Source organism: Chenopodium quinoa, unplaced genomic scaffold (genome assembly GCF_001683475.1).
Source record: "Chenopodium quinoa cultivar QQ74 unplaced genomic scaffold, ASM168347v1, whole genome shotgun sequence".
Classification (NCBI taxonomy): domain Eukaryota; kingdom Viridiplantae; phylum Streptophyta; class Magnoliopsida; order Caryophyllales; family Amaranthaceae; genus Chenopodium; species Chenopodium quinoa.
The window spans coordinates 2,456,300-2,527,367 of record NW_018744290.1 but is presented as its reverse complement, the minus strand read 5'-3'; the positions used below and the strand labels follow the sequence as shown (position 1 = coordinate 2,527,367).

The 71,068-nt window shown below is 34.2% G+C and overlaps 6 protein-coding genes and 1 pseudogene across 8 annotated transcripts; 5 read left to right on the top strand and 2 right to left on the bottom strand.

Annotated features, from left to right (window-relative positions):
- Positions 1–18,531: 18,531 nt before the first annotated feature.
- Positions 18,532–31,982, top strand: LOC110695274 (annotated as a pseudogene).
- A 245-nt stretch (positions 31,983–32,227) lies between these two features.
- LOC110695273 (uncharacterized tRNA/rRNA methyltransferase YsgA-like) lies at positions 32,228–35,231 on the top strand. The gene is made up of 4 exons (XM_021872527.1): positions 32,228–32,727; positions 33,084–33,387; positions 34,027–34,077; positions 34,496–35,231. The coding sequence occupies exons 1-4, from the start codon at positions 32,432–32,434 to the stop codon at positions 34,898–34,900; spliced, it is 1,056 nt and encodes a 351-aa protein (XP_021728219.1). The 5' UTR covers positions 32,228–32,431; the 3' UTR covers positions 34,901–35,231.
- Positions 35,232–36,127: 896 nt separating this feature from the next.
- On the top strand, positions 36,128–38,054 carry LOC110695272 (uncharacterized protein C6C3.02c-like). Its single transcript, XM_021872526.1, has 5 exons — positions 36,128–36,260; positions 36,935–36,991; positions 37,160–37,246; positions 37,342–37,514; positions 37,708–38,054. Exons 1-5 carry the CDS (start codon positions 36,242–36,244, stop codon positions 37,801–37,803), a joined length of 432 nt encoding a protein of 143 aa, XP_021728218.1. The 5' UTR covers positions 36,128–36,241; the 3' UTR covers positions 37,804–38,054.
- Positions 38,055–40,676: 2,622 nt separating this feature from the next.
- On the top strand, positions 40,677–50,580 carry LOC110695271 (dynamin-related protein 3B-like). 3 transcript variants are annotated; one of them, XM_021872525.1, is made up of 21 exons: positions 40,677–40,905; positions 41,505–41,906; positions 42,629–42,911; positions 43,141–43,169; positions 43,254–43,355; positions 43,465–43,533; positions 43,656–43,715; positions 43,782–43,895; positions 45,236–45,284; positions 45,473–45,582; positions 45,765–45,857; positions 46,281–46,373; positions 46,479–46,616; positions 47,442–47,555; positions 47,652–47,771; positions 47,978–48,020; positions 48,912–49,051; positions 49,138–49,284; positions 49,424–49,476; positions 49,611–49,710; positions 50,064–50,580. In XM_021872525.1, exons 2-21 carry the CDS (start codon positions 41,529–41,531, stop codon positions 50,190–50,192), a joined length of 2,364 nt encoding a protein of 787 aa, XP_021728217.1. In that variant the 5' UTR covers positions 40,677–40,905; positions 41,505–41,528; the 3' UTR covers positions 50,193–50,580. The 3 variants fall into 3 exon arrangements, 2 of the variants coding, with proteins under 2 accessions (XP_021728217.1, XP_021728216.1); XR_002506039.1 differs by lacking the exon at positions 40,677–40,905 and adding an exon at positions 49,842–49,957 and having other exon boundaries at positions 41,199–41,906; positions 50,064–50,153; XM_021872524.1 differs by lacking the exon at positions 40,677–40,905 and having other exon boundaries at positions 41,200–41,906.
- Positions 50,581–52,087: 1,507 nt separating this feature from the next.
- Positions 52,088–53,325, bottom strand: LOC110695367. The gene is made up of 3 exons (XM_021872611.1): positions 53,187–53,325; positions 52,699–52,818; positions 52,088–52,453 (listed from the first exon to the last, which is right to left on the bottom strand). Exons 1-3 carry the CDS (start codon positions 53,228–53,230, stop codon positions 52,273–52,275), a joined length of 345 nt encoding a protein of 114 aa, XP_021728303.1. The 5' UTR covers positions 53,231–53,325; the 3' UTR covers positions 52,088–52,272.
- A 1,277-nt stretch (positions 53,326–54,602) lies between these two features.
- LOC110695270 lies at positions 54,603–57,787 on the top strand. The gene is made up of 3 exons (XM_021872522.1): positions 54,603–54,837; positions 55,485–57,420; positions 57,534–57,787. The coding sequence occupies exon 2, from the start codon at positions 55,502–55,504 to the stop codon at positions 57,350–57,352; it is 1,851 nt and encodes a 616-aa protein (XP_021728214.1). The 5' UTR covers positions 54,603–54,837; positions 55,485–55,501; the 3' UTR covers positions 57,353–57,420; positions 57,534–57,787.
- Positions 57,788–58,983: 1,196 nt separating this feature from the next.
- On the bottom strand, positions 58,984–60,675 carry LOC110695269. Its single transcript, XM_021872521.1, has 3 exons — positions 60,456–60,675; positions 60,059–60,199; positions 58,984–59,435 (listed from the first exon to the last, which is right to left on the bottom strand). The coding sequence occupies exons 1-3, from the start codon at positions 60,509–60,511 to the stop codon at positions 59,228–59,230; spliced, it is 405 nt and encodes a 134-aa protein (XP_021728213.1). The 5' UTR covers positions 60,512–60,675; the 3' UTR covers positions 58,984–59,227.
- Positions 60,676–71,068: the final 10,393 nt, after the last annotated feature.

The window sequence follows — 71,068 nt, the reverse complement described above, 5'->3', positions numbered from 1 at the left end:
CGCCAAAATTCAAATATCACTTTGGCTCCAAAATTCAAATAGTAAAATAAATTACGAAAATCCTTTTTAGAAAATAATAATTAATTAATTAGAAAATACGTATTAAAGTACGGGGTATTACACTAAATCAATACAAATAAAATATCAGTTGTTATAATTTGTTGCTATATGGCAACAAGACAAAAATATGATGCCATCTAGTAACAACAAGTAAGACAATTTGTTTTAAACAACAAATCAAAAACACGTAGCCATTAATTATTAAAAAACTAAAACATAAAATGTCACTTTTAATTACGCAATGAAAAAAAATATTTTCGTTGCTATTAAGCAACGTTTTAAAAATCTATTGCCAAAATTAGTTGCTAAAAATCTTTTATTTTTGTAGTGGATTAAGGTCGGGGTGACTGGTTTCAGGGGTCGGGGTAGGTTAGATGTGGTGGTAGAGGGTCGGCCAGTCGGTTTCAGTTGCTAAGGGGGGTGGCCGGCTGGTTTCCGACGAACTTAAGGGGCCGGTGGGGTTAGGGTTCCGGCGAGGTTAGAGGTGGGGAAAGGGTGGCTGGAATATTTTTTTTTCACCTTTTTATTTTTATTTTTTGATATGTTTTTTTTTTAATTTTCATCAACGAACTTTTAAGGCTCTTCTCAAGAAACATGGAGTTACCCACAAGGTTGGCTTGGCCTATCATCCTCAACCGAGCAGCCAAGTTGAGGTATCTAATCGGCAAATTAAGAGAATCCTTGAAAAGGTAGTCAACAAATCCCGGAAAGATTGGTCATTGAAGTTAGATGATACATTGTGGGCATTGCGAACGGCTTACAAGACTCCGTTAGGGACAACTCCGTATCCATTGGTGTATGGCAAAGCTTGTCATTTACCGGTCGAAATGGAATATCTTTCACAATGGGCCGTTAAGGAGATTAATTTAGATCTAGAGAAGGCCGGTGAAGTGAGACTTCTTCAATCGAACGAGCTAGACAAGATTTAGCTCAATGCTTACGAGAACCATAGGCTCTACAAAGAGCAAACGAAGAAGTTTCATGATAAGGTGATCCAAAAACGAGAGTTTAAGATTGGTGACAAGGTGTTGCTTTACAGCTCAAGAATTCGGCTCTTTCCTGGAAAGCTTAAGTCTAGATGGTCTGGGCCTTTCACAGTGACTGATGTCAAAGCACATGGAGCCATTAAGGTTGCTAGTGAAAATGGCACGAAATTCAAGGTAAATGGACAATGTTTGAAGCCATATACCGAGGGTGCTTTTATTGGAAAATTGGAGACTATTTCTCCCTCCGATCCACCAATTAATGCTTGAAATTGAGGTAAGAAGTTGAGCTCACGACTTTAAATGAGCGCTTATCGGGAGGCAACCCGATATTCTAGCTCTTCTTTAATTTTCTTTTAGTTGTTTATTTTCCGTCGTTTATTTTATTTTACTTTTTTTAATTTTTTTTCTAGTACTAGTTTTTCTATTTTATTTTGTTTTGTTTTAGTTCACTAACGATTCTAACGAGTTGTTTAGTGGAGTTTTTTCTTTTTAGCTTTTCAAAAAAAAAAAGAAAAAGGAGAACTACGCTGCTACAGCCTGCACGCATCCCAAGGCAGCCCTCTTCTCTCTCCACCACTCCAACTGGCGCCACCCACCAATGTTGCACCACCAGCGCACCTCCGGCGAATCGGACAACCCCCCTCCACAAAAAAAAAGAAAAGAAAAAGAGAAGAACCCTAATTCTTTCAAGGTTAGGGCTTTTTTATTTTCTTTTTTTCGATTGGGTGAATTGGTTAGAATTGCAATTTAATTGATGCTTAATTTGAGGTAATCAACAACAATATAGTCTTAATTGCACAAGAAAAAGGTATTATTTCCAATTCTTCATCCAACTTCTCTTCTTAAATTGTTCACACTCATATAAAATTGAAAATTTTGCCTCTTGTCTTATATTATTGGATTGTTGTTGAGTTTGTGGTGATTTTTGTGATTGAAACATTGATGTTTGGTTGGTGGATCGGATACTTGGATTTTGATTCTGCTTTGGTTTTTGGGATTGTGAATACTAGTGTTAGTTGGAGTATTTTGTGCCTATTGCTTTTTTTATTGTGAAATTACATCATGAGAACCACACGAACCACTAGTTCTCACCCAAAATCCACCCCTTCTCCACTTGCACCATTAAGATCAACTCCGACAAAAAGAAACCCACCTCGAAAAGCAAGAGCCCCATCTTCAAAGAAACATCCCAAGCCACCACAAAAATCTACCGAACCACCAATCAATCCCCCTCCAACCACTTCTCATACCACTCCACCTCCCACTTCCCACCCTTCCTCAAGTTTGAGTAAAACTCAACAAGACCTTGGTTTTTCACTTCAAGGCTGAAAAATCAAACCGACACTTCGTTATTCATATGATGATGGTAAGAAGCTTGGAGTTGACGATTGTTTGCAAGAAATTGGTCGAAGGTGTGGTTGGTCAAAAGTTCTTAATTTGAAGAAAGAGGTTTATCCGGATTTGGTTGTTGAGTTTCTTACTTCTTTGGTGGTGTCGGATAATGGTGACATATCTTTTTCTCTTGATGGAGTGACACATTCAAAGGCACCAAAGGAGGTTAATGAAATTTTCGAGTGGCCCTGTGATGGAACCATTGGCCCATAAAAATTTGGTTCGTTTTGGGGTGACAAGAATGGATTACAATTTAACCAAAAAGTCTTTTGGAAAGAACTCACAGGTCGGGATGATTGGAAAGTTGGTTATACTAATTCTTTTTCAATTGTGAACCCTATGCCTCGTATTCTGCATCGCTTACTTCTACAAGTGTTCTTTCCAAAGACAGAGATGGGACAAATTGCTACAAGTGATCGATTTCAAGATGCTTTGGTGGTTCTTATATGGTGATCGAGATAGGATGGGTCAATTGGATTTCGAAAAATTCCTCATTGCCGCATTTCTTGTAGAGAGAAACAAGCCAAAATGGACTATTACTATGGGGAGCTTTGTAACCGTCTTTGCTAAGCATCTGGGGATCGATTTGTCTTACTTTAAGAATTTGAACACATATGCACTCCTTGATCATGTGAGCATGGAACGATATGGTTGGTTGTTGTTACCAAAGATTGATTTGTTTGTATGGCAAGTTAGCGGAGAAGAGAAGGACTCACATTCGATTCCTTATGCTATTTTTTCCCACTCTTGCGACTCGAATGGGTACTCCAAATGCCCTTTTGTTTCTGCCTACCCCCAACATCAAAACAATCATACAAACAGGTGTGCATTCTACAAAGCAAGGTTCTTCTTCGGCCCCTTCGCCTTTGGTTGATGACACTTCAAAGATCTCTCCTTCTTGTAGGACTGTTCCAGCCCACCCTTTCCGTGATAATGTCAATTTTGAGGGGTCTAGCAGCAATCCGGTCACTATAGAGGTGTTTAAGCTATTCATGGATAGCATTGGTACGTTTTCTCAGGAGGTCATTGCTCATTTAAGCAGTTTGGAGCAACGGTTTCAAACCTTGGATTCGGAGGTTGTTTTTCTTCGTCAGCAGATAGTAGCTTCTAGAAACACCGCTAAATCTCATGACACTACATTCGACACCTCTTCTGTCGACGAGGCTCCTGCTGAGTGAGCTTTTCTTTCTTCTCCCTCGTTCTTGTATTTTTTTTTGCCACAGTGAGGACACTGTGTTTTATTCTAGCTTGGGGGAGGGAAATCTATCTTTTAATGCTTTCATAGTGTAGTTTTTATTGCTTTCTGTAGGTGTTGCATGGTTTGTACCGTCTATTAGGGATGGAAGTTTACATGTAACGAAAAAAAAAAAGTATTGCTTTCTTAGTTTAGTTTTGTTTTTTTTTTTGTTTCTGCATTCTTGTGCCTATATTCCATTTTTTGACTTAGAACCATGTGCGGATTAGATTAGACTCTCTTGAGATTCTTTTCATCATAGTTATGATTTTGAAATTCGGTCAGTGTGCTTTATACGTTGATAACTGCTTAACAATGTAGCCTGCGATTAATTTGTTTGTGGTAAGATGTTTTGCTCTTTTTGAGTCTAGCTAGTCGAGATTTTGTAGACCCCAAGCCATGTGAGTTTTTAAAATCTGATTAATTGACTGTCACATTTATAACAGTCTATATTTTTGTATGTGTGATAGTTCCTGGTGCAGCTTTGATCTTGATTTTGTCTTGAGACACGTAGTAATTTGGTTGTAATGAGTGCATGATTTAAATGATAAAAGTCTTTTCTTTTTCTTATTTTGAGCCTCTAGATGTTATTTTTGTACATTTGCTCCCTAATTGTTACCCATGTTGAACTTTACTCTTCATTGAATTAGCCATATTACAAGCCTTCGGCCTTAATTGGTTACTATTCCCAAGCCTAGCTTGGGGGAGTGGTCCATCTTGCGATTTGTGATTTTTATTTGGCTAAATATTTGGTTTGTGGTGCAATAAAGGAGATTTTGAATGGAAGTTCAAAGTTATTATTAAAAAAAAAAAAAAAGTTGAAGAAAGAAGGGAAGAAGAGGAAATCGAATTGCTTTTGGTGTATAGTGACTTTTAATTTGGCTTTCATGGTGCATGGAGAGGCTAGATGCTAAACGAGGTTATCTTTGACATGCATTCAGTTGTCTTGTTATTGTGGACTATCATTACCACTCCCCTAGCTAGCTCATCTCTCACATTTCCCAAAATGTTTATCCTACCTCTCACCCTAGCCCCATTACGACCCTTATAAAGACCTTTTGATCTTCATGCATAAGTTATGATTGAGTGGACCGAGTTTTGAGTCAAAGTTAAAGAGTATTTGTTGCATTCCGAGTCGACATGGTATAGGTTGAGTATTTGTTATACCCTTAAGCTAGTTGAGACACCTCTCGTGCTCGACTTCAGCATATCTACAGGAAATCGTCGAAGATTATCTTGGAAAGAGACTGTTTGTGGCATCTTGATTGGTAAGTTAATTGCAGGACTATGAATGTTATGTGGTTCTATATGTATCCGAGCCAGATTTTAGTATCGCTAACTTTGGTTTGATTGTTTACTCGAGAGTCGAGTCGGTCTTATTCTGTTTCCCTGGAAGTCTTGTTTTTCTTGTTTCTCCGTCTTGAGTCTAGTGTTTCTTGGGGACAAGCAACGGTTTAGCTTGGGGGAATTTGATGAATCTTATTTATATAACATTCTTAGGCACGTTTATGCTAGTTTTATACCTTTTTCTTAGTCTTTTTGGTCGTTTTAAGGGTCATATTTGCATAGGTCATAATTTATCGCTCTGTTACGCTCCATTTGTGTTTTTCTTAATGATTCAGGCGATTTCGTATTCATTTGGACGTTTTCGAAGGGTTTAGAGTTGATTCAGATGATAGTTGGATGGAAGCTGATGAATTAAGTTTGTTGATCGAGGATTCTATGCTTGTAGACGTCGATTTTGATTAGTGTGTACATGGACAATGAACATAGCATCCTCAAGAGTTCAGTATGTGCCAATCAAGATTGAATTTGAGTGAAAATGAAGCAAAACACTAATGAACGACGAGGCGGAAAATGACCCTTGTGCACGGTTTCAGCCATAACTCGAGCTATACAGATCGGATTGAGGTGATTCAATCTGGGTTGGAAACTAGACTTGAAGAGCTTTCCAATGATAGGTCGCACGCCTTCATACAATTCCTAGATCGTAAGTTACAGCCACTCGAAGTCAGTCTTGCAAATCTGCCAGTCGAGCGCCCAGCCATCGGGTGATGTAGTTGCCGCACACACGACCCTTTGAATCTGCCTGGCCCGCTGGAAATCCATCGGGCGATGGTCGAACGTTGACTTTGTCGCAGCCCACGATTACTCGACCAGTGGCCACCCATCGGGCGATGGGTTTGGCGTGCGACACATTGGGCTATTCTACTTCCATCGATTTTGATTCTCCAAGCGACCAATTAAAAGACAACCTTTGTTATTTTTTATTTCCTTATTTTATTTACTTATTTATTTTTACTTAGGGTTAGGCTTTAATGTAAATACTTGAGAGGATTTTATTTTCTTCTCTTATGCTTTATTTTGTAGATACACTTCTTTAGTTTTTCTCTCCATTGTTGAACCCTAGTTGATTACTATCCATTAATTCAATCATCGAGGTATTTTCATTTGTTCTTCGTTCTTTATTTTATTAATTATGAATTCTAGTTTATTTATCTTTTTTGTTTTGTTTATTTCAATTATGAATGAGTAGTCGTTTTCTAGGGCTAAGTGAGGGAAACCATGTTTATACCTTGATTATTTGTGCTTATTTATTTATGAATTCATGAATTAGGGTTTGAATGATTCCAATTTATTTGTGCTTTATTGTTTGATTCATGTAATTGGCCAATATCATGAGTTGATTATTTATCTAATAAAAATTAGAATTGAAAGATCATATTTTTAGAGGCTTTATTACAATTGGCGAATTTGATTATGTTAGCGACCGAACTAAATATGTTAATTCGTAAGCGTTAATTCCCGACCGTAGGATTAACAAGTGCTTTAATAATTCGACCTAGTTTATTTATTAATGAATTGTTTGCATTTCTTGGATTGGTATAAGCATGGTGGACCGAACGTATGCCCTAGACCTTTATTTATTTGAGAACAATCTTATTTTCAATATTGTCTTAGTTTAGTTAATTAATTTCTAAATCACTCTTCATTTATTGAGATAGTTTATAATAGTTGGGCAAAAACTAATAGAACATGTCTCCCTGTGGAATTCGACCCGTATTTGCTAAGTCTCTACTAACGACAGACACCGTGCACTTGCGGTATAACTTTTTTTTATCAGAACTTTCTGTAAAAAAGATGACAAGAACAATATTAATTGAAACATTATAATGTATTGATATATTTTTCATCATTCAACATTATGAAAGTGAACATACTCTGGATTTTTTCTTGCATTATGTTGCACTGCTTCCATTTTGCTGTGTTATTTTCAAATAATACCACAAATATTAGAATACAATAGCATAAAAATTGAAAAACTTAATTATGATGTATTGTAAAATGTATACCTCTGTATGGTTTTTTGATGTGTTTTCAGTAGTACTGGGTACATTAACTGATGAATCTCTGAAATTTTGTTATACATATATGTCAATATAAATAATATTGAAAATGGTTATATTATATAGTGATAATGAGCATTTGTTATTCTAAGCATACTTACTCAATGTTCATGGACTTTTCTACATTTTGAGCAATAGTAGTTGAGTCTTTGTTTTCTCCTTCACTGAAGTATAAAATAAAGACATATGAAACATATAGAAAATATATAAGAAAAGGATTATATAATATATCATACAACCTATTATATAATTTATTATCGTGCACATACTCTGTGTTGAATGACTTTTCTTCATTTAGATCAACAGTAGTTGATTCTTTCTTTTCTTCATCACTGAAAGGCAAAAAAATTGTTATAATATTAAATTAATCTTTTTTATTTATATAAATGATTATTTTATAAGTTGAAGATGAACATTTACCTTTTCTGTATCTGATCAGCAGTAGTTGATCCCCCCTGATTTGTTTCTTTGCATTGTTTTTAAATTCCAATAGTTATAATTAAAGTTAGTTGCAATAGAAAATGTATGAAAAAAATGATTAATTTCTATATATTAAATGATGAATTTCAATAATAGTACTAAAATTTAATACCTTATTGGTTGATTTGTTTATGGCCTTGATTTTGACATTATAAAAGTTACTCTGTTTTTTTTTTCACTAAAATTTAAAGAATTATTTTAGAAAATTGACATGTATACAATGATATTTATGTAAATAAAAAAATTTGCACATATATCAACTTACTTGGGGATTAACATGTTTTTATCAAAATATGGTTCCCACACCAACTACTATGGTCTTCTTTTTTTTCATTGGAAATAATTGATGGCGTAATCTCTTGTTTAATTTTAGGTTCAGAATTTCCATCTCTAAATTTCATCATGCGTTTCACTTTATATGGTTCACCTACAATATCAAAAGTTACCATCAATATATCAGTTTGCATGCATATTTATTATGTTTTATGATACAAATTGTGATTGATCATTTTATAAAATATAAATGTTCATTATGCTTAATAATAATGATTTCCACAATGTCAATTTTGAGGGGTCTAGCAGCAATCCGGTCACTATAGAGGTGTTTAAGCTATTCATGGATAGCATTGGTACGTTTTCTCAGGAGGTCATTGCTCATTTAAGCAGTTTGGAGCAACGGTTTCAAACCTTGGATTCGGAGGTTGTTTTTCTTCGTCAGCAGATAGTAGCTTCTAGAAACACCGCTAAATCTCATGACACTACATTCGACACCTCTTCTGTCGACGAGGCTCCTGCTGAGTGAGCTTTTCTTTCTTCTCCCTCGTTCTTGTATTTTTTTTTGCCACAGTGAGGACACTGTGTTTTATTCTAGCTTGGGGGAGGGAAATCTATCTTTTAATGCTTTCATAGTGTAGTTTTTATTGCTTTCTGTAGGTGTTGCATGGTTTGTACCGTCTATTAGGGATGGAAGTTTACATGTAACGAAAAAAAAAAAGTATTGCTTTCTTAGTTTAGTTTTGTTTTTTTTTTGTTTCTGCATTCTTGTGCCTATATTCCATTTTTTGACTTAGAACCATGTGCGGATTAGATTAGACTCTCTTGAGATTCTTTTCATCATAGTTATGATTTTGAAATTCGGTCAGTGTGCTTTATACGTTGATAACTGCTTAACAATGTAGCCTGCGATTAATTTGTTTGTGGTAAGATGTTTTGCTCTTTTTGAGTCTAGCTAGTCGAGATTTTGTAGACCCCAAGCCATGTGAGTTTTTAAAATCTGATTAATTGACTGTCACATTTATAACAGTCTATATTTTTGTATGTGTGATAGTTCCTGGTGCAGCTTTGATCTTGATTTTGTCTTGAGACACGTAGTAATTTGGTTGTAATGAGTGCATGATTTAAATGATAAAAGTCTTTTCTTTTTCTTATTTTGAGCCTCTAGATGTTATTTTTGTACATTTGCTCCCTAATTGTTACCCATGTTGAACTTTACTCTTCATTGAATTAGCCATATTACAAGCCTTCGGCCTTAATTGGTTACTATTCCCAAGCCTAGCTTGGGGGAGTGGTCCATCTTGCGATTTGTGATTTTTATTTGGCTAAATATTTGGTTTGTGGTGCAATAAAGGAGATTTTGAATGGAAGTTCAAAGTTATTATTAAAAAAAAAAAAAAAGTTGAAGAAAGAAGGGAAGAAGAGGAAATCGAATTGCTTTTGGTGTATAGTGACTTTTAATTTGGCTTTCATGGTGCATGGAGAGGCTAGATGCTAAACGAGGTTATCTTTGACATGCATTCAGTTGTCTTGTTATTGTGGACTATCATTACCACTCCCCTAGCTAGCTCATCTCTCACATTTCCCAAAATGTTTATCCTACCTCTCACCCTAGCCCCATTACGACCCTTATAAAGACCTTTTGATCTTCATGCATAAGTTATGATTGAGTGGACCGAGTTTTGAGTCAAAGTTAAAGAGTATTTGTTGCATTCCGAGTCGACATGGTATAGGTTGAGTATTTGTTATACCCTTAAGCTAGTTGAGACACCTCTCGTGCTCGACTTCAGCATATCTACAGGAAATCGTCGAAGATTATCTTGGAAAGAGACTGTTTGTGGCATCTTGATTGGTAAGTTAATTGCAGGACTATGAATGTTATGTGGTTCTATATGTATCCGAGCCAGATTTTAGTATCGCTAACTTTGGTTTGATTGTTTACTCGAGAGTCGAGTCGGTCTTATTCTGTTTCCCTGGAAGTCTTGTTTTTCTTGTTTCTCCGTCTTGAGTCTAGTGTTTCTTGGGGACAAGCAACGGTTTAGCTTGGGGGAATTTGATGAATCTTATTTATATAACATTCTTAGGCACGTTTATGCTAGTTTTATACCTTTTTCTTAGTCTTTTTGGTCGTTTTAAGGGTCATATTTGCATAGGTCATAATTTATCGCTCTGTTACGCTCCATTTGTGTTTTTCTTAATGATTCAGGCGATTTCGTATTCATTTGGACGTTTTCGAAGGGTTTAGAGTTGATTCAGATGATAGTTGGATGGAAGCTGATGAATTAAGTTTGTTGATCGAGGATTCTATGCTTGTAGACGTCGATTTTGATTAGTGTGTACATGGACAATGAACATAGCATCCTCAAGAGTTCAGTATGTGCCAATCAAGATTGAATTTGAGTGAAAATGAAGCAAAACACTAATGAACGACGAGGCGGAAAATGACCCTTGTGCACGGTTTCAGCCATAACTCGAGCTATACAGATCGGATTGAGGTGATTCAATCTGGGTTGGAAACTAGACTTGAAGAGCTTTCCAATGATAGGTCGCACGCCTTCATACAATTCCTAGATCGTAAGTTACAGCCACTCGAAGTCAGTCTTGCAAATCTGCCAGTCGAGCGCCCAGCCATCGGGTGATGTAGTTGCCGCACACACGACCCTTTGAATCTGCCTGGCCCGCTGGAAATCCATCGGGCGATGGTCGAACGTTGACTTTGTCGCAGCCCACGATTACTCGACCAGTGGCCACCCATCGGGCGATGGGTTTGGCGTGCGACACATTGGGCTATTCTACTTCCATCGATTTTGATTCTCCAAGCGACCAATTAAAAGACAACCTTTGTTATTTTTTATTTCCTTATTTTATTTACTTATTTATTTTTACTTAGGGTTAGGCTTTAATGTAAATACTTGAGAGGATTTTATTTTCTTCTCTTATGCTTTATTTTGTAGATACACTTCTTTAGTTTTTCTCTCCATTGTTGAACCCTAGTTGATTACTATCCATTAATTCAATCATCGAGGTATTTTCATTTGTTCTTCGTTCTTTATTTTATTAATTATGAATTCTAGTTTATTTATCTTTTTTGTTTTGTTTATTTCAATTATGAATGAGTAGTCGTTTTCTAGGGCTAAGTGAGGGAAACCATGTTTATACCTTGATTATTTGTGCTTATTTATTTATGAATTCATGAATTAGGGTTTGAATGATTCCAATTTATTTGTGCTTTATTGTTTGATTCATGTAATTGGCCAATATCATGAGTTGATTATTTATCTAATAAAAATTAGAATTGAAAGATCATATTTTTAGAGGCTTTATTACAATTGGCGAATTTGATTATGTTAGCGACCGAACTAAATATGTTAATTCGTAAGCGTTAATTCCCGACCGTAGGATTAACAAGTGCTTTAATAATTCGACCTAGTTTATTTATTAATGAATTGTTTGCATTTCTTGGATTGGTATAAGCATGGTGGACCGAACGTATGCCCTAGACCTTTATTTATTTGAGAACAATCTTATTTTCAATATTGTCTTAGTTTAGTTAATTAATTTCTAAATCACTCTTCATTTATTGAGATAGTTTATAATAGTTGGGCAAAAACTAATAGAACATGTCTCCCTGTGGAATTCGACCCGTATTTGCTAAGTCTCTACTAACGACAGACACCGTGCACTTGCGGTATAACTTTTTTTTTATCAGAACTTTCTGTAAAAAAGATGACAAGAACAATATTAATTGAAACATTATAATGTATTGATATATTTTTCATCATTCAACATTATGAAAGTGAACATACTCTGGATTTTTTCTTGCATTATGTTGCACTGCTTCCATTTTGCTGTGTTATTTTCAAATAATACCACAAATATTAGAATACAATAGCATAAAAATTGAAAAACTTAATTATGATGTATTGTAAAATGTATACCTCTGTATGGTTTTTTGATGTGTTTCAGTAGTACTGGGTACATTAACTGATGAATCTCTGAAATTTTGTTATACATATATGTCAATATAAATAATATTGAAAATGGTTATATTATATAGTGATAATGAGCATTTGTTATTCTAAGCATACTTACTCAATGTTCATGGACTTTTCTACATTTTGAGCAATAGTAGTTGAGTCTTTGTTTTCTCCTTCACTGAAGTATAAAATAAAGACATATGAAACATATAGAAAATATATAAGAAAAGGATTATATAATATATCATACAACCTATTATATAATTTATTATCGTGCACATACTCTGTGTTGAATGACTTTTCTTCATTTAGATCAACAGTAGTTGATTCTTTCTTTTCTTCATCACTGAAAGGCAAAAAAATTGTTATAATATTAAATTAATCTTTTTTATTTATATAAATGATTATTTTATAAGTTGAAGATGAACATTTACCTTTTCTGTATCTGATCAGCAGTAGTTGATCCCCCTGATTTGTTTCTTTGCATTGTTTTTAAATTCCAATAGTTATAATTAAAGTTAGTTGCAATAGAAAATGTATGAAAAAAATGATTAATTTCTATATATTAAATGATGAATTTCAATAATAGTACTAAAATTTAATACCTTATTGGTTGATTTGTTTATGGCCTTGATTTTGACATTATAAAAGTTACTCTGTTTTTTTTTTCACTAAAATTTAAAGAATTATTTTAGAAAATTGACATGTATACAATGATATTTATGTAAATAAAAAAATTTGCACATATATCAACTTACTTGGGGATTAACATGTTTTTATCAAAATATGGTTCCCACACCAACTACTATGGTCTTCTTTTTTTTCATTGGAAATAATTGATGGCGTAATCTCTTGTTTAATTTTAGGTTCAGAATTTCCATCTCTAAATTTCATCATGCGTTTCACTTTATATGGTTCACCTACAATATCAAAAGTTACCATCAATATATCAGTTTGCATGCATATTTATTATGTTTTATGATACAAATTGTGATTGATCATTTTATAAAATATAAATGTTCATTATGCTTAATAATAATGATTTCCACATAAATAGAAAAAAGGAACACATTAATATATTTGTTCATGCACATTTATACATGTTCATAAGGTTACAATAGAATGAACATTTTTATACATTGTTCACATGAACGAATATATAAATGTTCATAAGTTTACAATAAAATGAACATTTATATATGTATAACTGTACAAGTACAAACATTTATACTTAAGAAAATAAAAACCAGCAGGACCAGTACAAAAATGTACAACTACAAACAGGTATATGAACATTTAGTAAGCTATAAATGATCATTATACCTTACAAGTGGAGACATTTCATTTTCAGCAGGACCACTCGATGTTATTATATCTTTTAAAAGTTGAGGATCAAGCACGGGAGATTTAGGTTGGCACTTTTTTTGTATTGTATCCAATCGTTTTTGAATAGGAATATCGTCATCTCTGTTTTGCATATTTTAATTTTTTTTTTCATTTTCAAAAATTAATTTAAATTGATAAATAAACAACTTCAAATTAAGTAAATAATACTTACGAAACTGCAGCATCTTCTTTGTTGCTTTCTGGAACTTCTTTTTGTGGTCTACAAAAGAAATTAAACAAATTACTACTTTCTTTACTTGTTTTTGAACAAAATTTTAAAAAAATTAGGGTTTAATTGTAACAATTCTTCACTTACGAAACTGCAGCATCTTCTTTGTTGCTTTCTGGAACTTCCTTCTGTGGTCTACAAAAGAAATTAACAAATTACTACTTTCTTTACTTGTTTTTGAACAAAATTTTTAAAAATTAGGTTTTAATTGTAAAAAATTGCACAAATGTACTTACGATTTTGATTTTTCTGTAGATTTTTCTTCTCCTAGTGCATATTCTTCTCATATATCACTCATTGTTGTTGAGATTGTAGCAAATTTGCAGTAATTTTTTAAGAATTGTGCTTTTTGAAAGGTTTGATGAGAGAGAAAATGGCGGACGAAGAACAATGTAGAAAATGATGAATTTTTGATTTTTTGTTTCATTTATTCGTATATGTATGTGGGGTAGGGGAATTAACTGTAGTTACTGAAGGTAACTGTTAACTAGTGCGGTTAGTGGGGTGGGGTTAGGGCTATTCTGGTAATTGTGGGAGGGGGGAGTAGGCAGCATTGCCTAAAGGGGGTTATAGGTATTAGGAATTACATAGAACAATGAGAACTTGAAAGTCAATTGGTCTAAGGCACCCTTATGCAGCTATTCTAGCTACAACACCAACTTACAAGCCCAATTTCAAACGCGCCTTATTTAAAAAAAAAGGCCCAAACCAAAACGAGCCCACCCAAAAAACTGAACATATATTTAAAATGCAGCCCACCCAATTATCATTTATTCAAAACCGTCATTTCCAACAATTATTTTATTTAAATATTATTTTTTTTAAAAAAATCGTCACTCTCGAATTTAAATTTCTGAAATTTATTACTCCCCTCTTTGATTTTCCCTATCTTACAATCAAACACAATTCACTCTCTTTCCTCCAAAACAACCATGGATATTTGAGATGAGATGAAAATTAAACGGATTCTCCCAAAAAAGGTAATTTTATGTAAATTTCACTTAATTTTGTTTAAAATTATATGAATATCACTTAATTTTGTTTGAATATTGTTTGACACTCTGTTGTTCGAAACTTTTATTGGAATTGTTTAAAAATTTAGTGAAATCAAACGGATACCTTATGATCATCAAATGTTTTGAAATGTTAATAATATTATTATTTGTTGTTCATATGATAAATATTCTTAATGTCCATAAAATGTTCTCATTTTGTCTGTTTGTGCTTGTGTTCATAATATATTGAATGCTTATGTTCACTGGGCAAACCAAAACAAAAAGGAAAACGGGTTAGCAAAAACGCTAAGTACGTATAAGTGCAAGGCATGTAAATGCTTTTATTAGACAGACATGCTTTCGAAATAATTATTCCAACTCAAACTTGCCAAAAGTCACCTTTTCAAAATTAGACTTTCCAAATTTAAGTCTTCCAAAAGTAGTAACATCCATTAATAGAAACTTTCCCAAATCAATAGAATTCCAATTTCAGACAAAGTTCCAAAATCAATTTTCCTCACCTAAGTGTGCACACCCCCCAAGCAAGTTAAACAGTACTCGAGGAAAGACCATATCATACAAAGCTCATGGTCTTACTTAACCAGTCCCGGGTAGAGGGACAATATACTAAATACTCAGGCCTATAATGAGCTCCAAATTTTAAATAAATCTCTTTAATTAAATAACATGTAATCAATACTCAGGCCCATAATGAGCCGCAAATCTTAAATTAGTTCCTTTAATTTAATAACATGTAATCAAGTGATTTATAAACAGTTTTTATTAAATTAAACAACACTTTTAAGATCAAACTTTTAAGTCGTAAAATTTTATTTTTAACTCATTACGAAAATCATTAATCAAATCTTTCATACAAAATATTTAAACAACTATAAACATTCACCAAAACACGCATTCAAAACTTGTATCAAGGACCTAGCCACCTATACGTACCTTGATCACGAGAACAAATTATGGTATGACTACTACACTTGACCACGATCAATGGAATCCTCCTACACAATTAAAATAACCTTAATTAATATAAGGTTAATAAAATAAACCCAAACTATAATTAATACTCTACTAGTGCATGAACCACCTAACATTAACCTTTATAAAACCAAGTTTTGTTTGTAGCAAATTGTATATTTAAGTATCAAAAATAAAATTTTAGTATCATAATAGTGGTGTTAGTACTACAATTAGTATAATTAATTATAGCATCATTGATAAGAGTGAAGGAGTAAAAGAAAAGTTTAAGGTTAAAATAGTAGTACTACTAAGTGGAGTTTTTCTTTGTTTTGTTGTTCAACTAAGTACGGCAAGGTGAAGGAAGGAAGGACCTTCTGGCAGCAGCTTACGGGGGTGGCTGGCTGCAAGGATGGTGGCAGCAGGTGGCCGACAGTGACAGCTGGTGGTGTATGGTGGCAAGTAGATGGTAGTAGTGGTGGTTGTTTGGGTGCCAACAATCAGTAGTGTAGTTGCGGTACGGTGTTTGTTTGAGCAAACAAGAAGAAAATAGAGGAAGAGGATGGCGTGGGATTGAAGGTTGAGAAGAGGATTTTTTTTTTTTCTGATTTTGGTGTGAATGAATGAAGGGGATTAAGGGTCTATTTATAGGTGAATAAGGGTGAAAAAGATAAAGTTCAAGAGAGTGTAGGATTGGTATGCAAACAAGATAAATTTGGGTTCTTTAGATGAATTTGGATGTAATTTGGCCTAAGTTAATTTATGTGAAAAGGATCAAGTGAAAAAGATGAGAAGAAAATAAGATTATCATTGGTTTGGTTGGAGGAGTAAGGATGAAATCAAAGAAATCTTGAAAGTTGGGAATTCCATCCCAAAACATACGGCAAACATTTTTTATTTTTTTAAACCAACGGAAATTAATTATTAATTAGGAAAATGATAATTAAATCAAGTTTATCCTTAAAATATTTTAGATAATATTAAAAATCTAAATTAGTTGTAAATCATAAGATAATTAGGCTAAGATTATTAATTATTATTAAGATAAAAATCGGAAAATAATATAATTTAGTTCAAAACGACATACATTATTAATTAGTAAAAAATGTGGACCGACCAAGATTATCATTTAATTTAGAAATTTGAAAAAATTTAATTTGTTAAAAAGATTTTTGGCGCCAAAATTTAAAATTTATTTTGGCTCCAAATTAAAGAAATTATTAAGTTATTAAGAAAGTATATCCAAAAATTAGGGGTATTACATTCACTTTTTGAAATGCATATGTTCATATTTTTTCATGCATATGTTCACTTTCGTTCTTAAATGCTTATGTTCATATTTTGAATCCTTTTGTAAACTTTCTGAAATGCTTATGTAAACTTTCTGAAAAACATATGTTCACTTTCTGAAATCCATATGTTCATATTTATTATGTATATGTTTACCTTCTAAAATGCTTAATTATGTTCATACACATTCAAAAAATGAACCAATGCATATGTTCATATTTTGAATGCGTATGTTCATTTTCTAAAATGCATATATTCATATTTTTGGTGCATATGTTCATATTTTAATATTTATAATGCGTATGTTTCATAATCATTTTATTTTTTATTTCTTCAATTTTCTTATGTTCATAATTAAAGGCTGTAAATTCAATTCATATGAATTGCATGTTCACAAACCTAATCAAATTGATCAAAATTCATTACAAAATCACCACAAAAAAATCGAAAATCGTACATAGATCAAATTGATAGAAATTAAACAAAATACAATTACAGAGAAGAGAGAAAATGAAGAACGAAAGAGGAAAAAACAGAGGAGAATAAAATTTTGATGAAAATTTTGATAAATTTTGATAGGAAAGAAAAGTGAAGAGAAAAGTATTACAATCAATTTGTGTTCATCACCTATTACAAATTGGCAAATTACCCAAAAATTATATATGCAATATCAATCACAAATTCAGAAAATATAACCAATTAAACCAAATTACAAATCAACAACATAAACTAACTTATATCACCAATCTCTTCAAGATTCCAATTAAATCCATCACAAATCAACGAAAATACAAAAAATGGAGAAAAGAAAAAAATCTTAATAGAAGAAGATAATGCCAAACACAGTGGAGAGAGAAAATTTCAACCACAATTAAGAATTAAGTAAAGAATTTGGGAAAAAAGAGAAAAAATTATGTAAAAATTAAGAAATAAAATAGGAAGAAAATTGAAGGAAGGAGATGAAGTAATATATACCAGTACTCTAGTAGTACATAGTATATATGTGTGTTTGGTGTATAAAAGGGGGTATTTGATGAATGATGCAGCCAGGTTAGGGTGCATCTAAGAATATGCCCTTGAAAGTTATTATCGGGTCGGGTTTAGGTTGTTGTGTGTGGATGGTTTTAGTTTCTCTTAGTAACTTTAGGTTGGCCTTGTGTGTATAAAAGATCATCAACTCTAATAAGAGCGTTAAAATTGAGTCAATACTTTGTACATCTTTATGAATGAAAGTGGAAAACATTAGAAAATTACACTCATCTTGGTCAGTAAAAAAATTGTGTTTGGTATGATTGATGGTCAATATGATGAAATAAGTTAAATTAGAGTTTTAGTTCCTTTTTGTGATGTATCAAAAGCATATAATAGGCCAAAATAAATGGTCATTGCTTCAATTCCCATGGCTTCAACTTAACTTTCAAAGACCATTTCATAAAGAAATGGATAGTCATAGTCTTATTACTTTATCTCTCTCATCTAACACATGATTTCACTATCTTACTTTCTATTTTTTAATCATCATCACTAACAGTTTATTTGGGTAATGTTAAGGGGAAGGAGGTGAAGGGGAGGGAAGGGAAAGGAAGGGGAAGGAAGAATGATGGTTTTTCTTCCAAATCTCTCAATTGTTGGAAGGATCATTTTCTTAGAATTTAATCCCTCCATTTCTTTCTCCCTCCAATTCTCTTCATCCCTCTCTCCATTTCCCTTCCCTTCCTTTCTCTCCATTTCCTTCAATTCAAACACAAAACAATATACTAAAAAGGGTAAATTGTGCATGGTGTATAGTTTAGAGACAAAGAGTAGCCATTAGTCAATATGTATGATGGATAAACATATGGAAGTTTGTTAATTTTGCTAAGATCACTTAAGATCCACAAAATGATATTGGTAGTCCGATAGGGTGATAATAGATTTCTACACTTTTTATGATTTTGGGTTTCAAATGTTTGTTCTGTTTACTAATAATCTTACCAGTTTGATTGACACAATTGTCAATATACGACTTTAACCATTAATATTTGTAATTATATATTGATAAAAAATTACGAAATAGTATAAAAGTCAAAATGTTGCAATTATTATGCAACCGAGGCCGTAATCATAGTTCATGGCTTTCACGTTGAGAGTGATAAGTGATAAGCGGTGATGACAATGTGGTACGGAGTAAATCAATTTATCGAGTGTTAAAATCATTCCAACCCTATGAAAAAAAAGAAAAAAAAAAAAAGTGATAGAAGTAAAAGAACCTAGTCAGGTCATTCTCCCTCAACTTCCAAATTGCTCCACTCTCTATTCTCTATCCCGCTTCTTCCATAATCAGTCTTTTGTAGGACTAATTTCTGATCAACAGGTAATAACTTCAATCATCGTTACAATTACGAGTACAAAACCATTAATATATGCGTCAGAATTATAGTTTCAACACATGAATTTGATACATTTAATATTCTTAATTGAGGGCTTTTGTGTTCTTCATGATTGATGTTTCGAATTTCTGCTGGGCAAATCTTGAATCACCTTTTCTAATTCGAATTGATTTTTTCTTCTTCTTCTTTTTTTTTTAGTTAGAATCTTTTTCTGTTGTATTGCTTATTTTCACACAGTAGAATTGTAATATTGATGCGCATTTGTTTGTTTGATTGTTCATTGTAATTACATTCTGGGTAGTATAAGTTTTGATTTTTATGAGAATGTAATACATATTATCACCATGAGTTATATTGTTACCATCATTATCATAATTGTGGGTTTGTGGGCTAATTTTGAACTTTCTGATTTGCTTAATGGGGCTGCCTTCAAGTTTTACACTCGAATATTGGCTTACTTGGAAACTTGTAATGGAGACAATGGGAGTGGTTCATGGTACTTTCTACTTTGTAGCTAGCCACACAAATGTTGGGGGGGGGGGCATGATGAAGGGCAATCAGTTGTCCAGTAGCCCTGATCATAGCAATTCATAAACAGTTCGTATTATGGTTGTGGAAGGAACATTATAGTTATGTTCTCTGCCCCTAAGGAATTTTATTCTTGTTAGAATCAAACCAAACCAAAAAGGATTCATACTAGAACACACCAAACCAATCAACTTATATTTGTGTATTGATTAACAAATATTTGGAAAATGCACATCGAGAAAAATCTAACAAGATCCTACAAGGCTACAATCCCATATTATAATGTTTTTCGTATAAATTAGTGTAACAAACAATTAAAGTTAAGCCCAATGTAACTGTTAGCCCTCTGCCTTTGACTCAGGGATGAAGTTGACTTTGCTTGTAATTGTCTTCAAAATCGTATTAACTCACTAGAGGAAAATATTTTAGGGTCCGATATCATGGTATAAATAATAGGCACTCTATGCATTGTTTGACTATTTTTTTTTTTTCTTTTTCTATAATTTCTCAAATGATGTGCTGGAGTTGTTGACTTATATGACTTTGTGGATGCTGCAATGGGAAAAATTTCCTTCTGATATATGCCTATGTTTGCAGAATTTTGCATAAATCTTATTCATCCATGTAAAGAGCCATGGAGAGCGTTCAGCCGAATGTGATGTGCCCTCCTCCACCTCGAACCTTCAAAGATAGAGAGGAACTTATTACATATGTTCGTGATTTTGGTGTGAGCCAAGGTTATGTGTTGACTATCAGGAAGTCTAAAAGAGACAGCAATGTTGTCCTTGGCTGTGATAGAGGAGGAGGTCGTCGCAATAGGCACAAGTCTGAGGCTCCTAAGCGCAAAAGAAAGGAAAACTCACGCCTCATAAATTGCCCTTTTGAGATCATTGGTAAAAAGGAAGAGGATGTTTGGGTGCTTAAGATTAAAAATGGAGAACACAACCATGAACCATTAAAGGATATGTCAGAGCATAGATTTAGTCATCGCTTCAATGAAGAAGAGGCTAGGCAAGTTAAGGAAATGATTGAAGCAGGTATAAAACCGCGCCAAGTGCTTGAGACTCTGAAGCAAAGTAATCCACAACTTCAGTCCACCCCAAGGCATTTGTACAATCTCAAAACTAAAATTCGCGAAGGAAATTTCTCAGGTTCTACGCGATATTTTCTCATTAATATCTATGTTTTGTTGGTAGTTATGTCATATGCACCTTGCACTTGGCAGCTCTCCTGGGTTTGACTTTTATCTCTGAATATAAGTTGAGTAACCTGTATGTTAAATTATTTTGAGCTAAGCTAATACTTCATCCTTAAGCTTAATTTTTACAAGTGTCCAATTTCTGAAAATATGAGTCTGTTGGGGGTATTTTGTTGCTATCCTAGTGGACTGAGAGGTTTTGGCTTTTAAGTGTCTTCTATACTTTGTGCTTATTATTGTATTATGACAATAACATTATCAACTATTGTTTAGTGCTTCAGATTATTACAATGTTCTATTAGGAAACAATGTTAAGAACGAGGGTGCATAAACTGAAGGAAATCTGCAAGAATTTGTGGTGAAGACATTGCATTAAGCATGCTCATTTTTACGCATTTGAGATGTTAACCTCTGAAGCATACCTATATCAAGAACCGTTTTTTTTTTTATTTATTTTTTATTATTATTATTTATTTATTTTTTATAATTATTATTTTTAGTGTAGGTTCTGTCAGTTAATGTTGTTAGTCTCTTAGATATACAATTATGCTTATCATTGAAGTGAAAAAGCTCAAGCTCCTATATTTCTAAATTCTAATAGAAATTTCTTTTTTCAATAATGTAGCCACATTTGAAAGGTTGAAAATAGGAATGGAGAGATTTTTAATCAGGCGTGAATATCTTTGTTTGGAAGTAAGACATGATAAGTGAACCCAATTGATCTCATGTGGAGTTAGGATGAGATCATCTTGAGAATTTGCAATGGAAAGAGAAGTAGACCTTTGATTAGTTGGCAAGCAAACCTTGTATGTCTTGGTAGAAGATCAACAAACCTTGTATGTCCTGGGTTTGAATGGAAGATCAGCTATCTGATTTACAATGTGATTCATAGGCAAATCATAGCAGCATAATTCAGGCTTGTTGAAGCAAAGACTCCTCTGAATCTTACCTTATTATTTTTTTGGGACAGAAAGAAGTTTTAAGTCATGGAGGCCTAATGCATCTGCTGTAGGAGCTTCCAGCGAAAACGTCGAGCAAGTAAGGTCTCACCATAAAATATATGCTAGTGTGTGCACTTATAAGCTTGTCATAAATGGTCATCGTTTCCACAAGCACCTGCTAACACAAAGTAAAGAACGAAAGTTTGAAGGTGTATATCTTACACAAAGCATTTTCTACTCTAACATCTGCAGATGAAGGTTTTCAATTTAATTGGTGGAAAATTTGTGGAATCACAAGGAGTTGTCTTTGTTGATGTTATCAATCCTGTGAGTGTACATTTTCTGCTTGTGTTGCCTTCAGTTTCTCGTAGCCAGTCATGGTGACTAAACGTGCATCTTTGAGCAGGCAACTCAAGAGGTTGTATCTCAAGTGCCTTCAACGACATATGAAGAGTTCAAAGCTGCTGTTTTTTCAGCAAAAGAAGCTTTTCCTTTATGGAAGAATACACCTGTTTTCAGTCGACAGCGTACTATGATGAAACTCCAAGAGCTCATACACAGAGACAAAGTGAGAATGCAAAATATGTATGTTTGTTTATTATTATTTTTATTTTATTGGATATTTATATAAACTATATAAATCTTCTTTTCCAGGAGAAGCTTGCCTTGATTATCAACACTGAACAGGGGAAGACAATTAAGAGTGCTCATGCTGATCTCCTTCATTGGTTAGGTAAAGATTGTTGTTTGAAAGAAAAGAATCACAACTCAGAAGAGCTTATCTTCGTGTTGGCTTTATTTATTTATATTTTTTTTATATGCTTCTAGAGGTGGTTGAACATGCTTGTGAGATTACAACTGTACAATGGGGGAAGTTTTTTTGCAAATGCTTCTAATGCGACTGATACGTACTCCATCAGGGAACCTCTAGGTGTTTGTGCTGGGATATGCAATTCTAACTTCTCCTCTATGGTCCCCTTGTGGGTATGTTTTTCAGTATTTCTAAATTCTTCTTGCATTAGTTGCTTTTCTGTGATGAATGGTTGTGTAAGGTGTCAATTTGGCTATTTGGCTACACTTTGTGAAATTGATTTTCTTTAAGCTGAGTTATATTAGAATAGATTTTATTCTTTACAGAAATAGACAGCAGATGTTGTGGAGAGCAACAATCTGGTAAGAAATTAAGAGTAACTCAATGACCACAATTTAAGAAACATGGATTCATTATATTGTATCAAGCTAGAAAAAACATTTAAAATTTTAGAAATGTTGAGTGCTGACTCTTGAGCTCGCAGACATCACTTCCCCCTCAAAGGATGTGCTTTTGCAAATCATTTTATTTACCTTGATTGTGCCTTTTGATTAGTTAATTGCTATAGATATACTGATACTTAACATCCTTTGACTTAAAGCTTGTTTATTTGTACATTTTCTCCTCTTTTTTTCTCATCTTTTTAAATTAGGAGTCTAGTGATGATATCATGTGGAAAACTTATTGACCTTTATCCCCATATTACTCTTCTTGGCTCCTTATCTGATCTTGCAAAACCTCTCGCCTCACCGTTTAAATATTAATCCAACATGCAACATGTATTAGCCGAGACCGATAAGTTTTTTATCATGTTGAAATGTTGAGATTTTTCTTGAGTCTTGTAAGATTTTTTTTTTTTTTTTCAGATGTTCTTAGTTGCAGTTACATGTGGGAATACATTTGTCCTAAAGCCATCTGAGAAAAATCCAGGTGATTTGTGGCTCTTCTGCATTGTTTTTACATTATAATATTTTTGAAATTCAAGTTGTTTGGAAAGAAAGCTTATAGATTTGTGCTATACATCCAGTAGAGTAGGAAATTGGCAAAAACCTGTTTCTGATGATGATCTTTACTGTTATGGTTGTGACTTGTGCGATTATCTCCTCTCAAAAATCTTGTGCATACACAAAACTACTAAATGAAATAATGCCCCTCTCTTTTACTACTGACATCATGTATATTATTTTAGGCATTCGAAACTTGATGAGTTGTAAATCTTGTGATAAGCTCCTAAGATGCTTTGGTTTATGCCCCAAACTGCGAACGATGTGATAATAAATTAAGGGTCATTAAAGTGGAGCATATCATTTCACTTTATACTGAATATTGTACATCCTATGGTTTCTAAAGAGGCTTCTATTAGCTTCTTATAACTTATATTATCTTATTTTACATTTTATTTTTAGCAAAATAAGTTCAGATAATTCGGCTTAGTTCAGATGAATCTGAAAAGACAAGTTCTATAGTGAAAGCAAGTAAAGATAATACAAGTTTAGATAAACTAATATGAACCAAACAAGGATATTCAAGAAGGAGATTAGGTTACCATTAGGTGAGGAGAGGTCGAGGAGGGGATGTAGAGCTACCCTATTGATTTGGCTTTTGAGTTACATTAAGGGTCAGCCTGCCACTTTATGCAAAAATCTTAGATGACTCAGCAGGATGGTACTAGATGGTTTCATGGCGTGTCCTGTTTGCTGATGACATTGTTTTGGTGGATGAAAGAGGAAAAGATTCCAAGGCCAAAAATGTTGGTATAAGTTAAGAGTAATGCTTACAATCTCAGTATTTGTGTTAAGAGATATGAGATATCTTTTGCGACTATGGTGATCAGTAAAGTGTTTGGTGAGTTAGGATTGGTAGAGAGCTATACTTTAGAAGGAATGCTTGAGATAACTTATATATCTGAGGGTTCCAGAAGATGATTAAGGCCATCATAACATTGTGGAAACATATTAAGTTCATTGGGAAATTTTTTCTGGTGGCTCAAGGCAAGCTTAATTTACGGCGCAAAGGGATGATAGAGCAAGTTTTGGTCATAACTTATTAATTTCGATGATAAGGATGCTTCATTTTATTTGTGGCTTTACTAGGAATTTAGTAAGTAACGAGCTCATGAAGGCATGGCTTTGACTTTTAGTACTGGAATGCTGAATGTGAGAGGTAAGAATCAAGGTTGGGTACTGCAATAAAGAGTGATAAAATTGTGAGGAAATTGAGAATAGGGCCAAATGCTTCACTTGAGCTCTCAACAGATACATACCAATACTTGAAACGTATTATGGTGCTCTTGGATAATATAGTGGACCGTAGTGGGGAGGTCCCTCCTCCTTTGGGTAATTTGGTGTTATAATCCTTCTAGATTATATGCAAAATTTCTCTTACTCACCTTTTGATGCATGTTTACTCTCTGTTTCCAGAATGCCCTTCTATCTACATTTTCTATCATCTTGATCTATCCACACCTTTCTCTAATTACAAGTTTACTATTGAAAGGTGGCAGATATATATTATCATTGAATGCTTGATATTGTCTGTAATCCCACTCATAGACTAGTGTTATTTACATTCTTGCATTTTGTTTTATCCTAGGTGCTTCAATGAAGCTTGCAGCATTGGCCATAGAGGCAGGCTTTCCTAATGGAGTCTTAAATATTGTTCATGGAGGCAATGTAAGCTCTCTCTCTCTCTCTCTCTCTCTCTCTCTCTCTCTCTCTCTCTCTCTCATATATAACAATACTTAGCAGGTTGTGATGCCAATAAAGGTCATCATGATAACTTTTTTGCCATTTCAGTTTAAGTATGTCCTAGCTATTTAGATTTCCTTTGATTACATATTTTGCTTTTCCTGATTTGGGTTCTTTAAGCTTTCCACATTTTTTTTTTTTTTTTCTTGTAAATTTATTGATGAAAAATTATTTGAACAGGACATCGTTAATTATGTATGTGATGATGACGACATAAAAGCCATATCATGTGTTGGCTCCTATAAGGTAAGTTATTTCCTTAATATTTGAGTAATGACTTCTTTGGCTGTTTCAAGTTTCTCAGAATATCAGCAAATTCTGATACTTAAGATGTTATAATTCAACATTAGTTTTTTCAGCTTTGAAGTGCCTGTATCTGGTCACTGACCTCTCTGTGACATGCAACAAGATATTCTGTTCTTCCCTAGAGATATCATAGGTTATTATTTCTCCCTTTTTTATATCAGATGATAGAAAAATTATGAGTTGGAATATGTGGTTTTGTGAATCATTGTTCTGAAGGTTTTTTTTTTTGTGTGTGTGTTTGTGATGACTTTGAACACTTTTGTGTTGTGAGCAAATTAGCTCTTCCTAATTTGAGTAATGATTATGAAGTCTTAATACATTTCTGCTATCAAAGAACAGTGTAAGGCTTTATACTTTAGCAGTCTTAGAATCTTCCTAAAAAGTATAAAGATAGCTACTACAAAATCATAGTATATAATTGTACTATGATAACAGCTGGCAGAAAATAAAGAAACGCATGCACATAATATTGGAAGGCTGGGCTGGGCTTGGCTGCATCAAAATTGTGACTAGCTTCTGTACTTCTATAGACTTTAATTGTTACTACCTCAATGACTTCTGTCTAATGTTCATTCTGCTTCAGCTACTCATTCAGTACAAGCATCGTTTATTTACTACTCTTTTCTTTATAATCATCTTTTATCATAGGATTGTATGGACATATTTGCTAAAGCAACTATCAACGGGAAACGTGTTGAGGTAAAAATTTCCACCTGTATCTTAGCAAGTTATTTTTGTACTTGTCCACACATCATTTTCTGTTAAAATGTATCTATACATAACAATATACTTCGTAACATTAACCTTCACGTTACTGATTACTGAATCTAAGATGGCGGCTTTTCTTACTCTAGGACATATCTGGCAACTTAATTGTTTGTGTAGTGGTCTATTGATTTGTTACTTGTTAGAAGTTGGATGTTGTGTATCACTCTCTTTGATTTAAAATACTCACTCATTTGGTTTGGGTACATTTATCGAGGGAGTACAAGGTGGGCCATTTTTTAAAAAAATTATAAAATAAAAACAGGATGAGTATTTTGCAATAACTCAAAATGGCAAAATTGGGTGAGTATTTTGCAATGAAGGAAGTATCTTGGTGTAACTAATAAATTGAAGAAAGATGCTCAGAAAATTCATGGCAGCAGTTGACTGTAGATTTACATAAAATGATCTGAATAATGGACAGAATTAAATGCTATGAAATTGGATAAAGCATAGTTTGGATGGAAATTATCTCTTCTGACCACTGAAAAGTGAAAACCGATCTGATTAGATTTCGACAAACATTATCCAAACCTCTAGCTTTTGTCCTGAAACTGCATTTTATTAAACACAAAAAATTGGGGTGATTAGATGATTGACACTTATATCACCATCTTATACAAGCACAATTCCTAAAACTAGTGCTGTGCATACCAATATAGTAATATTTTAATCATTGGACTTTATACTTGTTTTCATTTTCTTACATTCCTTTATCTTTGAACATGTTATATTGTGAGCTATTAGGCAACAACCTCCAAGTTAGTCTTGACTAGTTTGGGTAAGACTGCCATATTGATCTCCCCAGACTTGCTAATTCTTGGGTTTATGTTTTAAAAAAATATATATAATTAATTGTTTTAGTTGAATATAGTGTGCTCTCTGCAGTCTGAAGGCACAGATCTTATAATGTGCTTGTGAATTGTTATAGAATCTTGACTCTCTTTTCACTGCTTTGACATCTTTATGTAGGTCAATTCAGGGTCCAAGAATCAGGCTGTTGTCATGCCTGATGCATGCATGGATGCTACGCTTGATGCTCTGGTTTCTTCTGGATTTGTTGCTGCAGGAGATCCCCACATGTCACTCAGCTCAGTGATTTTTGTTGGAAATGCTACACCATGGTTTTGCAACATTAACATTTTGTTTCATTTATCTTTGTCCATAGCATATATGGTATATCTAGTGAGGCCAATGGCATTACATTTTTGAGCCAAAACATGACAACTGATGCAGGGTTTGCTGGAACTTTCAGGGAGAAAGAACTTGTCAAACGTGCTAAAACCCTATCAGTAGCTGGAGGAGCAGATGCAGGAGCAGATGTTGGTCCAGTGCTCAGCAAGGAGTTACGAACAAGTACATGTTGATATTTGACTTCTACTATATAAGTTGATATTTGACTTCTACTATATAAGTTGATATTTGACATAGTTTATCAACTTGTCTTTTATTTGGTGTTTAAACTAACTATTCTGATGTCTAGAAATTTTATTGTAAGATATATTTACAACATTTCACTTGTATTAATTTTTTATTCTTTTCTCCTGTCACCGCTGTCAGACTAATGTGCTTGTGAAATGTTGCAGGTGAAGGATGGAATATGTAGATCAGTACAAACTTCAGTTGAAAGTGGTGCTAGACTTATCCTTGATGGAAGGGACATCATGGTACTGTCCCTGTATTGTTTTAGGCTATTAATATTCTAGCTTGCATCTTCATCTTTGAAACATAAAGTTCTGTTGTGTAAATAAATGTATTAAGTATTTCAAGGCAGGCTCTACCGTAATAAGTCTCATGTTGATAAGTATTGGCTACTTAAAGTCGAAAACAAATTATGTGTTGTTTGGACTTCAAATGGATTTGGGAAGTCGCTTTAATGGATGATATTATCAAATCAGGTAAAACAACAACCTTTTCTGCCACAATCACTCTATTCTTTCCCACAACCCTTAACCTTGGAAGTTGGAATAACAACAATGAAGAAGATGGAGTAGGGAAAATATGCATATGCTGGCATGAATTTGTTGTGGATGCTGAAGTGATGTATACTTTATGGTCTTGATACCTTTCATTTGAATCTGCATATATTCTACTTCAAAAGAATTTTGGATTTTTAGGGAATAGGGACATTATTTGTGAATTCCTTCCTGAGTAATTTAAGACTTGGCTGCATGAAAAGATGTTTGCATAGCCTCTATATTCATTATTCAAGCTACTCTCTCCATGATCTTAATTTTACTTTCTAGAATAACTCTCTCTTTCTTTCTTGCCCCCCTTTTCTCCCCGTGGTGTAGTGCTTTCATTTACCCTCATAAAGCTTGATCACATAAATGCCAATATTTATTCTCATTATCGGAGGGTCGGCGACTCGGCTCTAAGACTTTTCAAAGTATTAGTAAAATATTATCTGCTTTCATATACTAGATATGAATACAATGAAATCTCAATCTGTAGCTGTGTGCTTATCTTTGACTAGGTTATGAGGGGGGATAGGTTGGTGTTGTACATGTACTGCTCTGAAGCATGCTGCAGTGAACACTGTTGATTTTATTTTATCGTGAAACAACTACAATATTTATTCTACCTCATATCTTTCCCTTTTTGTGCTCCATTTCCATTTGACGACCAGTGTTTGAAAATGCGCACCTAGGCGCTGAGGTGCAAGGCGTTAGGGATCATCGCTTTTTGTGGTCAAGGCGAGGCGATTTTGATGAAGCGCAGCTTAAGGCGCACAAAGTTTTTTTTTTCAAATTTTTTTCTATTGTTTATTATATGCGCCTCACTTCAATGAGGCGCACCTTAGGCACAAGGAACTCTGAAACGCCTTGGTGTGCCTTGAGCCTTTTTATACATTGTCGGTGACTGGGCTCATTGTTGATTCCTGAAGCCGTACCATATTGATGAGTGTCAATTTAAGTTGAGAGAATATGCTGCTTATATCTTCAGTGTACAATTGCTTTTAATTAGTCACATGCTTACATCTAACTGTTGCTAATCTTTATCTGGATCAGACTGTATAGTGTATACTTTCTGAAGAATTGTGAATTTTGGGTTGTTCCCAGGTTCCAGGATATGAGGGTGGGAATTTTGTTGGCCCAACTATCTTGAGTGACGTCACATCTAGTATGGAGTGTTTTAAGGTGCCTCTATCGTTGCACCCTCCTCTATGCTAATTGTGCTAAATTAAGGATTGCTATTTCGATTTTCATACATATAATAGTATTCAATTTTTTGTTAACCAGGAAGATATTTTTGGACCAGTATTGCTATGTACACAGGTGACATTTGGTGACTTAAAAATCTTTTCTTCTCCCTAAATTTTTCAACCTGCTACGGAGTAATAATGGTGTTACCTTTTCTTTGTGACATTTCAAATTTGTTTGAATGCAGGTCCACAGTTTAGAAGATGCCATAGCCATCATCAACCAGCACAAGTACTTCTCAACTCTCTTCTGCATTATCAGCTTTTATTGAAGTTTGGGTTTTCCAGTTTAGTTTCACTATTTGGGTTTTCCAGCTTTTATTGAAGGTGGTTTGCTTTATGTCTGGATTTATATTTGATACCTAGTAATTCAAATTAGTTATCCGATGATTACATCTTGATGGAGCTCTGAGGCAGTATATTAGACTTTTAATGATTTAGCTCAGTATATAGTTAAACCTCTTCATCCAAAGTATTTTTTTGCTCGTTTAGGTTTGGCAATGGAGCATCTATTTTTACTACATCTGGTATTGCAGCAAGGAAGTTTCAGAATAAGGTTGAAGTAGGGTTGGTAAGCTCCTTGTCTTAAACCAAAATCGGCCTGCTTAATGTTTCTGTTCCTTGGACATTGCCAAATTTTACCTTCTAAAATGCTCTGTGATTGGCTCAGATTGGGATCAATGTTCCTGTTCCGTTTCCATTGACAAATTCTTCGGCTGGATCAACAGAATCCTTTGCAGGCAATATCAATTTCCATGGTCTCTATCTCTGTCTTTTTTCGTTAACCCTCTCCCCCTTTAATACTTACACCACACTCTTCTACCCCCATCCCTTACACCTGATGTGAATGCACTAGTGTATACACACTAAGGTTGTGTTTGGGTCATAGTTAACATTTTAAACTGAAATTTATCTTCAATGTAAATTTTGGTTTCAAAGTACATTTCCTTTGTTTGGTTTCTCATGTAAAATTAGCGGAAAAAGGAAAAAAGAGAAATAGAGGGGAGAGGATGGAAGGGAGAAGAGAAAGGTGAGGATATGGAGGAATATATTGTAATCCTTACACGAGCAAAATATTTTCAACTACTGAAATAAACAACGTAATAATATTACTTCTCACCCCTTAAAAAACCAAAGGAAAATAATAAAAAAAAAAAACTAGTTCTTGACTGTAAAATGACTTTCTGCCAAGAGAGGGTGTGGCTATTTGTGTGTAGTATTTAAATCTGTGCTTTTGTATGTTATTCTCTTTAGACTGCGCTCGGACTACATTAACTGATGCATTTTTGTTTTTTGTTCAACATTAATTAAAAAATGTAGGGAAAGCAGGTATTCATTTCTATACACAGATTAAAATAGTTGCACAACAATGGAGGGACCTAACCTCCAAAGGAATCTTATCAAGCAAAACCTTGACATCTGAGGGGGAGGCATCAAATCAAGCTCTTCCCGTGACCGTGTCTTCATCATCTGATACTGATTCTTTCAGCCATGAATACTCGGATTCAGTCCCAAAATCATCACGAGAAGAAATGACATATCTGAAAAGGCCAGTAAATGGACTTTCCATTGAAAATGACCTGTCCTGCACTGCAACATCGTTGTCATTTGCTAGCACATCTGGAATGAATCTACGTCAAACATCTACATTCACTGAGGTGTATCCCTCCACAACTCAGGGCCTTGACAATTTTGCCATGGATTTAAATGCAGAGAGAGGAAATTTATCAATGGAGTCTTACGGGAATAATCTAGACCCGCAGCTGGTTGTTACTTCTGAGAGTAGTTACATGTCGATGGTATCGCATGAGATGGGACTTATTTATCAATCTGAAAGAGCTTATACAGTTGCACCTACAATTTCTGAGCAAATGTCTTTACCTACAACGAGTGTGAAGATTGAACCAACTCCGAGGTTGTCACATATGCCTGCAATGCCCCAAAGGGCTTGTGATCTGAACCCTATGGTTGGGGATACAAGTCATGAGACTCATGACCAAGCACCATCATCGGTATTACCTACAATAGAGAGTGTGATGATTGAACCAGCAGATCAGAGGTTGTCATATATGCCTACAATGTCCCAAAGGGCTTGTGATCTAAACCCCATGGTTGGGGATACTAGTCATGACCAAGCCCCATCATTGGTATTGCCCACTTCTGAAAGAACAAACTTTTAGCCTTGGGCATTCAGCTCCATAGATTGTGTAGAACAGGTGACATGACAGGCTGTCATCAGATTTTAATGTTGATTTCTTAACCTAGTTATTCACAGAAATTGAACATTCTTCTTGGGTGAAAGGGAGGGGACTGAGCATTGGTAACAGTTATTAAACGCTGCTTATCATGTTGCCATCTCCCAGAGTCCCAGTCTCCCACCATTGCTGTCTAAACACACCATAATTGTATGTCATATCACCTTGTTTTGATTTGAGTAATGGTACCACTCTTAAATTGTTCATTTAGCTCTAAAGTAGTAACCTAAACCAATCAGAGTCATAGGTTTTTTTTATCTTAGAAGACAACACGTGAGATATGAACAATTGAACATATATGATCATTTACTCATTTTATCATTGAAACATTTTTCTATGAACCAAATATATCAATCTCTATATATACCAACAAGTTAAGTTCGGCCATTTTTGTATTGATTCCGTTAAAGCAAATGGTGTTCAATTTTCCATTGGTATTAAAGAGTAGCTTATATTTCGCCACACCATGTCATCCTGGAGGGGATGCACAATAATCATTGTATATACGCCTCTACAATTTTATTCGCATCACGAAAGTGTTGTTAGAAAAGTTAGAAACTGAATGACTAAAACAGTTTATTCTCCTGGAGAAAGAGAGAAAAAAGTCAGAATTTAGTGATTTGAAAAGATGCAATGCACAAGCTCACACTGGTATTCCACTTCATACAAACTTCAAGGAGCAAAAGTAGCCCCTACTATAAAAACATCAAATTACCAAACAAGAAAACAGAGAATAGAATCTTGTCATAATCTTAAAAATGGCAGCAATTGCTTACTCACTGAGTCAACTCGTTCACCGCCAACTGCAAAATCAATCACCAGCACTTCAAACCCATTTGTGAAGCATTGCGTAAAGCTCCGTCAGAGTTCTTCTTATCGTCACTCTCATGGTTCTGTGCTTGTCGTTGGCACTACCCTTATCAGGTCAGTTTTCTTCAATCAATTTTCAATTTTCTCTGTTTTTTAGGGTTGTAATTTTGTGTAAGTCATGTTTTTTTTCTGGGTTTGATTGAATTTGACCTGGAATTTGCAAGTTTTGAAATGGGTACTTATAATTTTGTTCAATTTGTTCCTATTATGAACTGAATTTTAAATTTTACTAAGTTTGGTATAATTGTTGTTTAATTGAATTTGACCTGAATTTGCAAGCTTTGAAATGGGTAATTCTAATTTTATTCAATTTGTTCTTAATATGAATGATAAATGCAGTAATTTGTTCAAATTAGGCCAATTTAGTGTCCTGAATTTTTGTGGGAATTTTGCAAACTTTTTGTACACAGAGAAATTCATGAGTTTCATGAGTTGAGACAAGAGCAAAAAATGGCAGTAGAATGTCTATTTGTGCTTGATAAAGCTGAGATTCCTAAAGGATTATGTGATATTCCAGGAGAGAGAGTGTATGTGAGCTCTTTGGTGATGAAAAAGCTTTCTGGGGTTCAGTCAACTGAATCAATTGAAGTTATAGCTCTCATGAAGATGCCTAATTATTTTATGGATTTGAGTGATAATCGTCTCGAGGTGGATTGTACAAGGTGGTTTCGTTGTGCCGATACTCATCGAATTCTAGTCCTTGAAGGGATACAGGTTTTGCTTTGGTGCTTGCTCTCTGAGTTTGTTTACTAGGGAATCTTTTTGTTGCACTTGGAGTCTTTGAAATATCTACATCCTCCTTTAATAAATGTGTTAAATTCCACCTCATTTTCCTGTCCTGGTTAAGTCATTAGATAATCATTATTATCTGCTAGAATCATTCATCAGGAGTTAAATTGTCTTTTAAGTTTCAAAACGGTCATATATCAAAATGAATTACTCAATAACTGGGATTTTGGTGAGCCTGTTGATATATCTATATGGTGTAAAATGAATTCTTTGTGCATGAATAATTTTTATTGTTTCTTGATGTGCATATGGTATAGGTCTGAGAGTAACTACTGTCAACCCTGTTTCAAGAATCGCAATAATGGATTGAGATTTCACAGTGTTTTTGTTTTCTTTCTCTAAATTCTGCCATTTCAAATTGATCTTTATATGATCTGCCTTAGGAAATCACTATATGATCTTTATATTAGTGTGTTTGGTTGGCTTGGTGTGTATCCTTAAGTTTTCTTGCATGGTGCCTTTTTTAGGTATTACCATTCAATCTATCAAGTACAATGTGCAGTTTTCTCTGTCTGATTAGTGACTACGTAATAATCTTCTTTTGTAACTTGATGGTTGACACAGGATCCAGGGAACCTTGGTACACTGCTTAGATCGGCCCTGGCGTTCAAATGGGTAAGTGACTTTGCATCCTCTTGTGCTTCTAGCTTTAGATCTTATTTGTGGGGTTGCCAAAGGTTTAAATGTTGTAAAGAGAAATTGTGAATATTTCACAGTGCATGTCATTAGCAATGTCCATTTCACACTTTATAGATGTATCATGTAGCTGGTCATGAATAGTTTTTTAATTCGTCATGCCAAAGGAATGAAATTGAAAAACCAACCTGCTTTTATCATTTTAAGACTTCCAATTTACCTGAACTTTTGTGCAATAATCAGATTCTTATTCTTTGATTAGATCATAAATGTACGACTGAAATCTTTAAAAAAAATCTTTGTACTCTTTCTTTGATTAAATACTAGTAGGAAAAAAGGAACTACAGCATTAACTTATAGAAGAACATATGTAAACACTTGTATTCATGTTCAACAGAATGGTGTTTTTCTGCTTCCTGGATGCTGTGATCCTTTCAATGAGAAGGCACTCAGGGTTAGCAGAGGTGCGCCATTTCAGATTCCCCTAGTTTCGGGAAATTGGGCACATCTTGAAGCTTTTAGCAATGAAGTTCAAGTGAAGATGTTTGCTGGTCACCCTGCTATTAGCAACGGATTCAAGCCTGTTCATAAGTTGTCCCAAAGGCTTGCACATTCTCTGGCTGATACGCCATTATGTTTACTTCTAGGCAGTGAGGGTACCGGTCTTACGGAGAGAGCAAGGGAATTCTGTGAACTGGTAAGCATACCAATGGCTGATAATTTTGAGTCTCTTAATGTTGCAGTGGCAGGTGGAATATTAATGTTTATGCTACAATCTGAGTTAGAGGACGCCCAGACTTGATTTCAGATGCAAGTCTCTAGTAGACCGGTGCCTTAGTTCCACATGCGCAGCTTAAAGTAAATGATAGAGAGAAGGTAGAAATGAGTAAACTATATTGTAAAGTTTTCTTTTTTGTAAAATCATACTTCGTATTATATACTTTATTTTTTTTTGTAAAATTATACTTCGTATTATATACTTTAGGGTTTCTAATTAGAGATTATTACGTAGTATATGTTGAATGTAATTGATCCATGAGTTAAACAACATAAATAGTTTCATAGATTGATTTGCCATGGTCTTTGGTATACCAAGATGCTCTATTGCTCTCCATTATAGGGGCACTTTCACCAATGAGGCAATGATTGATCACCAATTCAAGTACGTGAGTACGTCTAAGTAGGAGATAAGAATCATCCACGTAACTGATTTAGGCCTTGTTTGGTGGTAGCGATTGAGGATTTGAGGTAACGGTTAGTGTTTTGACTACTAGAAAAAATTTGAGAGTGTTTGGCAAGGTAGCGATTCTAGTAGCAGTTAGCGATAGAGGTAATGTTTAGGTAGTTTTTTTCAAACGTTAAAAATAGTAGCATTTAGAAGTAGTGGGTAGCGTTTGACAAATTTTTATTACATTTTAAACAATATTTATATGAATTTTGATATATTTTAGTATTGCAACCGTCATTTTTACCAAACACTCATACTATCAACCGTTACTTTGCCAGCTAACCTCTACCCACTTCTAATTAACAGCTACTCGCTACCTAACCGCTACCCGCTACTTGACCACTAAAAACTACCCACTATCGCTACTTTTGCCACATAAGACCTTAAATATGTATAAAATAATACTTCATCCGTCCCTTAAGATAAATACATATATTACCACATTCATAATTCAAACATTATGAACATAATTATTAATTTCGAAAAAAATAATACAGTAAAAATGAATGCATATGTTTTCTGGTCCTGATTCACGCAATTAGAATGATAAGAAGTATGGAGGGAGTAATTCGTATTAGATTAGTCAGAACCAAAAAAAGAACAAAAAAAAAAAAACTCATCTAATTCCCAATTTCTTGTACAATAAGACACTTTAAAGAAAGAAAGAAAAAAAAAAACGGATTATTCCTTTCAATCCTTTGACATATTCTAGAACCAAAGTGGGCCGTTGAATTGATAAAAGCTGGGCCCAAATCCAATAAAATAGTCTAAACTTCTCACCCTCTCATTATATAATACTCTCTCTCCTCCTCGCGAAAGCATTTCACAACTACTTAAAAGTTTAAACGCCGACGTTGAGCTCTCCCTCTCCTCCAGAACCTTCTTCTTCGCTTGCTTCATTTCTTCATCGAAATCATGCCTCGTCGTTCTGGTGGTAATTTCTCTTTCTCTCTCCTTTTTCTTTTTTTTTTTCCCTTCATTTTAATTCATGTTATTACTGTATTTTAGGAATTAGGGTTTTCATTATTCATCTAGAGTACAATTTTATTTTTATTTTTTAGGGTTTTTATTGTTACTTATTTGTCAACGTTTTGATGGAAATAGAAATTGATACGGAATATTAAATGATGGAGCTTAATTTTATTTATCTATTGAAGTTTTAATTTGTAATTCGTAATGGCTCAATATTTGTATCAATAATGGTGAGAATTAGATTAAGTTGATGTTTTGACATGATTTGATTGAGGGTTTAAATGAATTATATTCTAATTATATGAGATGAGCTTAATTAGGGTTAATCTGATCTCAGCTGGTTTATGTGAAAAATTACAACTTCTTGTTAAGGGTAATCTAATCTATAAATTAGATATCCTTTGATTTGGTTTTCTCATCTTTGCTGAAGATAGCTATAGAAATGAAATATCTGCGCAATTATAAATCTGTAACTCTTTTTGAACGTTAGAAATGTGTATGTTCAGATTGAACCTGGTTAATTTCTGTTACTCAGATGTCCTGCTTATGACATCTTCGTTCGAAGACTAATACTCTTATTCAGCGATTTGTTTTTAATTGAATTTATTTTAAGATTACCAAGTTTTGATGAATCAGGAGGAAGATCTGCTCCTCGTCCCACTGCTCGGCCAGTCCGTAACCCTCCTCAGCCAGGTACATTGGCTTTCTTGTCTGCCTTCAAATTACTTATCCTTTTTTGAATAACTCAAGTAGAATTTGCGATAATCAACTGAAGTTAACTGTTGTAGCTGGCATCAAAATGCTTATTTGTAGTTTTTACTCTCTTGTATGCACTGCTCATGTGTGGTTAATTATTTGCAGCTCAACGTGCTCCTCCACCAGCCCCTGCTCCTGCTTCCAGTGGCGGCGGATCTATGCTTGGGGGTCTCGGTGCCACTATAGCTCAGGGTAAGCAAGTCATTTTGTAGATGGTAGCATGAAAAAAATTTAAGGGCATACTATTCTCAAATTTCTTATTTGTTTTCTTGTTCTTGCTTCTGTAGGTGTTGCCTTTGGAACTGGTAGTGCCGTGGCACACAGGGCTGTGGATGCTGTTGTTGGTCCTCGCACAATCCAACATGAAACTGTTGTTAATGAGGCAGCTGGTGCTTCTCCAGCTTCTGTTAACAACAATGTTGGTGATGCTTGTGGAATCCATAACAAGGCCTTCCAAGATGTATGTTATGTTTTTGTTTTACTTTGAAGTTTGATATTAAAGAATCAAGATGGAATTAATCTAACTGCAGCATTTGGCGACAGACCATTTCCTATTCAATAATAATATGTTTAACCGCTGAAAAATGAAGAAAATCAGGTTATGATTCTGGGCTGCTTGACAATCTGATTTTTGGTTTTTTGTCAATGTGCAGTGCCTGAACAATTTTGGGAGTGAAATCAGCAGATGCCAGTTCTACCTTGATATGTTGAGCGAATGCCGCAAGAACTCTGGTTCTATTAATGCTTGAAGTCTCTTCGGATTGTTTTTTATGGCCAAAATTCTTGAGACTATTGAAGCTCAAAACTTTTAGTGGTGGTTTATATATTTAGTACTGGTGGGCTGATGCCTATTGTTATGCCACTTTTTAAATGCTTTGATGTCTATGGTGTCGGTGACTCCTATTCATAGTTTTAGCCTGGTGGATGTTTCAGATGCTACCAAGCTTTGTGATTGAATAAAGATTTCTTTGAACTTTCTATATTGTTACGGGATGGCTTATGTTCGCAATGGGTCGACTGTTTTGAGTGTTGATGACTTGCTTTCACAATGGGTCGACGTTGTGTAGCTGTCTTATCATTCCAAGATTCAAGGTCTTCTGCACTTGTTTTGATTCTGCATTTCTGCATGGAGCTTAACTGCTCAATATATTCATTTTTGTCAATCACAAATTCACAAGAGACCAGGTTTTCTAGTGCTACAGAAAATATATTATGGAGTATGAGAATTTTGACGTTTTTTGGTTCATCTGATTTTGTACCTTTTTTTTTTGGTGAATTTTCTGAACTTATTTCGTTTGAAGTTATTGTCTTAATTTATATCATTTGAAACTAATTTTGTATAAAATTATTTTACCTATATTTATTTTGTTTGAAATTAATTTTTTTGAAACTTATTTTTATTTTAAAATTATCTTTATTTACTTATATTTTCTAAAAAAAAGTTAAAATAATGTCGAACAACAAACCCGTAGTAAGGTGAATTCTAGGGTTATAACTATATTTAAAGCATATTATGTGTTTAATTTAAGTCCTAGCTAGACTTAAAGGCAATTTTGCTCCAAATTTAAGATTAACTACTACGAGGGGGCTCCAATTTATCATTTTAATAAACTAAATTTGTTTATCGAATTAATGTTTGTATGTTTTTTGTTTTCAAATTTTTATATACTTCGTAAATGATTCTTTCTGCGTTCAATTTATAATTAAGCTTTTCTTGAAAAAAAAAAATATTGATTAAGGGGTTGTTTGGTTGACAAAATAAAATAGGGGAAGTGAAAATTCATGAGATTTTTTAATTTGGGTAGTTGTTAGATTGACACAAAAAAACAACAATGAGGGAAGTTGAAATTCACGGGAATTTCCACATCTCACAAAATGTAGGAAGTAAATTACCTAAGCCCCCCTTAGTTATTCAAAATTCATGGGAATTCTAACTTTCCATTGTAACAACCAAATAACTTAAAGAAATTCCTAGGAATTACATTTGGGAAATAACTTAAAGAACTCTTCTATGGGAATTTGTTTCCCGTGTCAACCAAACAAGGTCTAAGTGTGTTTTCTTCAACCTATAAAAAAACGTTATACATATAGACATAAAGTTTTTATTTTCATGTCAAATTTTGATTTAAGAATGTACGAGTACTCTCTCTTTTTTTGTTTTCCCCAATAACTATAACAATTTGAGTGAGCATGCTTGTCGATACATAATTTTGACAATTAATATCGTTATTTTTTTTAAACAAGCAAGCAAGCGGGATTTTATTATAATAAATCAATTTCCGCCAAATTTGTTAAACTTTGGGGAAAAGAGGACATACAAATACGCTCCGATGAGTTGGAAGTATCCCAACGGGCAACACTATGAGCAAGTACATTCCCACCACGCTTGACATGCATACAATTAAAGGAAGTAAAATAAGAACTAGCAAAGGTCACATCCTCATAGAACAAGAAAACAGGGGCATTGCCTAGTTGCATTCCTCTAATTGCATAAACCACTCTCAGAGCATCACTCTCAAGTATCACAGTAAAATAGACCGTGGATTATGGTCTCATCTCCACCATTACACAAAGTGCAGCGACTTGTAGCTTTGATATGGCACTTGTGTAAAACATCACGTACCCGGTACCCCCAAACTACCCATACATGCCCTCCAAACAAAATGACACAGCTTAGGGGGGCCATTTATATTCCAATCATACCTCCAGAGCTCGGTATTGTCACATCCATGGAAGAGTTCCCAAGTGCGCAAATGCCCAAGCCTACCTAGCCAGTACCCCGACTTGACAGAGTATAATCCATCCTTGGTTGGCCACCAGTACCTTTTATCGCACGGCCATCGTTTAGACAGAGGGATATCTAAAATAGCTTTCCTGTCATTTGCATTAAAATGAGCGTTTTCAACTCACCTACATCCCAACATCCGCCATCAAAATCAATCAAGCTACTCACACGAAGATCAATTAATATCGTTATAATTTTGTATTAGTATAAATTATAAAATGTTGATATTATGAAAATATATATTGTAACTAATTTATCAATATATTGTATGAAAAAAATTAGTAAAAGATATAAGTTTTACGGAGTTTTGTTGATTCAAACAATACGGAGTATACTGTTCCTATCTATTTTACATTTTTTTGGGAAATTCTCAATGGTGACCCTCAATTTGTGCTACATGGAAATGGTGGCCCACTTGAAATTGAATTATATAAAATGACCCTATTTTATGATTTTATCTCATTAATAACCTTATTTATTTAAGAAGAGTTAACTATGGTTAGGTTTATTAAAAAAAAAAAAAAAATCAACCTAGCCACCACACCATCTCCACCAAAACCCTAATACCACCACCCCATCTCAGCCGAAACTCAAACCCAACCAGTAGCCCCTGCCACCGCCAACACCCCCTCCCCATCCCATTTCCGACACTCCCTCCCCTTTTTCCGCCCCATTTCCGTCCCTCTCCCTTTCACCGCCTCGTTTCCGGCCCCCTCCCTTTCCCCTTACACGCCACCGACTGAACTGAAACCGCCCTAACCTAAAAGTCTAAAACCCTAACCCCCACTTGAACTGAAATCACTTATAGATTGGGACATGTGGGGTGGTTTCGGGGCTGTTGAAACAAAAATAGGCTGCTGCTGGCAGAGAGGTTAGAGACTCAGAGGAGATAAGAAGGAAGGGTCGTGGGTTATGGTGGAGGAGTGGTGGTTTAGGTCTGGGTCTAATGGGGGTGTCGGGGTTTGGGTCTGGTGGGGGTGTCAGGTTGGGGTGAGGATGAGAATAGAGGTGGTGGCGACAGCTGGGTGAAGGTGAAGTTGGAGGTGGCGGCGGCGGCTGAGTGAAGGTGGCTGGGTTGATTTTTTTCTTTTAATTTGGTTTTTTTTTTTTTTTTTTTTAAGTAAAAAAAATCTAACATAGTTTAATTTTATTAACCAAAGAACACTCATTAATGTCATATTTGGGATAAAATTCTTAAATAGGATCATTTTGTATAATTCAATTTCAACCATCATTTCCGTGTAACATAAATTGTGGGTCATTTGAAAATTGTTTTTTTTTTTTTTTTTTAAGTAATAAATTTTGATTATCAATACAAAATACATTTTCATTAATAATCGGAGTCACCTTAAATTTCAAAATTAAAGCAATTAAATCTTTCTCCATTTTTATAATTTGGTTCCACAGAAATTAAACCAAAATTATTTTTTTCTTGTATGAAAAGCAATTGAAACAACAGTCTATCTAACTCTAACTGAAAAAACAAACTGATCCTTCGGAGCCCAATCTTTTTACCCGCGAATCAATCAACACATTTTTGTTTGGAGAGCACGAAATCAATCGACCACATTTCACCAGAATTCCTCTTCTTCCTTCTTTCTCTCTCCTCTGACTCAAAACACTCAATTTTTTTTAATCTAGGGTTTTCAATTTCTCAATTTCCAGCTCAATTCAATCAGCTCTGCAACAATGGCGGAAGAAGACGAACAACCGCAATCGCCGCCACAAAAAGCTTCATCGTTAGGGCAAACACTTATACCAGTGGTGAACAAGCTTCAAGATATCTGCTCACAATCTGGTGTTTCGATTCCGATCAATTTGCCGCAAGTTGCGGTTGTCGGAAGTCAAAGTAGTGGCAAATCGAGCGTTATTGAAGCTCTTGTTGGCCGTGATTTTCTTCCTAGAGGTCCTGATGTTGTTACTCGGAGACCGCTTATGTTGCATCTTATTCAAACTAAGGTTAATAATGGCGGTGGTGATGGTGGTGGCGAAGTGGAGTACGGCGAGTTCTTGCATTTTCCTGGCAGGAAGTTCTATGATTTCTCTGAAATTCGAAATGAAATTCAGGTATATTAATTTAACATAAATTTGATAATTTTTGTATTTTTAGGACATTTTATGTGTGTAATTATTAATGATTTATTGTTTTGCTGATATTTGGCAAATTTGTTGTAATTTCGTATGATTTTGAACTTAGGAGTGTTATTGCTTGCTTATAGAGACATACAATAAGAATTGAACAAGGTATCCTCGCCTGAAAATAGCTGTTAGGTTATCTGAATCCCTCGTAATTAAGGAAATGACTTGATTTTATTAGAAGACTATTGATTCGGGATGGAGAAATATTTGGCTGATTTGTTGTAGTCCTGTAGAATGATATTTAATATGCCACTGCTGTTGAGGCTTTTCCGATTTCAATTTTTAGCTCGAGGAAGTGGTTTCTTTGTAATGTTAGGGGAAGGAGGTAGATTTGGGAAGAAAAATGCTTGCTTCTTCATATCATGAAAATTATTTATGTTATGGTAGAGAGAATCGTAAGCTAATTAAACGTTGTTATTCTTTTGCTTGTTTCATGGCTTGACAGTGTCAAGTTATGTTCCTGGGACTTCTTTTTGTTTTTCATAACTCTCTCTCTTACCTTCATGATCAAAATCAACTAATGGCCCTTTTCATTTGCTAATCGCCATTATTATCTCTTGGTCTCAAATTAGATGACCACATCCACTTTTTTTATGGCTGTTAGTTGTTTACTAATTGCTGTGGATTTCTCTTGTCTCAATCATTTCAAGGCCGAAACTGAAAGGGAGGCAGGAGGCAATAGGGGCATCTCAGAGAAAACAATTAGTTTAAAAATCTACTCTCCCAATGTTCTTGACATCACTTTGATAGATTTGCCTGGAATAACAAGAGTTCCAGTTGGTGACCAGCCTTCTGATATCGAGGCACGAATCCGCACAATGATAATGAAATATATACGACATCCTAGCTGCCTGATATTGGCTGTTACCCCAGCAAACTCTGATTTAGCCAATTCTGATGCTCTTCAAATAGCAGGGAATGCTGATCCTGATGGTAAGCTTGCTTTGCTTGTATCTCCTGTTTTTTTCGGGCCTTTGATGTTGTCAAAGGAAATATTTGCCTGATATTGTGTATTGTAAATCCATCATCACTTATGTATATTTTTCATTCAATCAAATGAGCATGAGTGGGTTGGAGTATTTCTGCAGTCATGTTGTTTCACCACTTTTTACTCTACTTCCTACATTTGGCTTAGCTATTTCCTTTTTTCTCTTGTTCCCAGGGAAGCGGACTATCGGTGTCATTACAAAGGTTTAACTGATCTTGGTACAATATCTTATTTATTGTGTTGTTGCAAAGTGGAAGTATTTAATAATTTCGACCCTTTGGTTTCAGTTGGATATCATGGATAGGGGTACTGATGCCCGTAATTTATTGCTCGGGAAAGTTATTCCTCTTCAACTTGGTTATGTAGGAGTGGTTAACCGCAGCCAAGAGGTAATGTTTTGTTATGTAATAAACCTTAAAATTCACATTGACTTGATGAGTTTTGGGTTCTTTGGTGCCATCTAGAAGTTGTAGGTCACATTCTTTGTTTGATGAGCAGGACATTATGCGCAATCGCAGCATAAAGGATGCCCTGGCAGCCGAAGAGAGATTTTTCCGCTCCCATCCTGTATGATTAAAAATTTGAATTTCATTTAGTTCAATAGTGCTAGAGTGTGTTTGGATCTACACTCTTTCACAAAATTTTATGGCTGTCTGGATCTGAATATCAATACTTATCATGTTTTGCAGGAATATGTTAATCTAGCCGATCGTTGTGGTGTTCCACAATTAGCAAAGAAGTTGAACCAGGTTCTTATCTTGACATTATGCTCTATTCTCTTAGGTGTGAATTTTGCTGACTGCCTTTATTTATAGATTTTGGTCCAACATATCAGAGAATGTCTTCCGGCATTAAAGTCAGCGATAAGCTCACAGCTGGTCACTGTGACAAAGGAATATGCAAGCTATGGAGAGACTCCTGATACAAGAGTAAGCTCTACTCTTTTTGTTGGTTCTTATGTATATTTTTTTGTTAAAATTCAGTTAAAAGGAGATGGAGGTGGTGTCAAGCCTATAAGAGGGTTATGTACAAAATCATCAAGCTGTTGAACATGAGAAAGCAGCATTTAGAGGAAGCCTAAAGCATTATTTTCTATCATATTTACAAAATCCTAAAAGAGAATAGTGCTCACAATGAAGCACTTGGCTCCAATTACAAAAACCTCTTTATAGAGCGAAGCCTAACAAAATTATCATATTCCTTTTTTCCACACATGCAATCAAAATTGCTGTAGGAGTTCCACTTCAACAACCCATCAATTGATTAACCTTTTCTGTCGTGCTTCTGACTCATCTTTGACATTGCTTTCCTTAAACAACCAAGGACAGATTGACGAAGCCTGCATCTACTAGTGAATCTGAATTCCTCTTTGAGAAAAGCTTTGGTAGGAACTTTCCCTTTTCCAATGGCCAGGGAAGAAACTTCTCTACTTCTTGGCATGTCACAGAATTCTTTAACAGAATACACCATCACATTTATTGTGGATTAGGTTCTTGTGTTGCTTATAAACCTATACCTAACTTCTCATTTGCACTTTCAATACAAGAGAATCATATCTTGTCATATCATTAGCCTACCTGCACAACTTTGGGTGCTTGGTGAGATGTATTCAACCTTTCTTAATTTCCCAGCTTTATTAAGTAATTGCATAAAGGACGATTCGTTATTAGAATTTAGACCAATTGATAATGTAAAATTAGACGCAACTAACTATTGTTTTAAAAGTAACAATGAATTTATTAAGAGCAGTTAAATGCTGTGATGGATTTTCTTCTTCAATTCATTTCTATCCCCCCCCCCCCTTATAAAAGTAGAGCTTGATGGGAATTGGATCATCTACCTTGTTTCTCATATTATTTTCTCATTGTCATAGCCATCAACTAGCTAAATAACTATGATGATTATAATTTAGCTTACTCCCTCCGTATTTTAATAAGTATTAAACTTTGACCAAACACGCATGCCGACACATGACTTTGACCATTAATTTATCTAATTATATGCTACATTAAAATTATAGGAAAATTGTTCCTATTATGAAAGTATACATTATAATTAATCCAACAATGTATTATACAATAACATTTGTTTTTTGTATATATTAGTAAATTAATCAAGTCAAATTATTATGAATGTTTAAAAATGTCGAATTGTAACACTTATTAAAACACGGAGGGCGTACATCATTTCATTTAGATGCTTTTTATATATGTGCTGCAATTTCTGTAATTTCAATTTATAATTGTTTCTATGTTCCCATATGCTGCAGGCTGGCCAGGGAACTCTCCTGCTTAACATCCTGTCCAAATATTCTGAAGGTTCGGATTGACATGTCATTTCTTTTATCATTGAAATTTAAGTATCTGTAATTAAAATGCAGTTATATTGTTCACAGTATCGTTGCTATCTTCTCTAGTCTTGAGTTGGGTAGTGTATGCTGAACTTTATTTTGTTTCATTGAATTTTCTGCCCTTCAGAGACTAATACATTGGTTTGCTTATGACAGCATTTTCTTCTTTGGTGGAGGGGAAAAGTGAAGAAATTTCAACCTCTGAGCTGTCTGGTGGTGCACGAATTCATTATATTTTCCAGTGTATCTTTGTAAAGAGTCTGGAGGTAAGTACTCTATCCTTTGTGGTGTACAGTGTCTGAAAGTTTATTTGGACATTGAATTCTATGATCCCAATTTGACTAAAATTAGCCAGGTCTTTCTGCAATGATGTATACACTGCAGATCACCCATTTCCCTGGTAAAGTGGTAACGTCTAATGTAGTAATGTTTTTAAATGACAATGTAGGATGTCGATCCATGTGATGGATTGCCAGATGAAGATATTCGAACTGCGATTCATAATGCAAGGGGTCCAAGATCTGCTGTGTTTGCTGCAGAGGTTAATCTTCTCCTTTTATTGTTTAATGGATACCTTTTATTTTAGATTTCAGTCCCCACCCATGTCAACTTTTACCAGGACAAATGAATACAATGTTTGCTTTTATCACTACAGGGCTTTTCCAGTTTTGATTCTTTTGAACATAGTGATAGACTCTCAGATTTACTAATTTTTAGTGGGCATTAGAAGGCACTTCATTTCTCCTTTCCCGCTCCAATTCCTTAGGTTAGGGTTTATAATGACTGGCTCTTTGCAAAGGCAAAGATGTAAAGTTATTTGAGATGTATAGTTTTGTGTTTTTTACTCAAGTTAATGGATGTTGTAACTTGAAAATGCATCCTACCCCTCTGTCGTATATATGCTGCCTTATGGTATCCTATTCTGCTGTTTAGCTCTTTGATTGCTAGTATTATTATACCACAGGTTCCTTTTGAAGTTCTTGTCCGAAGACAAATAGGCCGCCTATCAGACCCTAGCATACAGTGTGCTCAGTTTATTTACAACGAATTAGTAAAGGTAAGGAGCCCTTTGTTTTTGACTAAGAGACAGTTATATCTATTTGTTAATGTTTTTTCTGGCAGTCTAACTATAGCAAGCTTTATTGTGGTGAATAATTTTTAGATGAGCCATTCATCCATGGTTAATGAGCTGCAACGTTACCCTGTCCTCAGAAAACGGGTCGATGAGGTTGTGGGAAGATTTTTGCGGGAAAACCTTAACCCTGCAGAGAGCATTATAAGACACCTCATTGAAATGGAGGTATGTTGATAGATAATGTTTATTGCGTTATACGAAGTATTGTTAAGGGCATGCCAAAATTGAAGTAAAAAAGGAAATTCTTTTGTTTGCCACCATATATCTAATTTAATTTCTTTAATTTAAATCACTAATGCATGCCCTCAAATTTTATGTTTAAATAACTTGTCTGATGAATCGGCAAGGTCAAGTCAGCTAATTTGATTTATGCTGGTATGAGCCAAGCAGTCCACTAGCAGGTGTAGACTTATTTGATTTATGCTGGTCTGATGAATCGGCAAGGTCAAGTCAGCTAATTTGCTCCTATTATGACATTAATTAATTTATTTTTTGGCTTAAAACATGATGAAATATAATGAATTCTTACTGTAGAATTATAAAATTACTCATTCCCTATATAGTCTTTTGTTTCAAACACTTTATGCTACTGGGATGGGGAATAAACTACTGCTTAAGGACAGATTCTTGCAACGACTATTGAGGTCAAAGGAAGATTTCTGTTTCTACTTGTTTTTTAATTTCAATAGTTTGATAATCATTGTATTAAGACCATCAAAGGTATCCTTTATGAAACTTAAATTTATGGCTGATTGGTGCTCAGCTGCTACTGTTCAGCACTGTGTGTTTTCCCTGCCTTTATTCTTCCTCGTGTTCTTTTGTGAGATGAATACTTTCATTCTATATATTGCTGTCAAACCTCATGGTGTTGGATATCCTTGTTGAATTTATTTTTTTATGGTGTTTGGAAAGAAAAGATAAATATGCCTTTTGAGTTATGATGCTAGGAATGCTCACATAGTCACATTCAAATACAAATGTGTTTTGCAGATGGACTACATAAACACTTCCCACCCAAACTTTATTGGTGGAAGCAGAGCACTAGAAATGGCTCATCAGCAAATTAGGTCATCAATGGTAGTTGTACCAGTGTCTAGACAAAGGGTATCGATTTCCATCTTACATATATGGACGCCATTTGTCCCTGTAACTATTTGCTGCATAAATTTCATTATTATGACTTTTGGCATTCTGGATCAGGATACTGGTGAATCTGACACGACTCAAGGTTCTGAAAGGAGTTCAAGATCTAGAGCTATTGTGAGGTCACCGGCAAATGGCTTTATTAAGCCACCAGCCAATGGAGTGATATCGGATCAGGTGCAATTATTTCCTTCCTGGTTTATTCTTTATACTTCTTGTTCTTGATGCTCAAAGTTTTGAATTATGTCTTTTGAAAAGCATAGGGAAGAACTTCATGTTTCTTTTATAGACTATGGAACGAGCGGAACTTAGTTTTGTTATTGCTTTCTTGATTCCATATATGGCATACACTCTCAACCTTATTCATCTGTTTGAATGAATAGGGAGTTCGAGCAAATACAGAAGCAGATAGAAATCGGCCTACTGGTAAGCACACCCCCCCCCCCCCCGCTGGTTTATAGTATGCTTGTAATTTTTTTTCTTCCTTCTAGCAATGTTAATATCCAGTCTGTTATTGTTTTGACCTTGTGAATAGTGCAAAATTCACAGAATTAGGGTGTCATGGTCACTGGTCAGTATGTGCGAGGGAGGGTGATATTATGGTTTATCAGTGTGCTGAAATGTGCATTCATAATTACAAATCTCTTTTTGTGGATCCTTTTGGGAATGTGTTGTAGATGCAGTGATGCTGGTCACTTGGCTAAGTTGTCAAAGAGGATATCTTAAACCAGCTACTGTGCTGGTAAATGATGCTAATGTAGTAATATTTCCTGTAGAAAATTCGCACTTTGATACTGATCTATTAGGTTTTAGCTATTGAAGTACCCAGTGTCTTGTTAAGAAAAAAACTCTACATGGTAGAGACATTATTTAGAGACTGAGTTCAAACAGTATACTTCTCAATGTTACTCTATGTATAACCTTTGGGTATGTTTTCTGACGGGTAAGATGCAGTTTGACATGCTAAAAATTTTCTGGCTTTGCGAATCTGCGTAAAGACTGGGTTAGAGTCCAAACCCAAGTTTGCCTTGAGTAGAATGTACTTTATAGGTTATTCCGTGTCAGGGGATTTAATACTGTGTGATAGAATTTTGTGTGTGTGTGTGTTTTGGGGGGGGGGGGGGGGGTGTGCTAGATGAATGTTTGGGTCCATAGGACCTGATGTATTGATGAGTTAGCAATTATCTGTCAAGGATTAATGATGTCAAATCCATGCTTTAGCTTATGAGTAATGAGACGGAGACCCATATACCAATGATCTATGTGAGCGCATCTTACAATTTGTTCTTCATTTAATTATTACACGTTTCCTTACAGGTAGCTCCATCTGGGGTATTTCATCCATCTTCAGTGGGACTGAGAACCAACCTTCTACTCGTGAGGCTCCTAAAAGTATTGCGCAAAGGGAACCTGCATACAACATTGATCATGCCCCTTCTACCATTCAGCTGCGAGAGGTGCATTTTATGGCTTTTGTATCTTTAACATTGACTGCATTTATTAAGAGCATGTTATCTTACATCTCTGTGTTACTTTATGTCAGCCTCCTACAATTTTGAGATCTTCGGAGACTCTTTCAGAGCAAGAAGCTACAGAGATAGCTGCTACTAAATTGTTATTATCATCTTACTTTGACATTGTGAGGAAAATTATTGAGGATTCAGTGCCCAAGGCTATCATGCACTTTTTGGTTGGTGATTATGAACAATACCTTCCTTTATGCTAGTATCAATTATCAAATGTGAAATGAAGCCGTAGCTGGCACTCCTACTAGTACAATGTTGAACTTATATCTCCCATTTTGGGCAATCTCTGTATGTCCTTATCAGGTCAATCACACAAAACGTGAGCTGCACAATGTTTTAATTCAAAAACTTTACAGGTATATAAACTGTTCAGCTGCATATGCATTAATTTTGGAACATTAATGTGTAACTCTTTTGCAATCCTTCTCGTGCCAATGGTGACCATGTTTTAGCTTACCAAAGTTATGGTGTATTTCTTTGGTTTCTGCAGAGAAAAACTATTCGAAGAGATGCTGCAGGAACCTGGAGAAGTGTCAGCTAAGAGAAAACACGCTCGAGAGACACTCCGAGTTCTTCAACAGGCTTTTCAGGTGAGTTCTGTGGAACTCTACTTTTGTAATGATAATACACAAGAGCTCATCTTTTAGTGGTATTTGAAGACAATTTCACAGAACACAGTTTTTAGTTCCACATACCCGATTAAGTTGCACATTTCTATTAGACTTGTTAGGCATGTTGGCCATGATGGTGGTTAGCTGAAGCTCTGTTAGATATGCCACTATGTGCAAAGCTAAATTATTCAAGAAAAGCTACCCTTTTCACTACTTGTTAGAAAAGGTTACCCTCTCGTCTGATGACAAATTTCTGTATGCTGAATAAGCATTACTTGACTAATCAAAATCTGTTTTCTCTTGATGACATTAATTGCTTGCTTTGTTTGTAGACATTGGATGAATTACCTCTTGAAGCTGAGACGATTGAAAGAGGATATAGTTTGGGTACCGACTCAATTGGGTTACCAAGGACTCACGGGTTACCACCTACATCCTCTTATAACATGAATATCTATTGACAAGTTAATGTTTGTTCCAATGATCTGGATTGATGGTTTTCTCACCACTGTCAGTGTCAGTTCTCAATGCTCCTATATGCTATAGAGCTGGAGCAAATCATTCATTAATACGCACAAAAAATCGCGCCGCCTTTTTGAGCTCATAAAGTTGTGAATCCCAGGTTCTCTTGAGGAGCCTTGACAAGCAAGAACACGTTGCCCCTGTCGAATCATAGGTCCTCGGTACATATTGATTTTTTTTGTTATTTTACAATTCATAAGTGAAAGGGGAAATAATAAGTTGTAATTTTTGATAAATGATCGATTAATGTGTTTTCTATAGCTTCAATCATTCTATTACGAATATATTATGGCAAATGCAACTATACTACCTGTGATTCTTTTTCTTCGTTCTTGTATTTTCATATTTTTTGTTTCAAGTATTTGTTACCATCTCAGCAGAACTTTTGAGCCCTATTAAAATAGGTTTTCTTGAGTGTAACTTAAAAGTTTAAAAGCAAGCCAAAGTTGGCAACCGACAAGGCGACCATCCTAAAAGCTTGATAAAACATTTTTCACTGTATACCCTCTCTTTCATAATAATCGAAACAGTTTGACCAACACTTGTGTCAAATTGTTAATGTACAAAAGTGACAAAATCATTAATCCAAAAATACGAAATACAATATCAAGGCTAATCTAAGTATTTTACATATATTGGTAAAAAATATCATAATTAGTATATGCATAATGCAAAAGTTAAATTGTTGTAATTTATTATTAAAAGTAGTTAATTTTTATTTTTTTGTTAAATACTGATAAATGTTGATCTTGAAAACTAAAAATATGAACGCCTGAGCTTATATTGGAACAAAAGAAGTACTTCGTACAAACTATGCTGAAGAATTTCGTTCTCTCCTCGAGTCTTTTCATTTATACAACATTAGTAATGTACTCATGCTTATCAAAAAGTCAATTGTGCTCCATATTGGATTGTTAACTACTCCGTGTTGGTGAATTGGTAATCTTTTAAAGTTTAATTATTCCTTGTTAGAGGTGTATCAATTCTCAATCTTCTTTAATCTTAAATATTATAATACCAATCTAATGTAATTCTAATACTTTTATCTTGATACTCCTTAGTTTTAGAAGAACAACCAAATAAGTAAAATGAAATAGAGAGTAAATAAATGAAAAAGAGTGTCGTTGACTATGTGTGACGTTGATGTGCTAAACTGCTAATTGATTGACGATGAAGTGCTTGCTGTGATTGGTGCTCCTCATATACTAATTACTTAAACGTTGTTTCAATAAAATAAAGAAACGTTTCCCTACTACAAATTGCATTGAATAGTAGAAACGCAAAGACTACTACCATATAAGTATATAATTTTATACTTTAATTGCCAAGTGGAACTAAATACAAGTTTGAGGGTAACTTTAACCACTTAAAGGATAATTTTTAAGTTGTCGTTGGTTTGGATTTTATTTTAATGTGAATTTCTTATAAATTCATGATTACATAGTATAAAGGCTAATTAATATGATTAATCTAATATATTAACGTACATAAGGCGGGGATGAAAATCGATACCAGGATCTCCTGAAACCGAGAGAGAAGCTCTAACCACTTGAGCTATCCCTCACTCTCGGGTTGTTTGATTTGTTAAATTGGAATGGATTAGTATAAAATCTTATACAAGTATATAATAACCTAACTTTAAGGTAACCCCAAATGCCAAAGTGAAACATGTTATTACCTCAAAACATGTACAATTGAGGTTCCTAATGTAGAATTTTGTCTATTTTTAGTACGCGAAACATAGATTGTCCGAAATGATCAATAAGAGTATGAGAAAAGGAAATTCTGAGAAAATAGAAAATTTTCAATTTTAAGAGTTTAATTAAGACATTGATAACAACAAATCAACAATGCTTATTATTAAAAGGCAAAACCAAAAGTATCATACATACGTACAATCATGCATAAGCTCAAATATAAACTTCACCACACCCTCCACATTCCTTTAACACACACACACTGCAAATATAAATAATACATCACATCAAGAAGTCAATTAAGGTTATTACACTAAGTTTCTTAGGCTTCTTTGACAACAACCACCTCATCGCCGGAGGCAGAAAGCTCACACCTGCAGCCATTGCCGCACTCGAAGAAGACTTTCCCGGCATCAGGGCCTTCAGTCTTTACGAAGCTACAAGTATACCCTTCTCCGCAAACACAGAATCCTCCCTCAGTCTCTACTTTGGTAGACTCATCACTGCATGCAGTTTTAAAAAAATTAATTAATTACTGTAAATGCTTAGTTATTTTTCATAAAAGAATAAACTAAAGCTTGTTAAATTTTTTGTTTCAAGTGTACGCATACTACTACTAGTTATTTTACAATAGCTACGTAAGTAATAAGGTAAGGTACGTAATAGTTAGTGTGTTACATGTACATTCAACGAAATATAGTTTTTCAAAATGTTAGGTACAACTGTATAAGTATGAATATGTACGTACGTGATGCAAACACAGCTTTCGGAGCATTTGGTGAAATGCTCGCCACCGGCAAGAAGTTCAGGTTCTTCAATCTTTTTAATCACGCAAGTCCATCCCGGGGCACATTTGCAGCATGAGTTTCTGTAGCGGAACAATTAACACACATACATACAGAGTTTAAATGTTTAATTTAATATGTAAATTAAAATGTACTACGTAATAATGTACATACAAGTATAAATAAATGTGGCTCTAGCATATAATTTGTCCAAGAATTCATGTAATATTCCTATACAGGCGACGGAACTCTGTGCTGTCAGGCACTCGTCGGAACCAGGAGGTCCGACAAGAAGGACAGCCGGCCTATTCAACCGGCAAAAAAAGAAGAAAAGAAAAGAAAAGAAGTCTGGGCAGCGGACTGCACTGGTCAACGTCCCAGAAGAAACAGAAAATATCATAATAACATTAAAAAAAATAAATAAAAAAAAAAAAAGGGTCACATTACGTACCCAACAGCTTCACCAGGTGGGCAGCAAACCTTTGATGCTTCCATGATTTAATTAAACTTGTTGGCAGCTTCTTAAATATGTGATTATCTCTCTTAAGTAGTTAATTTCTTTAGTGTTAAGATTGATTTAATTTGATAAGATAAGCTACAATATCTCCCTATTTATAGAATTCTAAATTTGATGTAAACATTACAAATGGCAGATTGGTAGCGCACTACTGTGAAGAACTTGTCTAATTAAACTCTCACGATGTACCCTAATAATTAAATGGTATCTTCCTTTTTGGTCCTTTTCGTGCGTTTTTTTTAGAATTAGTTGAAACGACAATTATTATCCATCCGATAATTCTAAATGATATGATCATCAAGACGGATTAATATCGTTAAAAAAATGTTGATAGTTTGAAACTATATATTGATATGAACTTAACAAGATCTTAGAAAGTATGTACTCTGTATTTGACAAAGTTTTATTATAAACACAATTGTAAGTATAAGCGGTAATATTTTATGAACTTTGACCATCGAAAAATAACATTAAGGATTTAGAAATGATGAAATATTCAATTTTTTTGTAAGATTTTGTAATTTTAAAATTCTACCATAAATATATAATTTTACAAAGGTGCAAGCAAAATAAAATCTTGCCATATTCATAATTATAGTCACCGAAAATGACATAAAAATAGAGAAATAAACGTTAGCTTGTTTATAATTAAAAAGATTATTCAAATTGATGGTAACTGGCTAATATGTTGAAGGAAAGGTTTGATTTTTACTTATACTCCCCCGTCCACATTATAGTTCCTGTTTCCTATTTTGAATACTCAAAATATTGTTACCGTTTTTATTTTTGGATAATATGTAAAGATTATAATACCCTTATTTTTTTAACAAAAATTATTTATTAAAATTCCTAAATTACCTTGAATTTTCCACTTGCTTTGTTTTTTTTTCACTTATCTCTCTAACTTTTGTCTATAATTGTACTTTTTACTCTTTTTTTTAATGTACTTCATCCACTTCTCCTCCCATTTTTAAATACCGTGAAAAAGCACAAATAACTATAAACTGAAACGGAGGGAGTTTGAACTTATCTTATTTTATTTAAATATTTTTGAATTCATTTTAGTTGTAATTTGAAGTTGTTAACCCTTTTCAACCAAGGTCTAACTTTGCCAAAAGGATGACTTGTGTAGTTGTGTGAAATATACAAATAATCGTTGGCTCCTTGTCAACCTAATAAAAAGTAAAGCCCTAAATTTTATTCTATTTTTTAAAAAAAAAAAATTCTATCAAAGCTAAAAATATGGAGTAAGATATAAAAAATATCGTAGCAAAAGAAACGTACTACGCATTATTAATTTAAAAAAACGTAATGAAACGAAACGCCAAGTTTTTTTCCGTAATAAAAAAAGTCCAATTGAAATAGTTAATTTTGCCAGTCTGGCCAATTGAAATTGTCAAATATACATACCATACTATGAATCTATGATGATCCAAATTTCATTCTTTAAAATTGCCGTTTTTTTTCCTTACTTTTTATTGTACGAAACCCGTTTCTCTTTATAGCTGCCCTTTAAGAAACGGACCCCTGCTTCAACTGCGTCTTCTCCGTGCAACAGTCATCGTGATTCGTGATTTTTTCCAAGGTAACTTCTTCTTTTTCATAATCTTTTCTTTCTCCATAATTGTTATCATGTTTTAACTTACAGTTATATTTTGGTTTAATCATATTGCATGATTTTATAGGAATTTTTGCAATTTCTGTATTTTTGTTTTCAACAATGAAATTAATTAAGAAAATGGTTGTAACTCTCTTAGTTTTTTCTTAAGATAATTTATTTTTCATGACATTGTAAGTGATCACTTATTAGCATTCATATCTGATATTTTTAGAGACTTAGTCTAAATATTCTGTTCATGATATTGTATTATCTCTATCCCAATATAGTTGTCCCATTTTTCATTTTCGTCCGTCCCAATTTTTTTGGTGTCCCGTCTTTAATCATGGGTGAGATTTTTTCCCTCTATTATTTTACAATTACAGTGCAGTTAGAGACATGCCGCACCTTTGAGAGCAAACTTAGAGGGACGGAGGGAATACTAATTTTTTTATTGCATTACGAAGTACTTTTTTATACTCCTTAAACAGCGTGTAAAATGCCAATAGGGCAATGAAATTGGGATAGGGGAAGTGATTGTTTATAAACCAATAGCATGAATTTTAGTATTAGTTAATTAGTACATAGGTCACTTCTTAAAAAGGGATGTGTTCTTATGTGTGTAAATTTGGCAGTTATCAGTAACTGAAAAATGCCTGCAGAATCTGAAAAATGGGGGTGGAAACATGTAAGTGTGTTTGGAGGGTTTGATAGAGGGAGTGGTACTAAAAGGTGGAAGTGTAACCACTGTAATCAACGTTACAACGGGTCTTATTCGCGTGTTAGAGCCCATCTTCTTGGTTACAATGGGTTGGGTGTCAAACCTTGTCCTGCAATTGATAATTCTATAAGAGAAACATTTAGTGTATTTGAGAAGGATCGCGTAGCTAAGAAGCTTATGAAGAAGAAGGGAGTTTCTTCTAGTCGAAACAATATGACAAAGTACACTGTTGGAGTTAACCAACAAACTGAACCTGTGGATGATATTGTGGCAAGGTTCTTTTATGTGGATGGAGTGAATGTCAACGTCGTGAATTCAGCCTACTTTAGGGAAATGGTAAAAACTGTGGGTGCTTTTGGTCCTAGTTATGAGCTCCCTTCGATGGAACATTTATCAGGCTCTTTGCTGAGTAAAGAAAAAGTCAGATTAGAGAAAGCCTTGGCACTAGCTAGAGAATCCTGGCCTAACACAGGGTGCACAATACTATGTGTGAATCGTCTGGATGGCTCACTCGGATGCTTCTGTGTTAACTTTTTTGTAGCGAGTCCTAGAGGTGTCATGTTCTTGAAAGAGGTGGACATCATTGAGGGAGATGTACCAGATAATCTGTTCATCAATGAGCTTACCAATGTGATTGCTGAGGTAGGTTCTTCTAATGTGTTTCAGGTCATAACTCGTCTAGATGGGCAAGTTAGTGATGTTTTTGAGTCAGTGATTTTATCCAAGTTCCCTAATATCTTCTGGTCTCACTGCACTTCACATTCTGTTCTTCTGTTGATGGAGGAGATGGCTAATCTTGATTGGATGAAGGATGTAGTTTCAACTGCTAGTGAGATTGAGAGGTGTGTTTCTGCTTTTCGGAGTTCATCTTCTTGCACTAATTTAGATGTTCTTAAGGGATCCAGAGACCAAGTCTCACAAAAGTTTGCACCCTCTTTTTCCCTGGTTAGGAAGATTCTTGAAATAAAACAAACTTTGTATGACTTAGTTGTTAGAGAAGAGTGGAAGCAATGGAGACTTCAGAATGCTCAGGAGGTCGGATTCAATGTTGAAGCAATCATAGCAAGGGATGATTTTTGGGGTCGGGCAAACTTAATGGTAGAGGTGTTTGAACCCTTCATGAGACTTCTTGCAACAATTGATGTCGATAAATCTATGGGGGATGTTTATAATTGGCAGATTATGTCACTTGAATCCTTGAGGAGTAAAGGAATAAAAGATGAGCTGTTGTTGAATCAGGTGGAATTGCTTATAGAAAATAGGTGGGATAAGTTATTTTCTCCACTTCATGGAGCAGGTTATATGTTGCATCCTAAACATTTTGGGAAAGGCCAGAGCAAGAACAAGTGTCTATTGAGGGCTTGGAATGCCACACTCGAGAGATATGAGTCTGGCTTCGAGGCTAGGAGAGTACTGAGAGAAGAGCTAGGTGTGTACTGGAGAGCAGAAGTATCTTTTGGAGAAGAGGATGCTGCAGACTGTAGAAATAACATGGAGCCAGTCACATGGTGGGAGAACTTTGGATTCGAGACACCTCATCTTCAGACATTAGCCATTAAGATTTTGAGTCAGATTCCTAGTGCAGCAATTATGTGTGAGGAAAGCTGGCAATTGTGCGATAGCATGCCATGTAGGGAGGCTGTTGAAAAGCTTGGATTTGGATCAGATCAAGCAAAAGATTATGTGTTTGTACGGAATAATCTGAAACTTCAGGCCCTCAGGCATCGGAAGGTGGGTGGTCAATCTGGTTTGGGGTGTGGAAATTGGGGCATATGTTGTTGAGCTTTGTATCCTATTACATCATCAGTAGCACATCAACTTCCGAAGCAAAACATGCAAGTGATGTAACAGTGAGTAATCAAAATCTCTTCTGTTTCTGCTATTTTGTATCCACAAAATACTAATTTACTTCTAGATTAGTCCTAAATTTAGCGTTTACAACGCCTTGTTTGTTTGTTTACAGATGCAGATGGTTTGTTGGTGTGCCAGTTCATGCCCAACAGCACTGCTGTTTGTTTCATTTACATCAGCAGGAACTTTTCTTGCTGATTGTTGTGAACCATATGATGTACTGTGAGGCCTGTCTGTAGTGTTTTAATGCTGCAAATTATGTAAAGCTCTCATGACATGTAGTCTGACTTGTGAAATCTTATTGTATACTAGTAATGATTCTTGTTGTAAATGCTATAATCATACACCTCAGTCCATTTCACAGCACTTCTCATACGGTATATCCTCTGGCAGATAAATTACAAATGTGAACGAAACTCTTCGCTCTTTTATTTCAGATCTTTTTCTGGTTCAACATGTATCATAAATTAAGAAACTCTTTGCTCTTTTATTTCAGATGAATTTTGCAAGGAACTAGATTTTCTTAATTTATGATATACATTTGAACCAGCAAGCGTGACAGAAAGTCAAGATCTGAAACTGACTTAGATAACTACTTTTTGTTTCTTGTGCATGATGTATATGAGCATGAATGTTCACTCTTTTTTGCTTAAAAATTTCATATGTATATCCTGATGGCCTGCTCACAGCAAGCAGGACTGCAGGACGAATGAAAATGACATATTTCTGCAAAGAAACCTTGATCATGCTGGGAGCATATTGTAAAGGACATTGTTGAGGTGGTATAGTATGTATGATTTTGTAAAGGGCAGATTTCAAGTATTTGTTTGATCCTTATATTTCTATGAAGTTTAAGATAGAGTCATACATACTCAAATCCAGTGCTAAACATCTTACCTAGGAGAGTGTACTTTTTAATCCTATCTTTGTTTGAATTACGTGTGTACAGTATATCAGAGATTCAGAAGAGTTATTTTCAAACATCCTAATGATTTTCATTTGAAGAAAGTTGAAATTTGCGGAGGGTAGATCTTTCTCCTGTAATCAAAATGGTCCTTATGCAAGCAGTTTATTATAAAATGCCTAATATATCTACTTGCTGCTTGTAGCAGAACAGTTTCTGCAACACATTTGCAGATGAAACTTTGATTTGCTTAAATTTTGTTGGTTAAGAAATTATACCGACATACATATTGTATATGGCCTTTTATATTCAGCTTTGTACAGTTGTACTGTTGTACTGTTGTATACGGCCTTTCAATCAAGAACCACGCTGAAGGATTACTGTAAATTAAACTTATGTATTTCAGGCTGAAGAAAGTCGTCTTAATTTATCAATCATAGCTTATGTATTATGAGGTTGTTATGATATCTCTCAACCTTAATTCGATTTGTCTGTAACAGTATTATGAGCATTATTGTGTTTATCAACATAGATTTATGAGACGAAGGGGTTCACTCGAATCACTCCATGCCCAATTAACAGCCCAAGCTCTGAGGTACTCGAGAGTTCTTTCAGACTGAAGCAGTATATATATTATAGCTAATATACTGTATAAAGCTTCATATAAGCCACTTGTTTAAAGTTTTAACGACGATGTAGGACTCTGAGGAGTTTTATATAACAGCAAGTCTTTCTGTCCACAAGTACAAGATTCACAGTGTATTGACAGCAACGATTTACTAGTACAAGCGTACAGCTTCATGGAACACTAAAAGTCTAAAACAACATAATTAAACTACAGACATAAAATTATTGTGGTGCAAATAAACTCCTCCAAATTAAACATCCTAATTAGACAACATTCAGGCATCCTTGAGAATAACAGCTTCAGATCCGGAAGCAGGAACTTCACACGCGCAGCCATTGCCACACTCGAAAAACACTTTACCTGCATCAGGGCCTTCAGTTTTTGTGATGGTGCATGCATACCCTTCGCCGCAATAGCAAAATGCCCCTGCAGTCTCTACTACTTGTTTTCCTCCTGATGACCCCTCTTTTTTCGAATCATCCCTGCAAATTTATTAATTTCGGCTACATAAGTTTTAAACATGTAATCTCTAAAACTATCATCATCTAACAGTGATTTCCACAATATAAACTCATATATATATACACCTTTCATTATAAACACCAGTACACAACTATCAGTAGATTGTTACTCAAAAATCAAAATACATTAAATCATACAATAAAATGTATTTGTAGATATAAATTTGTTAAAAAAAAAAAAAAAAAACTCCATTCATCCAAAATAAGTTTCATATGTGCTGTAAGTCTGTAACTATTATACTCCATAAGACATAATAATAAATATAAATAACCAAAAAAAAAAAAAAAACCTTAGTAATACTGAAGTTGTGCTGAATTAATACATTTTCCATCTTTTTATTATAGTAGTGACATTATAATATTTAATCATCAATCATTACTCAATGGACAGATTATTTTCATATTTAACAATCACAATAATTTGTTTGATTTAAACTAGCGACGTGACAATTTAACGAATGGAGTGAGTATAGACGGGGGATATATTAATATTCTAATGCATCATCTACAGCTTGTGAAAACTGAAAAGATGATGATTATTGAAAAAAAAAATATATATATTAAGGAGGAGGTAAAATAATTACGTTATGCAAATACAGCTTCCTTCGACACATTTGTAGAAAGGCTTGACATCGGTTTGAGGTTCCTCGATTTTTCGAATCACACAAGTCCACCCTGGTCCACACTTGCAGTATGCTTTGTCATTCGAGGGAACATTACTAGGCCTGATAAAGAAGATCGACAATCAACTCATAATAATTAAGATAAACTAGTATAGCACCCGTGCGAAACACAGTTTACAAATTCTTACTTGTAAGAGCATGCAAATATATTAGTCGATCTTTTTATGAAGAGAGAGGACATGAGATACCTCAAACAAAAATTAGCAAGGACAGAACTAATAATATGTACAAATTTAAACTAAAATTCAATGAAGTTAGAAAAAAAAAATTGAAGTTGGGAGGGAGGAAAATAACATACCCACAAGATTTGCCACTACCAGGTGGGCAGCAGCTCTTGGTTTCTTTTCCTTCCATAACCAACTTTGCTCTCCTGCTTAATTAATCACTAATCCTTTTTTTTTTTTTTTCTAAATTAATCTCTAATCTCTGAATTGATAGGAAGGAGATAGGTTTTTTGTTCTCTCTTTCTTATAGAAGTACAATTTCCAGATGAAACTTCGTTCCACCTCACTTCCACCTAAGTATAAAATTAAATTTATTTTTCAGGAGACCCACCTAAAGTCTAAAGAAGTGGACTGTTTGTCCTCATTAATCATTATTTTTATAATCTAAATTTGGGTAACATTAAATACTACTGTACATGTAATTTTATTTTTATTCTTATACACGTAGTAGTTATTTGTAGCTCATAGGATGCCACAAAATTAGTCATGGGTTCTTACTTCTTACTCAATGTAAATATTGATATAATTCGTATAATTTTGTCCTAATTATTGATAATATTAATTAATGGTATATATTTAACCCTAATTTAATATTTCCTCTGTTTTAATTTTTTTGCAACAGTTTGACATTTACCACTATTCACATTTATGTTTGACAATCTTAAAAGGCAAATTATAATCAAGTGAGATCTTATTATATTTGTGTAATCATTTTAATATATATTTTTATAATATCTACTTTTTTTATATTTTTTATTTCATAATACTTCTTAAGTTTAGATGTTACTGGTTACAGTTATGTACATCTACAGATATGAAAGTTAAGTTATTTATAGATACATATGAGACAACAGCTAATAGATGATACAATTTGACATACACTATAGATTAGTCATCGGTCCATTGTTTTTCCTTTTCTTTAAAACGAGACAATTAGTCACAATCATGTGTAGGTTTTTCGTGAACAAGGTCTCAATATTTGGCAAGATTCTTTTGATAAAGTTATCGTGACCTTCACTCATCACTGCATGCCTACAACGCTGTGAAGCCTGTGATAGCCAATTAACTAGAGATTAGCGAAACGTTTCATCTTCCCAAAGTGAATTGTTAAACTTTTGCCACGCATTGGTTTGTTCCTTTGACAATTTAGGTTTTGTGTTTTGCATTAAGGCATATAATATGTGGGGTCACCTCACCCGTCAATTGTCGGACAAGTGTCATTAAAGTGAAAACGTTTTTTTTTTTTTGCTTCAAAGAAACGCTTTTCAATTGCTGGATATAATTGCAAAACTATAGTACTCCGTAAACAAGGTAAGAAGTACAAAGTTAAATTACAAAAGTTTGATTTTATGGAGTACAAATGTACATTATTATAAATACATTTAAGTTTTTTTTTTTTTTTTGGGTAATGGTTTAACAAATAAACAGATAAGGTCATAAGGATACTTGTTAAAATCTTAAATTAAAGTTGAAAATTTGAAATTTAGAATAGTCTTATGGATACAATATTATGGTAACCACTAAAAATTCATCCATTTCCTTATTCATATACCGTACTATGTAGTTATACAATACAGTGGTAATTATAGTACAGATTACAGAGTATATGTATATAAAAAATTTCAAGTATTAAGATTTTAGAAAAGGTCTTTCAAGCAATTTGAGAAATTCGATAAACATATTACCTCTGTTTTATATTATTTGCAACTTTGAAATATTATTTGTGAGATATAAAATATTCTAAAATTAAAAATAATATGAAATGAAGGTACGTAGTATATAAAGTAGTTGTTAGCAAGTTTGGCCAATTTAGTATGTTGATCTGACAATGTATATGTGATTTTTTATTGCTAATAATCTTAATATCCAACATCCCTAAATAATTTCTAAACTGATTGATGTGAGAGTATAAAAAAAACAATTATTATATATGGAGTACTTCGTATTAAAGGTACATTTGGGGAAAAAAAACCTTATCATCATCCTATATATCTATAGTAATATACAAAGTGAGAAGGAGTTTTGGGTGATAAATTTCACTTTTCCAAAATACCCCTCTTATTTTTTTTTTTTTAAAAACTACCATCGTTAAAATAAAAAACTATTATCCTTATTTTTAAAAAAAAAAAAATCTAACATCCTTTTTTTCTTTTTGAGAGAATTCATATCCTATCTCCATGACTTCATCAACATTTTTTTTATACGTATAATACTCAAGAAAAACTCCCTTGAAAGAGAGGATATTCTCCCTCGAGAGAAAGGCGAACCTTACCACCGTTTCTGGCGTGGTTGTTCTTCGCCTTCAATGGCCGACGACCTAATTGAAAAATACTCTAACCTAAACATTGAGGAGGATGAGAACGAAATTGTGGACATTGGTGAGGTCGATTCAACCGAGCAGGACGCGAAGGTTTCCCTAAGTTGGTAAATTATTGACAGACAGAGGGGTGAACGCAGAGGCCTTTAAACGCACAATTACTGTAACACCCTAGAAATTCCTTTCTTTTTAAATACCTGTTTTACTCTTTTTAAAATACGAAAAAGGAAAATTTAAGACATTACCGCCACCGTGAAAACGGCTAAGGCAGATATCAAAGCCACAAAGCGGAAGGCTATCTTTAAAACCAATCAAAACAAGTCAACTTAAAAGTCAAACCAAACGAAAGTAAAGTCAAACAAAGTCAACCTACAACTTGGAACCATTGTAGGCCCTTAAAACTAAACAATAATGAAAACCTTTACGTTAGTCTCATGAGCATAATAAAATAAATAATATTCAAAGAAAATAAAACACATCATATTCCTATGAAAACTAAGCATAATTCGCTATTCACTCATGCCCATCATGAAAATGCTTTATCACCTGAAAAACTTCTCTCTACTTGTCCCCACTACTCGCCATTATAAATGGGTCGTCGTAGGGCCAAGGTAAAGACATGGCCAAACAAACATACAACACACAATCAGCAATGCTGAATACATAAGCGTAATAAAACACACTATCATGATTTCATGCTATCATCACACAACTTACCTTATTGCACCTGTAAACAAGCATACAAGACAGTAAACACTTAACTAGACAAATACCAATCTCCATTTAATTTGATTACGCATCGAACGGGTTTCCCCCTAACCTGCCCCAATAAAGGGGTATTAACACGGGAGCTAACCGTGCCAATATAAAAGAAACCACTCGTAAGTGGCTGAATTCCTCACATGATAAAAAGGAATATACAACGTCCTGTACTCCCAGTAGAAGTTATGGTCAAATATAAAGTCGCATAACTCCCCCCATATGTTCATACTCAAGGTATATACGTTCCAAGAGTTTTGGTGTGTAATCTCTTTCACTTTATGTTGTTTTACATACTATTACACTTGGTGATGACTCTCAAACCATAACACAATCCAACATTATAATCATTCAAGCAATCAAACATATCAATTTAATTCTTGAATAATTAGTCACCACATACATTTAATGTTAAATCCTTTTTCAACTATCACTACAAGAAAACAGCTTGATTCCGACGGAAAAAATCCGTCGGAATCATCGGAAATTCCGTCGGAAAATGGTCTTCCGACGGAATTCCGTCGAAATTAATTTGTCGCAAAACACTTGTAGGAAATTCGACCTTTTCCGACAGAATTTATGAGGGAAGGCTAGTTTTCGACGGAATTTTTAACGGATTTTTTTATATTGGCGCTGTTTTTAACTTTAATCGAGAGTTCGTCGCAATTTTCCGACGGAAGAGATTCCGTCGGAATATACCTCTTCCGATGGAATTTTCCGTCGGAATCTACCACCTTCCGACGGAAATTTCCGTCAGAAAAGTTAATAAAAAATAATTTTTTAAAAAAAAAACAGCCCCACCCACCACCAGCCCACCCCCTGCCCCTTACCTACCCATACCCTTACCAGCCCACCCCCTTACCCTCAACCTCAGACCACCACCGCCATTATCCCCACATCAGACCATCGAAACCCCCATAACCCAGATCCACCCACAAAACCCCCACAACCCAGATCCTCACCCACGAAACCCCCCTAACCCACCCCTACCAAAACCCCACCCACACCAAACCGAAACCACCTAGCACCAAACTCACACCAGGCCCCCACCCCACCACCACCGACTCCACCACACACCACCACCATTCCAGAAATTCCGTCAAAACCGGAAAAAAACCCAAAAATAAAAAAGGAAAATCAACCCTAAAAAACCGAAAATTAACCCCAAAAATACGAAAATTAACACAAAATAATCAAAAAATACCACATAAAAAAAATCAAAACCAGTAGATCTACATATTAATCAGAATTTCATTAATTTTTTTTTTAAAAAAAAACGATAATTAACCAAAGAAAATTAAAAGAAATATATAAATATACAATTGTCTAATAAATATTATAAACTAACATTACAATTCCATACAAAATTAACTAGATCTACACTAAACCTTAATTACAAGATCTAAAAAACAAAAACCTTGAGACTAGTGGCTCGCGACGGAAAAAATCGGTGGACGACGATGCTTGACGCGGCGGCTTCCCGGTGAATACGGAGTAGGTGACGCTTGGCTGGTTGTTGCGACTGTGCGTGGTTGTTGATGTTGTTGTTGAGAGGAGAGAGAAAGAGAAAAGGGAAAAAGGAGGAGTAGTATGGGCTGCGTAGTGGTGGTGTGAGAAGGAGAAGGAGAAGAGAGGAAAAGTGAGAAGGAGAAGAGAAATGACGGAGGAGAGAGAAGGGAGGAGAGGAGTTCATAGAGAAAGAGAAGAGGAAAGGGGATAGGAGAGAGAAAGAGAAGAGAGGCAGAGAGAGAAGAGGAGAGGAGAGAGAAAAGAGAAATGAAGGGGGATGGATTTGAGGCCGTTTTTTTTTATATATAATTAATTTCCGACGGAATATTCCGTCGAAAATTTCCGATGGATTTTAATTCCGTCGGAATATATGGAATTTCCGACGGAATATTCTGTCGGACATTTCCGACATATTTTAGTTTCGTCGGAATATATGGAATTTCCGACGGAATATTCTGTCGGACATTTCCGACATATTTTAGTTTCGTCGGAAATGTTATTTTCCGACGGAATACTTCATCGTAAATTCCATATATTTCGACGGATTTTTATTCCGTCGGAAATTTTCGACGGACTGTTAAAATTCGTCAGAAATTTTCGTCGAAATAAAAATCCGTCGGAAGTATTGAATTTTCCGACGGAAATACGTGTCCGTCGGAAATCGGCCTATTTCTAGTAGTGTATCTTGTTGTTAAATAACACCTTAAACGCATAAAGCACCACAAATCCTATCCCTCGGTGTTTAGAATACCTTAAGTGCACATAGGCACCAAAAATATAATTTAATCCTCGTGTACATAGACACTTAAATAGCTTCTTCCTCATGCTAATAACATTAATAAAAATTATATAAACCATAATAAAATTTCATTTTCATATTCCAAACCAAATTAAACATTTAGTTTAATTAAACATGCTCTTTATCATGCCAACAATAAAAGTGTGGTTCATAATCAACAGGCCAACATAATTAATTCCAATCACCAATTCATCATAAACAATTCATACATCACAAATCATTTACCAACATCAATCTAATCAACAAATTCCAACCAACACCTATCATGATACTACTTGGAATTAATTTATCAAAGTCTAGCATGCTTCTACGTATTCAAATAATTACCAAGTACGCGAACGTACCTTGAATATGATCTCAAAATCGCCACGACTAAATAAAATCACTCACTTGAAAAACTCCTACAAACCAAAATTACAAAGAGGCATTAATACCTATTCCACACAAATTTTCAGCAATATATACACTCTTTAAATCACTCATAAATCCTTTAAAACAAGTTAAGATTTAATTTAAAACCCTTACGTTTATTCCCAATTGATGGGTAATTAAAAATCCTTTCAAAAAACATAATTATAACTTATATATAAAAATCCAGCTTTAATAAATCATTTAAACTTGCTGTAATTGTGTTTTAAAACACTTATTTCAATAATTTAATCCCCCATAAACAATTTCCATCAATATACATAAACTTAGAAATCTAGGGTTTATAATTTGGGGCTTTTTAATTCAAAACCAAATCTAAAAATTTATATACAAAATACTTATTATCAAACATCATAAAAATCATCACAAAACCCAAAAACAATAATTAGATCAAGGCTAGATTAGGATTAAAAACAAAAGAGAATTTTTTTTTAATTTTTTTTTACAAACACACGCACGCGCAAAGGGGAAGAAAGGGAGGGTGGTTGGCACCACCTCCCACGGCTGCTGCTGCTGTCGGCCCTGTGCTGACGGAGGCGACCTGTGGTGGTGGCGGCAGCCGGCCACCGTGAGATGTGTGTGGTGGTGGTGAAAAAAAAATTAAAATTAAAATAAAGGGGAAGGAATAAAATTAAGGGGGAGGAAAATAAGAGGAGAGAGAGAGAGTTTACCTTTGGATATTCTCCACCTTAGGCATATGATGGGTATTTATACCCTCTCTCAATAACCCTCCTACTTAAAATTCCTTTACTACCCTTAATGATCCATTTCCTATTCAAACTAGTATTTTGACTTTCCTTAAAAACTCGTCAACTTTAAAATTTCCTTTTATAAAATAATATGCCCCGAAGTTTCCAAATCATGAAATAAAATATTTTTTAAGATTATTAAATAATTAAAAATAAACTTTTAATTAAAATAGTTCTTTTTAACTTAATGAAACACCATAAATAATTCATTTTGAATTATTTAAATATTTTAAGAAATACTTATCTAAATAAAAATATATATAAAAATATGGGGTATTACAGTGGGCTTAGGTGCTGTGATAAGGGACTCGGCAGGTCAAGTATTGCACGCTGCTACACGAAGAAATCAAGGTAGATGGCCTCTGGAAATTGAAATCGCTGAGTGCAAAGCAATTGCTTTCGGTATTGGGTTTGCAAAGCGGTATGGTTTCAAGAAGGTCATAGTGAAATCGGATAGCAAGATTGTTGTTGATCGACTCTCCAAATGTGCTACTTATTTTATTGATTAAGACTCTATTTTAGATGATGTTTTCTAATTTGTAGAGACCTAGAATTTGTCTCGTGGTCCCATGTTAGAAGGTATGGGAACTCTGTCGCTCAATCACCTTGCTAAATTAGTGCCCTACGGTGTGGAACAAGTGTGGGAGAATCATTGTCCTTCGGATGTATCTGCGTATGTTCTCATGGACAAATTGTCCATGGATTAATAAAATAGCACTAATCGGTTTGGTTCAAAATATACAAGTAAGTTATTAAAATATATATATATATATATTGATAAAATATATATATATTTTTAATAACATGTATATTTTTTGTAATAACTAATATTTTTTTTTTATCAACAATTTTTAAACCTACTATTTTTTTTTAATTTTATTAGAATAAGAAGGATAACATTATGGAGAAAAAAAAATCGAGCATGATAGAATTTTTATATTGCACATATCCGCTTCGCGTGTGTCTCCTACCTTGTATAAGTAATTGAACTATGGAAGGTCATCGACTTGACAAAGTATGAGTATATATAACTGAGTCTGAACAAATTAGGTTTTCTTCCATGACAATATATTATATTAGACGAATGTCGGAACAAACAATAGTAAACTCGTTTTATGCTACATAATTTTATAATTTTATGTAGTTAAAGTTGATGTTTATTTGTTGTATACTTATATCTCAAAGTACTCCTTTTTTAACTACAAAAAAAAAAAAAAAAAAAAAAAAGGAATATCATCTCATGCAAATTGGATTCGAGCTAGTTTGTTTTAGGCATTGAACCAATAGAAAGTGGGAATTCAATTTGCCTTTTTTTTAACTAAACAGCCATATTTAAAATTTTTTAACATAGTTGTTTTATCATTAAAATTAAATTATTTGTGTTTTGTGTCCATTTGCAGGTAACCTAGTCTTCATTTGTACTCTAATAATTAAATTATAAATTATAGAGTTAATGAATAAGATTTGCAATGACCCAATTAGACTATTTAGAGGTTTCCTTAAAGTAAAATTTTAAATGTAGAAAAAAACGTTTTTTTTAGAATACCAACCATATATGGTACAAATAATTATTTATGAATTTTATAATATAAGATTCCATAATGTCTTAGCAATTTGATGGGCATTAAACAGTAGTGCTTGTCAACTTGTCTGGTCCTAATTGGTAGATTGGTACAATGGTACATATACGTTAGTTAATATTTTATACGAGTATTTTGCATGGATTTGGATGATGAAACGTTTCGTATTATTATTATTATTATTATTATTATTATTTTCTATAAACGTTTCCGTGTCTGGTGGAAATTTGATCAAGTTCAATGTGGCTATAATCAAATTGCTTGTCGGCACTGATTTATAATGTGTCCAACTACTCAAAAAATCTCGCTCACAGATTTCTAATCAATTACTAATCTTGAAAAAAAAAAAAAAATCTTAAAATTGTTTTGATTGCACCCTACAATTGTCATGTCTAATCCTTTGTTATTGAAAGTAAGGGATGATCTGTTTTAAATAAGTAACCCAACAAAATTATATGATTACCCAAACCAAGGGTAAAGTAATTCAAAGAAGTTTATGACCTATTTAGATTGACAGATTGTAAGATTAAAAGTGGCTCACATTTGAGAGCGTGTTAGGAAATAAGGTTGTAATACTGTGATTGTGTTTGATTAATGTGGAGCAAATCAATAAAAAAACAAAAACGAGAAAAGCAATAAAAAAGATAAATAAAGAACACAAGGATTTACGTTCTTTTGTCAAATTAGACCTACATCCACGGTGGGGGGATTCGAGAGTTTCTTCACTATAATGGAGAAAAACCAGAGAATATATAATACAAGGAGTCCTAAATCTAATGGCTCAAAAAGGTGTGATCTAATTGATCAACTAAAGGGGCCTTTATAACACAAGGAAACCCTAATAAAACCCTAAATTGTTCCCCAAACTCAAATAGCCTTCATAGAAAATATATAATTTTAGGAAATATTCCATAAGTTATCTCACAAGAACCGAATTGCCAAGCTATAGCTCGACAACTAGCTCAAGCCTGCAGCAAGTCTTCATAGGGCCGAGTTATAGCTCACTCGCCTAGAGCTATAGCTCGCTTGCTCGTCGCAATTTTCCAGCTTTGTCAGGTTTTTGTAAAACGGCCATAACTTTCTCGTTTCTTATTGAAATTGGTCAAATGACCTACTGTTTAAAATCTCTTGAAACAATCTATCACCTACAACTTGAATCACCTCAAAATCACTTGTAGTTTGAGAGATATCTGTATTCAAAGTCAGACCTACTAGATTTCGAGTCACAATTTAACAGAGTGGATGTGAAGAAAATAATCTACATTTGAATAGGAATTAGATTAATTGTCCTACATTTAAAAGAAAAAAAAACAAATAAAGGGATAATGACCGTACAGTATAGTATGACACCACTCTCGTATAAGATTGATGGGCTACTAAATATTTCACCAATTAGTTTTAAAATGAAATATGTTAAGCTTATATGTATGTGGTTAAACTCTCCTACAATGTGGGTTCGTGTATGACCTAATGATCATTTATAATTTATCACTACGACTTGTGGATCTTTTAAATACTAAGATAAAATTTTTGGTGCTAGTCTTTTAAATCTAATGTGTCTAGGTACTAAAAAATCTAGCTCACAGATTTCTAATCATGTACTAATCTTAAAATTGTATTGATTGCACTCTATAATTTTGTATGTGATAATGATTTAAGGGGGATGTGTCATGTACATGTGTTTGAAACAAGTAACCCATCAAAGATATGTGTAAGATATACTATTAGCACGTCTATTATGTCTAACATTATGAATTTATGATTGCCTGAGGCAAGGATTTGGAAATCCAAGATGGCCCTGGGAAGAAGTTTGTGACCTATTTAGATGGCAAGATAAAGGCGACTCTCAATTAATTTGGAGTGAAAAAAAAAAACAAAAAAAAAAAAAAACTTGAACTACTATTGTATAAAATTGGTGGATTACTTCATGTATCACCAATTAATTTAAGATTTTATGTGGATAAACTCTTAATTCTCTATTATTGTGGGCTTGTGTAATATGTACTTGGTATTACGTAAGATGAAACTCTATTAGGCTCATATATGTTTATGACCCATAATTCTTATTTTATACAAATCGAATATGATGATCAATCAAGTTGCATTGCTTGTTATATTTCATTTTAATTAATTATGCTTAAACATTAAAATTGTATCACAACATGCTCAATACTGAAATAAATGAAACCATAGGTAAGTTGAGAAAACAATCTTGGTTGATAAGGAGCATATGTAGAAGCTAGAGCAATCTTTGATTGAGACTGCAGATCTATTAATTTAATACTAAATTAAAGTTAATTTTCTTTTACGTTATATACGTAATTCACTTCATAGGTATCATTTTAAATAACAATTTTACGATATACACTACTATAATATCATTGCATCTAACACCTTAAATATGTGAATTCCAATTAACAACAACTAATATGTACTTGTATATATTAAAAACTACGTAGCAACCAATATTTATCATGATCGTCTACACTAAACTATGAAACTCCTTTCTAGGTTCATCGAGTACAAGTTTCGATCTCTACTAATT

What these genes read in the sequence shown, in the direction of transcription:
- LOC110695270 (XM_021872522.1), top strand. Translation starts at nt 55,502, where the DNA reads ATGCCTGCAGAATCTGAAAAATGGGGGTGGAAACATGTAAGTGTGTTT.
- LOC110695269 (XM_021872521.1), bottom strand. Translation starts at nt 60,511, where the DNA reads ATGGAAGGAAAAGAAACCAAGAGCTGCTGCCCACCTGGTAGTGGCAAA. An exon ending in GGTAGTGGCAAATCTTGTGG is followed by an intron (nt 60,200 to 60,455) that starts GTATGTTATTTT and finishes CTTCTTTATCAG; the next exon opens with GCCTAGTAATGTTCCCTCGA. An exon ending in GGAAGCTGTATTTGCATAAC is followed by an intron (nt 59,436 to 60,058) that starts GTAATTATTTTA and finishes ATAAATTTGCAG; the next exon opens with GGATGATTCGAAAAAAGAGG.
- LOC110695271 (XM_021872525.1), top strand. Translation starts at nt 41,529, where the DNA reads ATGGCGGAAGAAGACGAACAACCGCAATCGCCGCCACAAAAAGCTTCA. An exon ending in TACCAGTGTCTAGACAAAGG is followed by an intron (nt 47,556 to 47,651) that starts GTATCGATTTCC and finishes ATTCTGGATCAG; the next exon opens with GATACTGGTGAATCTGACAC. An exon ending in TTCTTCAACAGGCTTTTCAG is followed by an intron (nt 49,711 to 50,063) that starts GTGAGTTCTGTG and finishes CTTTGTTTGTAG; the next exon opens with ACATTGGATGAATTACCTCT.
- LOC110695273 (XM_021872527.1), top strand. Translation starts at nt 32,432, where the DNA reads ATGCAATGCACAAGCTCACACTGGTATTCCACTTCATACAAACTTCAA. An exon ending in GTTGGCACTACCCTTATCAG is followed by an intron (nt 32,728 to 33,083) that starts GTCAGTTTTCTT and finishes TTTTGTACACAG; the next exon opens with AGAAATTCATGAGTTTCATG. An exon ending in TAGTCCTTGAAGGGATACAG is followed by an intron (nt 33,388 to 34,026) that starts GTTTTGCTTTGG and finishes TGGTTGACACAG; the next exon opens with GATCCAGGGAACCTTGGTAC.
- LOC110695367 (XM_021872611.1), bottom strand. Translation starts at nt 53,230, where the DNA reads ATGGAAGCATCAAAGGTTTGCTGCCCACCTGGTGAAGCTGTTGG. An exon ending in CCACCTGGTGAAGCTGTTGG is followed by an intron (nt 52,819 to 53,186) that starts GTACGTAATGTG and finishes GTTCCGCTACAG; the next exon opens with AAACTCATGCTGCAAATGTG. An exon ending in GAAAGCTGTGTTTGCATCAC is followed by an intron (nt 52,454 to 52,698) that starts GTACGTACATAT and finishes AACTGCATGCAG; the next exon opens with TGATGAGTCTACCAAAGTAG.
- LOC110695272 (XM_021872526.1), top strand. An exon ending in CCGTAACCCTCCTCAGCCAG is followed by an intron (nt 36,992 to 37,159) that starts GTACATTGGCTT and finishes AATTATTTGCAG; the next exon opens with CTCAACGTGCTCCTCCACCA. An exon ending in CGGTGCCACTATAGCTCAGG is followed by an intron (nt 37,247 to 37,341) that starts GTAAGCAAGTCA and finishes TTGCTTCTGTAG; the next exon opens with GTGTTGCCTTTGGAACTGGT.